At 40.7% G+C, this 72089-nt stretch overlaps 2 protein-coding genes across 3 annotated transcripts; one reads left to right on the top strand and one right to left on the bottom strand.

The window, feature by feature from the left end:
• The first annotated feature begins 18286 nt into the window (after positions 1-18286).
• col10a1a (collagen, type X, alpha 1a) lies at positions 18287-25414 on the top strand. Of its 2 annotated transcripts, none has more exons than XM_061253883.1 (3): positions 18287-18374; positions 18808-18952; positions 22905-25414. In XM_061253883.1, the coding sequence occupies exons 2-3, from the start codon at positions 18823-18825 to the stop codon at positions 24758-24760; spliced, it is 1986 nt and encodes a 661-aa protein (XP_061109867.1). In that variant the 5' UTR covers positions 18287-18374; positions 18808-18822; the 3' UTR covers positions 24761-25414. The 2 variants fall into 2 exon arrangements, with proteins under 2 accessions (XP_061109867.1, XP_061109875.1); XM_061253891.1 differs by having other exon boundaries at positions 22908-25414.
• A 19894-nt stretch (positions 25415-45308) lies between these two features.
• Positions 45309-56527, bottom strand: LOC133136866 (myristoylated alanine-rich C-kinase substrate-like). Its single transcript, XM_061254676.1, has 2 exons — positions 56139-56527; positions 45309-47029 (listed from the first exon to the last, which is right to left on the bottom strand). The coding sequence occupies exons 1-2, from the start codon at positions 56232-56234 to the stop codon at positions 46448-46450; spliced, it is 678 nt and encodes a 225-aa protein (XP_061110660.1). The 5' UTR covers positions 56235-56527; the 3' UTR covers positions 45309-46447.
• Between the last annotated feature and the right edge of the window lie 15562 nt (positions 56528-72089).

Raw genomic sequence — 72089 nt, forward strand, 5'->3', positions numbered from 1 at the left:
ACCACAGTTGTTCTCCGTGGTCTTCCGGGTCTTTTGGTGTTGCTGAGCTCAAGGGTGCGTTCTTTCTTTTTAAGAATGTTCCAAACAGTTGATTTGGCCACACCTAATGTTTTTGCTATCTCTCTGATGGGTTTGTTTTGATTTGTCAGCCTAATGATGGCTTGCTTAACTGATAGTGACAGCTCTTTGGATCTCATATTGAGAGTTGACAGCAACAGATTCCAAATGCAAATAGCATACTTGAAATGAACTCTAGACCTTTTATCTGCTCCTTGTAAATGAGATAATGAGGGAATGACACACACCTGGCCATGGAACAGCTGAGCAGCCAATTGTCCCATTACTTTTGGTCCCTTAAAAAGTGGGAGGCACATATAGAAACTGTTGTAATTCCAACACCGTTCACCGGATTTGGATGTAAATACCCTCAAATTAAAGCTGAAAGTCTGCAGTTAAAGCATATCTTGTTCGTTTCATTTCAAATCCATTATAGTGGTGTATAGAGCCAAAAAGATGAGAATTGTGTCAATGTCCAAATATTTATGGACCTGACTGTACATGGGCTGCTCTGGTCCATCTATCTGTGCTGGTGGAATCATGAAGTTGTGGAGTGTGTCCAAAAGGTGATCAGAAAAGTTTAGCAAAAAGTGTGATTTAGAATTGCAGAAATGGTACAGGAGTTTGATACATGAGTGTAAGGTTTTAGTTATCATGGTTTAAGTCCCGGTGTTAGTAATAGCCTTTAGACAAAGAACCTGTATACTATACTGATATTATCCTGCCCATAAAATATAATTAAAGGATTAAAATAAACAATATGCACCTCATTTAGCACCATCAAAAATAATGGCAGCTGGCAGGTGTAAAGGTATTTTAGGGCAATTACTGTCGTTCTGTCTTATCTTCTTTCTCTTAAATGCTGTTCGAGGTATGACTGACTCTCCAGCCCCACTGAGATCTCAGGGGGGTAAAATTGGTTTCTGGAAATGAGCAGACACAAGTACACAAAGTAGATGACCTGTACAATGTATTATATCTGAGACATACTCACTACATTATGCTACATTACATTACATTGCTGGCATTTAGCAGATGCTCTTATCCAGAGCAACTTCCCTACAATTTATCTGGCCAGACAATGTCACTGAGGACTACCTCTCCAATATGCTGTGAAACACAATACAATCAAAAACCTTTCAATTTGTCCACAGACTGTATGTAGGCAAACAATCAGTTGTACATTTCTGTCGCCATATTTAAGGTGATTTATTGTAATATTTACAAAGATTGATTGTACATTAAAAATGTACAATCAATACCCAAAGTACTTCAAAAAAGCATTTACAAATATTCTCCCATTTCTTTCTGCCAAAATTGGAATAAATATTGTGCCTTGACATACTGTACCAATAGTGTAGCTGCAGCATTCACCACATGGCACAACAGGAAAATATTGGTGAAGATGCTCATCTGTAAGGTGTTATTTTCATCCACAAAATATAAGATTTTGTGTCTGGGCATGGACTGTAGCGGGACTGTCATGGTTCTTAGGAGAGCTAACTTTCAAGCCCCCAAGGTGGTCAGGGGCTCAATTTCTGGCTGTGAAACTTCCTGCACTGTGGATCCATGTCTGTCTATGGCCCTCTTTACTTCTCCACATAGAAATCGAATGAAAAACTAGGAGGACTGCACACTCTTCCTTAAAAAACAAAAAAAAGATTTACAAGCACAGAAACACATAATCACACGTAAGTTGTGATTTCCTAAACTATAGGTCATGATTGTATAAAAACATTTACAAGTCCAAGACAATACAATGGTTTTGGCATGGAAAACTCCCAGAGCTCTGTTTTGAGGGGAAAAAGCACCTCAATAGCAAAAATTCAGCTATTGCAAGGGCAGACCGATATTTTGGTGTGATGCATAGCTGCACAAGGATATTTGTGCCAGGCTTTGTATTTTCCTCACAGTTTTTTAGTATTTGTTGGAATGGACCACTGGCTGGAATGGTGCTGGCCTGGTCTTCTGAGGATGTGGATTGGTCCAAATGCATGGTTCAGCGGTATTTGGTTCAATTTAAAAATTAAACATTCTGGCAGCAGAAACCTAGTCTTAGTGTTGGGCAACCATGCACAAATCAAACCAGTGAGCCAATTCCATGCTGCTATAAAAACAATTGAGCTTTCAGAAATCTGCATTATCAAAAGACAGTCTAGGACAATTCCTGATTTTTAAAAAAGTATCTATTTTTCTTTTCATTTTTGTTTAATTGGCTTTACATTCCAATTCCCACCATCATTTGGAATGTCCCACTACTTGCAACCATAGCCATGGTCATGTGATCCATTACATTTACATTAATGGCATTTGGCAGACGCTCTTATCCAGAGCAACGTACAGTTGATTAGACTAAGCAGGAGACAATCCTCTCCTGGAGCAATGCAGGGTTAAGGGCCTTGCTCAAGGGCCCAACGGCTGTGCGGATCTTATTGTGGCTACACCAGGGATCGAACCACCAACCTTGCGTGTCCCAGTCATGTAACCAAGCTACAGGCCGCCCTACAATCCCCACTGCCAATTATGGAGACTATACTATAGTCTCACGTAATTGGCAATTTCATATCACCCTGAGGTGATATCAGCCACAGTCTGCACTGGCACAATCACAATCACAGACCTTAACCCAATTGAACATGCATTTCACCTGCTGAAGAAGAGATTGAAGGGAAAAAAACTCCTGAAACAAACAACAACTGAAAAAGGCTTCAGTAAGAGCCTGGAAAAGCATCACAAAAGAAGAATGCAACAGTTTGGTCATGTCAATGGGTTGCAGGCTTGATGCAGTAATTGCAAGTAAGGGACATACTACGAAATATTAAGTGTTATTTACTTTCGTTTACTTAAATACTCTCAGTTCCAATACTTTTGCTTGCCTAAAAATTGGGTGGTCTGATAACAAAGGGGGCGGCACGGATGGTGCAGTGGGTAGCACTGCCGCCTCACAGCAAGGAGGTCCGCTGTTCGAATCCCCGTCGGCCGGGGGGCTCTCTGTGCAGAGTTTGCATGTTCTCCCCGTGTCTGTGTGGGTTTCCTCCGGGTACTCTGGTTTCCTCCCACAATCCAAAGACATGCAGGTTAGGCTGATTGGAGAGTCTAAATTGCCCATAGGTATGAGTGTGCGAGTGAATGGTGTGTGTGCCCTGTGATGGACTGGCGACTTGTCCAGGGTGTATTCCTGCCTTTTGCCCAATGTATGCTGGGATAGGCTCCAGCCCCCTGCGTCCCTGTTCAGGATAAGGATAAGGTTAGGATAATGAATGAATGACTGAATGAATGAATGATAACAAAGGTGCAATGTTCTAATTAGTAGGTGTAAATACCAGGAAATAAAAGCTGAAATTCTGAACCCTTGTCTTGTGTTCATTTTTTTATCTCAACCCAAAATGTATTCAGTGTATTGCACAAACAAAAGAATCAGCCTTGCTGTTCCAATACCTTTGGAGGGGACTGTATGACTGAGTGAGGGAACATTCTCAGGAATTGTACCTTAGGGAACAAAAACGGACCACAACACCATTCCAATTTTTCTGACAGTGTATAAAGGATTTTTCTATTGAACTAATTGTAATTATAAAACTTCCACCACTGAATGCTAGAATTTGAGAACAGAACTAAGATTAGATAAGGAAATTAAGAACAGACATATTAGAATGATTGGTAACATACACTCAGTGACTACTGAATCGGCAGCATTTATTAGACTTATTTTTTGGGAATTATTGGTCTGCTGCTGTAGCCCATCCATTTCAAGGTCCGACATGTTGGTGTCAAGAGATGCTCTTTTACATGCCACTGTTGTTACACATGGTTATTTGAGTTACTATCACCTTCCTGTCAGCTTGAACCAGTCTTAATAAAGCTCGTAATAAAATAAAGATCAAATACGGGGCAAACAGGTGTAGCAAAGATAATACAGTACCAAGGTCACATGCAATTGTCCAAAACCTATAAGACAGTTCATACAGGCAAAGGTACACAATGTGATCCAAAAGTCTAATTCCAAAAGTCCAATCAAAGTCAGGTAACAGGTAATCAAATGTACAACAGAAGGACAAATCAAAGGTACACAAAAGAGGTCAAAACACAAAACAGGCAGGCAGAGAAACACTGGAAAGAACAGTCGGAACACATTACAATCAGGCAAGGTAAAAATTAAAACAGACAGGTATAAATACACAGACAAATTAACTGAAATTACAAACTGGTGCGGCTGCAGGGAAACAGGTAATGAGAAACAGGTGAATAACAGAACTACAGAAAGCGAACTAGGACAAGAGACATAAAAACAACAGGTAGAACAACAGAAAATGCTTTGACAGAAGGACAGGGGCATGGAGTATAACCCACTGGATGTTCTTTGTTTTTCTCCCCATTCTCTGTTGTGCATAAAAATCCCAGGAGATAAGCAATTTCTGAGATACTGAAACCACCCCATCTGACACCTTCACATTTTGATGTTCGGTCTAAACAGTATGCTTTTATGTATTGAGTTGCTGCCACATGATTGGCTGATTAGATATTTGCATTAACCAGCTGGTGCACATGCATATCTAATGAAGTAGTTACTGAGAGTAGTGTAGCGTGTAGTGATATTGGAGAATATATTTACATAGTCCATCCATTATCTTAAACCGCTTATCATGAACAGGGTCGCAGGGGGGCTGGAGCCTATCCCAGCATACATTGGGCAAAAGGCAGGAATACACCCTGGACAGGTCGCCAGTCCATCGCAGGGCACACACACCATGCACTCACACACTCATACCCACGGGCAATTCAGACTCTCTAATCAGCCTAACCTGCATGTCTTTGGACTGTGGGAGGAAACTGGAGTACCCGGAGGAAACCCATGCAAACACGGGGAGAACATGGAAACTCCACACAAAGAGGCCCCGGCCGACCGGGATTCGAACCCAGGACCTCCTTGCTGTGAGGCGGCAGTGCTTATTTACATAGTTTTTTTGATTAATTCATCTCAGTGGTTGCAAGAAAATACTGTTGTAATACTGTTGAGCAGCAAAATTGACCTGACCTACTTCAACACACGTCCAGTTGTGGAAATGTACAACATGCGTAATGTGAGCTAAGAAAATCCTTCTTGTCCCAAAAATACCAGACAGACAAATGAACATAGAAGGACAACATCCACTAAATAGGAATAGATTGGGTCAAGCCTATAATTACAGACAGTGATTACTGAAAAACTGTACCCTACTCCCCTCAAAAACAACCAAAAACAAAACAAAATGTCCAAGCTGGGTAGTCCCAGCAAAGAGACCATCATTACAAGACTATTTTTCATATCTTATTTTTAGATGTACTTTTTACCAAGGAGAACATAAAAACAAAATCTGAGTGAATACAGACTGAGAAGTGTTTGTGTGAAGCCTTTGAGAAAAGAAAACAAACAAGAACACACCAGAAACAGAGGAAATTCAGACCTGTCCAAGTATGTATGCATTATCATGTACTACACTTCTTGGTTTCCGTCTATTTGAATATGTTTGTTCTTATACTGTATACGTGCTTGGATGTCTTTATCTAGAGTAACTCTCCATGCATTTTAGAAAACTGCTTTCATGTTTCTATTATATAAAGCAGGAACATCCTTCCATGCTTCAAGATTGTAACAGCTAGTTACTGTAAATACTGAGTCATGCCAGAACCCAAGTTAAATATAAATCTGGATGTTGGCTTACCATTAAAATAAGCACATTGACAGTAGTCTCCTTGATTTCTTTTTATTCACATTATGTGTCATTACTACACATGGCAGTTCCAGCAGTTTTCCGGTTTTGGTTTTCCAACTGTTTTTTCCAACAACTGCGAAGCAGTGGAAGCAGCCACTGGAATGTACTAATATTATTTAACATTATTTATTCACTGAGCTGCCATTCGTATCCGTGGAGACTTCACATTGTACGTATTGTACAATCATGATTGAGGAAACAATTTAAAACTAAATTAAGCACCTTGGGTTAAAATGAGGGTAGATTAGATTAGATGTGCTTCTGGGTTATATTTTTATATTTTATATTTTATATTTTTTCTTTGTTATGTTGTTGTGTTATGTTACGGTTTAGTGGGAATAGGTTAGGTTATGCACCCTTGAGCTAAGATCAGGATGTATAGATTGAGGATAAATGATGTATGTTTTCTTTGGAAAGTGAAGATGAGCATACATTATATAGTGTGCCACTGGTCTAGGTTAGGTTCACGTGAGGATGAGTTATGTACCTCTCGGTTAGGTTACAGTAGGTCAGCACAGGTTAGGTTGAGAATATTAGGTAAAGATATTAGGACAGGACTCTCAAACCCTGGTCTTGGAGGAATTAAAGGTGAGCTGCTATTTCTATTGCTCAGCACTTAAATTATTTGTTTCATATACACTCAGTGAGCACTTTTAGGTATTTATTAGACTTATTTTTTAGACTTCTGCTGATATAGCCTATCCACTTAGAGGTTTGATGCATTGTATGTTCAGAAATGCTCTTCTGCATGCCACTGTTGTAATGCCTGGTTATTTGTGTTACTGTCACCTTCCTGTCAGCTTTGACCAGTCTGGCGCTTCTTCTCTTACTCTCTCATTAACAACGCATTTCTGCCCGCAGAACTGTTGCTGACTGGATGTTTTGAATGTGCTTGAATTGGGCCAAGACTCACCTACATAGATACTGGTACTTTTGGCCATTTGTGTACAGTTATTGTGTACCGGCACTAGGAACGTTTACTTCCGAAATAAAGATAGGTTCATATTGCTCTGTTTTAGAGATTAGAATTCTGACAGTTTGCTTCCCGATACATTTGCAAAAAGCTTGTAAAACTGTATGACTACCTCTTGTCATTAAATATTGCCAGCTGCAGCAGAACCTGTCTTTTCAATGTTAGCTTGGCTCAAAAATTGGTAGTTCCAGGACAGATTGGTACAACTTATAGTGACTTCTAGATTTTCCTCCTATGAGTATTGGCACTTATTATTTTTCCATTACAAGCACTGATCACCTCACCTTGCTTTTGGGCTGTAATCTGGTTGGTCATTTTAAATTGAAGACAACCCCTCAGAACCTGGGTCAGATACCTTACTTCATTTTATTTAACCAAAAGTATCATAACATTAGGTAAGGATTGGTTAGGTGATGTATCTTTTGATAAGGCCAGTACTGAATCTTGCTAAGGGCTATGGCAACATCGCCCCAAGCAAGATTCAAACCTGCAACCTTTTTGGCTAGAAGTCAAGCTCCTGAAACAAATCACCACAGCGCTCACAACCACAGTGGATTAATTGACAAGAAACTCTGGCCTGGCTTGGTCTTTAGTATTACCCAAAAGATTGATCTTCTTTTCCTTTTTGCACCATGTTTACTTGGAGAAGTTTGTAATTTAATGAACAGTCCCCCAGAAAAAATGTAAAACCTTGTATCTGTTTCGGGTAGCAGGTTTGGATTGAGGCACTGACCACAACACCGGCTCAACTGCCACCTCCAGTTTATTTGGAAATTGGCACGGCTGTTCCGCTTCTGTCCCTCCACCATGCCATGTGGTGGGTAGAACTGCCAGCTACACTTCCCTAAATTGGAAAGGAGGAGTCATTCTGATGGCCTGCTGGTGCCCTGAACTTTCTGCAGTTTCAAATTTAGTAAGTCACTCTGGATAAGATGTTCCACTAAATGCCTTTTTGCAGTTTTTTGCAACATTTTTGGCTAAATGAGAAAAATTAGGTGCAATAAATTAAAAATAAAAAACTAAGAAATCACATGTACATAAGTATTCACAGCCTTTGCTCAATACTTTGTTGATACACGTTTGGCAGCAATTACAGCCTCAAGTCTTTTTGAATATGATGCCACAAGCTTGGCACACCTATCTTTGGGCAGTTTCGCCCATTCCTCTTTGCAGCACCTCTCAAGCTCCATCACGTTGGATGGGGAGCGTCGGTACACAGCCATTTTCAGATCTTTCCAGAGATGTTCAATCGGATTCGAGTCTGGGCTCTGGCTGGGCCACTCAAGGACATTCACAGAGTTGTCCTGAAGCCACTCCTTTGATATCTTGGCTGTGTGCTTAGGGTCGTTGTCCTGCTGAAAGATGAACTGTCGCCCCAGTCTGAGGTCAAGAGCGCTCTGGAGCAGGTTTTCATCCAGGATGTCTCTGTACATTACTGCATTCATCTTTCCCTCAATCCTGACTAGTCTCCCAGTTCCTGCCGCTGAAAAACATCCCCACAGCATGATGCTGCCACCACCATGCTTCACTGTAGGGATGGTATTGGCCAGGTGATGTGTGGTGCCTGGTTTCCTCCAAACATGACGCCTGGCATTCACGCCAAAGAGTTCAATCTTTGTCTCATCAGACCAGAGAATTTTGTTTCTCATGGTCTGAGAGTCCTTCAGGTGCCTTTTGGCAAACTGCCATGTGCCTTTTACTAAGAAGTGGCTTCCGTCTGGCCACTCTACCATACAGGCCTGATTGGTGGATTGCTGCAGAGATGGTTGTCCTTCTGGAAGGTTCTCCTCTCTCCACAGAGGAATGCTGGAGCTCTGACAGAGTGACCATCGGGTTCTTGGTCACGTCCCTGACTAAGGCCCTTCTCCCCCGATTGCTCAGTTTAGACGGGCGGCCAGCTCTAGGAAGAGTCCTGGTGGTTCCGAACTTCTTCCATTTACGGATGATGGAGGCCACTGTGCTCATTGGACCTTCAAAGCAGCAGAAATTTTTCTGTACCCTTCCCCAGATTTGTGCCTTGAGACAATCCTGTCTCGGAGGTCTACAGACAATTCCTTTGACTTCATGCTTGGTTTGTGCTCCGACATGGACTGTCAACTGTGGGACCTTATATAGGCAGGTGTGTGCCTTTCCAAATCATGTCCAATCAACTGAATTTACCACAGGTGGACTCCAATTAAGCTGTAGAAACATCTCAAGGTTGATCAGTGGAAACAGGATGCACCTGAGCTCAATTTTGAGCTTCATGGCAAAGGCTGTGAATACTTATGTAAGTGTAATTTCTTAAATTTTGATAAAATAAATTAGCAAAAATTTCAAAAAAACTTCTTTCATGTTGTCATTATGGGGTGTTGTGTGTAGAATTTTGAGGAAAAAAAATAATTTATTCCATTTTGGAATAAGGCTGTAGCATAACAAAATGTGGGAAAAGTGAAGCGCTGTGAATACTTTCTGGATGCACTGTATGACGTAATGAACAGCAACATGAATAAAGTGTTGATAAATGACCTTGTTTGGATGTGAGTAGAGGCCAAGTTCTCTTGTTCTTCATGTCTTCAGCTGAACACTTTTCTTGTGGTTTGATGTTCACGTACTTCCTGACTTTTCTTCTTGAAAAACTGAATAAAAATTATTATAAAGCTCAGATCAGATACACATTTTAATCTGCAACTGCTGACACTTTCCAAACCCTAGCATGTTTGAATTCATTTCACAGCACAAGAATCAGGGAACACGTGTTCTGCATGTCTTTGTTCTGCCAATCCAAAAGCACAAGCTCCATCTCTATTTAAAATGACGGCCAGTGCTTTCTTGCATGCTTTGATAGTCTGTCACGTTTTATTGTGAAAAGGCAAAAATAAATCCAGAACAGACAAGCAAAGCCTGCAATTTCCATAGGCATGCAATCTTGGATTAGTTATTATCTTTAAATACAGCACAGAATAGCTTCCACCACCTATACTTATGCTCTTAAAAACCCATAAAGATGGCTTTGTTCAACTCCAAAACCTGACTTCAAAAAATATGCACTTTCTGGTTATTACTATTATTTTATTTGATAAGATGACGCCCTTATACAGGCCAACTGACATTGCATTATACATTTTTTCAGCTTTATGTTTACAAAAGTATTTCAGGTTAATTAGCTTGCTAAGAAGAGAAAAAGCAGTCACCCAGTTCCTTAAATTGATGTGGAACCAAAGTGAAAAGGTCTGAACTATATTTTCCTGCCAAGAGGTTGATAGGAATTCGCCTTATAATGGCAATGGCCCCACACTGCAGAAAAAAACAGACAAATAAACAATTTGTCTGTTTTTCCCATCCATTTCCTATTGTCCAAGGAATGGGTAGGGAGGGTAGTGACACTAATTGAGGTGACCTTTCTTTATTTTTTGTGAAAAAAGATCTTATCTTTGTAATGTTAGTATCAATGAAGTGTGGTGACTTTGAGAGGCTTTGAGAACATTGAGGTACTATGGCACCTTAGTGATTTTGCTTCAATTGACATTTTAAAACCACAGTAAATTCATCAGTTGTTGTAGCCTTGCAAAAGTTTGAATCCCGGTCGGCCAGGGCCTCTCTGTGTGGAGTTTGCATGTTCTCCCCGTGTTCGCGTGGGTTTCCTCTGGGTACTCCGGTTTCCTCCCACAGTTTAAAGACATGCAAGTTAGGCTGATTAGAGAGTCTAAATTTCCTGTGGGTATGAGTGTATGAGTGAATGGTGTGTATGCCCTGCGATGGACTGGCGACCTGTCCAGGGTGTATTCCTGCCTTTCACCCAATGTATGCTGGGATAGGCTCCAGCCCCCTGTGACCCTGTCCAGCGGGTTAAGATAATTGATGGGTTCTTTGGAATTAATTTTTAAACAATAACCTGGAATTAATCTAAATTTACTCAGAAATGTACACAGATTAATAATAAGAAAAGTACACCTATGTACAAATACAAAAGAAAATAATTACTTCAACCTTCTTTCCCATGTGAGCCTGCAGGGCTACTCAACCTGGGTCCTGGAGGACTTCAGTGTCTGCAGGGCTACTCAACCCTAATTATGGAGAGCATCAGAGCCCAAAGTTCTACTCAATCCTGGTCCTAGACAGTATCAGAGCCTGCATAGCTACTCTAGGAGAGTATCACAGTCTGCAGGGCTATTCAACCTGGGTTCTAGAGGACTTCATTCTTTACAGGGCTACTCAACCCTAATTATGGAGAGCGTCAGAGCCTGCATGACAACTCAGCCATGTTCCTGGAAAGCATCACAGTCTGCAGGGCTACTCAACAGCACTCCTTTGACCCTTGATGGAATAAGTTTAACTTCCCTTGCTGGTTCAAACATTAAGTTATGGGTTAGAGACTCAGTTATTTAGGTAATTAAAAATATTATTTTTGGTTTCTGATGACTTTGTGGCTACAGTCCCTCCCAGGAAGGAAAAGTTGGCTGGTGGTAAAAACAGAAATAGAATTTTACGTAATAATGAGAACCCCTTTCATTGTACAATGAAAAAATGACTCATTCCATCCACACATTTTCGGTCTCAAGTAAACTTTGGAGTCTTGAGCTTTAAATCATCAGGGTATTCTCTGGCCCCCATTCCATGAGGTGCATCCAAACAGGATAAATAGGTATCTGACAGATTCTAAAGGAAGGAAGGAACGAGGAGGGAAAAGAATTGACACAGCTCTTTGGGGAAGAGAAAATGCTTACATTTCAAGATAACTACATTGTAACTCAAGATGGTTTGGTATTTATTTTAAAATGACGCCAGGCCTCAGGGCTGTCACACTTCCGACAACATTGAAGTCGTTGTCTCTGAGTCCCTGTAATTGTACCCTTGCTAGGTCTGAAAGGCCACCATCAATCCTTCCATTCATAAAAAACCAAAAGTAGCTCTTTGTGGCATATAGCATTCATTGAAATGCTAAATCCACATCCCGAATTGTGTCCCACCTAAAAAAGGCAGCTCTTAACTTGCATGTTCTGCTAAAGGGTCTCTTACAACCCCAAATTATGTTCACTTGTGTGGTATAGACAATCCTGAAGTCACTGAGAGGTAAACCAGGAAACATTAGCCTTTTTGTATTAGCATAGCATTAGCATAGACTGAAATAGACTGTGGGATAGGAGTTAGGGACATCTTCTGCCTTTGTGCTGATGAGGTTGTTATGCGGGTGAGTTAAGACAGCTCCAATCACTCTTTAGTGATTTACAGGTATGTATGGAACCAAATCCACTGGCCCTACTTTGGAGTAGTTTTAGGGGAAAAGGCAACTCACAGAACTTGTTGAATTTGATTTCAGACTAAAATGCCTGGCTCTTGCAGGTTTGGTATCTTCTCAGCAAAAAACTGAATTGTGCTGCATAATTAATTTTTGTTAATTTTGTGAAGGCATGGACATTTTTGTTATTTCCAGCTCTTTACTCCCATCCCTCCTCTTTTTTTCATAGGTGTATTGCGTTGATGTGTGTATTTGTGTTGTACTAGGGGAGATTGGGGTCCATTGTGACAGTGTATATCTTCTGTCTATCGATCAACAATTTATGATGTTTATTAAACTCAATCATCAACATGAAAGGTACCGTTTGACTTCAAACAGAACTCGTAAATTGCAACAATGGACCGTGTTGGCGGGGTTAATGTATTCAGGTACTTTTTTCCCTCATTCTATTGTTAAACATTGGGTTAATATGAGATACAACAGGTTGTTTTTATTCAAATGACTTTACATTGTAGTGGAGCCCACAGAAGTATCTCATTTTGTCATCCAGTCATGCATGATTCCATCGCGGCTGTGCTTCTTCGTCAGCTCTGATTAAAAGCAAAAACCGCAAAAAATACAAAATGCTACAACCCAATGCGATTTTTCTAACTGGTCCATACACTAACTATATAGATTTAGTTTGTATGTGTGTTTTTGGTTGAGTATATCTGTATGTCAAGCATATGTAAGGTGTAACAATATACCCCTCTTGTGTGTGACAACCGACCCCGCCTACTTGGCCATGATTTGCAGGGTCATTTTAACTTGACACAACAAGTTTCCCAGTCAATAAAAATATCTACTGATGATATACATTATGATTTGTTCACAGCTATGACAGTTCACAGCTAAGCACATGACAGTAGCTGACAAATAACCGTGATGTAAAAAAAAAAAAATGACCTTCTCAAATATGACGCTTGGTGAGGGCAAAATTGACATGAAACTGGTCTGTTGAAATCCAAGGTGAAAGAGGGTATGTATGGGGGTGTGCAATTTGATTTACAGCAGGCTAGCCTCTTTTAGTTTCTGATCAGGTAAAAACATTGCATAACAATGGACCCTGTATCACAACAGACCACGATCTCCCCAAATAATTTTTTGTAATTTTGTTCCAGCTTTTTTAATTACTGTATACCCAAGTGAAAACACACGTGGATATACTGTAAGCATGTCAGTTGTAGCCACTATTCAATAATGGCTTTATCGTATAATGAAGCACCTACACAATTCTCAACACTTATTTTTGATGTTGCCATAATACTTTTGGTTTTGGTTACTTTAGTCAGACTTCCAAGATTCCTTCAAGGTCCTGAAAGTCCAAGATTCCAAGATCAAGATCCAAGAAACAAGTGTCTTGTAAATATTTTGTATTAATTTCAGCTGGGATAATTTTAAGTTAGCTTTAACACTGGCTCCAGAACCTTTTACAAACAGCACCCCATATCCTTATCACACTTGAGTATTGCTCTTCATTAATGCCAGCTTGTTAACCCCATCCATTCTGCCCCCTTGTGGTTAAATCGTCGATATCTATGCAGAGCAAAAAAACAGCAAGCTCCCCCATGCCAAGCTGATGGGTTTATAACCCTGACCTCATCACAGACTCAGACAATAAAAGGTTTATTCTAACAATCCTTGATACCATTTCTCTACGTCAACAATCATGTTCCAATATAAGAAAAAAGAAAATGTTGAAGTTTATTTCGTAATCCGTTCAGCCATTTTAGAGTAAACTTAGTTTTTGCCGGGACTATAAGACGGCAAATGCCTGTTATTTTTATTGCTGCATAAATGCATTGCTAGGTCATTTCAGGACCAAACTGTAACCAAAATGTAAAATGGTTACGCTTCTTGTACAGGGTTTCCTACCCTTTCCAACAAGATATAATGTGTCATATTCAGGCGACAGACAGTCTAGGAATATCGCTGCGTTCGCATAGCAGAATGTATATGTAAAAACGTGTATAATTACAGGATTTAGACTTGCTATAGATATAAACCAGTAATTGCCCTGGCTAACAGGACGCTGGTTAACCTAATTTTGAAATAAAGTTCTATTTTAAATGTGATGCAGATTTGTTAGAAAGTATTAGGTTGAGAAATCCTTTTTGGAGAGCTTTATAAAAACATACTCTCATGTATATGAATAAAAAACACATGAAGGAAAATTTTCTTTACATCATGTGGAATTTGAATGCATGTAGATTTACCATATTTTGTACAAGTTGAGATCATGTTTGTGCACAAATACAAAGTAGTTCTGGGTTAGTCCTTGACTTATAAATATTCAGTGCTAAACTAATGTAAAACACAAGTCGTTTTGTCATTTTTTGGTATTTTAATTTATTGTTTGTATACACTGTATATATTCTGACATAAATTTGTTCTGTTCTCAAATTTTTGAATGGTACAAGGCTCTTCTTTAATTTATGTCTTCAACCATGTGTGTGCATTAAATCATTTTTGAGATACTGACACTTTTATAGGACTAGTACAAAATAGGTGGAAATTGCCCTTTGGGGGGGGGCAAAGTGGAAAGGGTTAATGCAAATATTTAATCAGCCAATCCCGAGGCAGCAACTACATGCAAAAAAGCATGCAGACATGGTCAAGAAGTTTTTAAGACCAAATGTCAAAATGTGGAAAAAATATGATTTAAGTGACTTTGACCATGGCATGATCGTTGGTGTCAGACAAGGTGGTTTGAATATCTCAAAAACCGCTGATCTCCTGGGATTTTCATCCACAACAGTCTCTCGAGTTTGCAGAGAATGGTGTGAAATTTATTTTGGAGTGAGCAGCAGTTCTGCAGGCAAAATGAGAGAGGTCAGTGGAGAAGGGCCACACTGGTCAAAGCTGACAGGAAGGGGACAATAACACAAATAACCACACACTACAACAGTGGTATGCAGAAGAGCATCTCTGAACGCACAACGCATCAAACTTCTTATGTGGATAAGCTACAGTAGCAGAAGACCAATGAGTCTAAAAAATAAGTCTAATAAAGTGCTCACTAAGTGTATATGCCCCTATAAGTTGTAGAAGTCTATGAAGCCTCCAAACATCAGCTCTGAGAGGGGGGATGCAGTTACAGAAAAGCTTAATTCACCCATGATTTCTACAGTTGAAATAACCACATTACATTGTAGAAATTATAACTGGTAAATTCACTCCATCATCAAAATACAAAGGGAGAGATAACATGAGCCACTTCTGTGAGGCAGCATCAACATCAGCATGTTGTACACTTAGACACTTTCAAATCGCCAGATGTTAACAAAAAAGATTTACGTCATCGACTTTTTGTAGCCGCCGCAGTCCTTAATAGTTACAATGGTGTAGGACCCACCGCATCAAAGGACTGTGGGTGAGCAATGAGTTCAGCAGATGCTGCCTTCGTCTCACAGTGCACCTAGAACAAGGGCATCAGACGAGAGCTCTGTCAACCCAGAGTGGCTGCACAGTCACGAGGAAGCAATTTGCCTAGAATGCGCGACATCACCTGGAGTTCTGGCCCAAATATGACCAGGCTTCGCATCCAGGCACCCTTTTGTGTTTTCATCTCTTAAAGATTTTTTTTTAAAGAAAAGAAAGAAAGAAAAGAGAATGTCGCTGCTCTGTGGTTTTCAGAGAAGAACATAAGATAAAATTATCTCCTAACTTGTAAAGTGTTGACTCCCCTGCCTGTAACTCTATCATTTAGCTAAATGGGGAGCAACAAGGATGGTCTTGGTTACAGCCTTATTGTGGTCAATAAAACACATAGAGGGATTTGAAATAATATGTCTTAAAATATATATATTGATTTTATATTTATATATATGCATACACATACATTTCCGAGAAGCATAGGATGCTTTGTGGACTTTGTGACCGCCAAGCTATTACATGTAACCGAATGGAGTCATCGTTCAAGGAAACATGGAAACATTCAAATATAGCGCTGATTTACTCGAACAAAAAGCTATCTGAACAAAGATGGTTTGTGCCCCGTCATACCCCACACAATTGTTATTTTATCTATTACTGTATATGTGACTCTTTCCTTGTGGAAAAATATGCTTCACTAGCAATTTACATTCTTCATATTTACTTGGGACAGTGAGCTGAAATGGAGCATATACAGTGAATAAGTATTCTAATTACATACTTTGAAAAAGAAGCAATTTTGAAAATTATATTTAATGAATCCTAGTTCCAAGACAAAGTTCATGTTCTGAAATTGTTCACTTTCTGTGGAATGTGAAAGAAGTCTTTAAACGAGTTGTGTAAGACACAGCACTGTACAGTCCATAAACAGAAATATCTTTACTCTCCCACATGCCATGGCACAAACAGGAACATACCCCTTATACAGTCATCTGTACATATGTACGGACAGATACAGAGACACACACACACACACACACACACACACAGACATACACATACAGCATGGGCATACACACACAGATACAGAGACATACTGTACATGCACACAGATACAGACACACTCACACACACACACAGTACATTCTTGCATGCAATTATCTCAGTAGTTAACACTGACATTATTTAGGAGGAAATCTGTACGCTAGATTATGCGATGAGAAGGGAGAAATGATTGAGGAAATGTAACATGATTGAGGAAGCTAGAATTGTCTAAATCTGAGACCCTTCACGTTGTATATGCTTATGACTCCAAAAATAACATAATGGGAGACCACAAGTGTCAACGAAACAGTAAGGTAAGGTTTCAGCAAAGGAAAAAAGCTGGTCCTGCCCCCTGGTGGACAAGTCAGACATTGCCAGCCCAAGAAAAGCAGGCACACAGTGTTCTTTTTTTCAGTCTTAAAATTATACACATTTTCTTTGGGTGTACCATGAAAAAAATCCTCTTGCGAAGACATTTGATATGGAGTTTCCTGAAATAGTCATTAACTGAAAGGGTTTGTTATATTCAGCCAAACAGACAAGCTGACTAAGCACCTTGCAAACAGACATTCTAGCATGCTCTAGGTAATGGACTGAAACGTGTTTGCTTATGGTCTGCTACATTAGGCCTAATCTTAATTGTTGTCTAGCAATATCAACCCAAAGGGTGGAAAGCAAAATAGCGAACACAACCTATACCCAAATTCGGCTTCGGGTTTTATTTGCTTTTCCTGCCATAAACTCCTGAAGACCAGACAGTCAAAATATAAAGGTAAAATACCTTGGTAAACATAGACAGCCAAAGTCAAGTTAAAAAAAGAATTCCCAGCTCAATATCATCTTTGTGGAGTGGCAGTTCACGTTATGTAGCACAACGCATGCTTCTAATTAAAAATGTGCATGTTACATATTTATAAACGTTATATATGAGAGGCAAAATAAATAATTTGAAAATGGAAAAATCCTAAAAGCCACTCACAGTTGCTTTTACAGGTGCACATGCTTTTCAAAGGATCTCAGTACAACAATTTCCTATACTCTTCATATTATTATCATATTTCATATTTATGCTACTGTATATTATGTTTGTGATCACTTGGGCTTGGATTAAGCTGACATGCATCGTTTAATTTGACACATGATTATTATTATTATTATTTTTATTTATTTTTTTCAGTTTGGTTGATTCATGATGGTCGCTGAACTTACCAGAATGGGTTAAGGAATAAAAAAACATTTTTTATACTTGTGAGTCGAAGATTAGGACAAATATTGAATGAATTCAAGCCAATCTATCAACACAGGTGAGATAGTAACAGAATTTTTAAGCAGCAAATTTGCTTGCTGCTGTTAATGGAAACACATTACAGTAAAAATGGCAGCAACAGATGTTTAGTCTTATCTCAGGTATAAATGCATTCATTTATTAGCCTTTACATTATTGTCAGAAAAAAAAAAAGTTCCTGAAGAACAAGCTGTGTGAGAATTCTGAGCACTCTGACTTCTAAAATAAACCAAGACTGGACCATTTTAAAAAGAAGTTAAAATGCCAACTGTTGCTGTTTTTATTTGTTTTAATTCTTTATTATACATTTTACCTGTTTTTGAATCCCTTGTTGCTTCAGAATGTAAAAAGCAATCATCACAAGTCCAAGTGTTTAAAGAAAACTACCATCCTCATTTGACATGTCTTCGCATGGGCAGATCTGACAGTTAATTACAGGGTAAGGGGCGGGACTTAGAGAACAGGGGGGTTTTTTTTCGCTTGTGGAACGGGCAGATATGGTATAAATACCCGCATCATGGCTCAAACCAGCAGCAGCTCTTCCAACAGCCTCCAAGCCCTAAGGATATATAGCCGCCAGCAGGGGACAGCGATCCTGACTTTGATTTTTTTAGGAGCTAAAGCCGGCTGGTACGTTTCTTCAACTTCTCCTTGATTTTCCGTGGGCGATGTTCTTTGATTACCGCACTTTCCTGTGTATGCCAGCTGGTAGAAAACAGCTGTGTTTGCCCTTCTTGCATGGGGCTCAATACCAAAGGGCTGTGCCTGTGTTCATTCTGAACATAGATTGTGGAGATGCACCTAAGGAGGGCAGAAAGAAGGCAAAACATAGCATGCGTGGACCTTGGATGCTGCTGGGGTTTATATCGGAAGTAGTTTCAGCACAGATTTGTGTCCCATCAGTATCTTACTTGAGAATGTTTGCAGGAAGTCTCAGTTGTGTAAACACTCAGTTGTGTCTCTCAAAGCAAGCTTAGTTTTAGCTTAGCTTGCTGTCACTGGTGCAGTGAAGTACAACTAATGGGACAGCAAATCTTACATAGCACCTGTTTTCTCTGTGCAGATTTAGCCCCAGAAGATGGAACTGCGAGTAACGAGCATCCTTCTTCTCCTTGCGGCCCTGGCTGCAGTACACGGAGAACGATATTATATCAAGAAAGCTGTCAAGGCAGCACCCCAGTACCAGCCTTACTCCGTGAAGAGCCATGGTAAGAATAAAAGTATTTTGTGATTTCCTCCACAGGGCTGGCACTGTGTCACTAATGTTAATGTTTATTAAGTTTGTACTTGTGCAGGCATGCAATTTTGAGTACAAACGCAGCTGCTGAGCTGTGAGCTGTCTTCATAGAACAAGAACATAAATTAAATGTCAATTGTGCAGAGAGGCAGGATGTATTCAGAGCAGGAGGACAGCAGTTTAAAAGCCAGACAAGTTTCTCCTGTAAACTAATAGGCTCAGAGAACATCGGGGTTTGTCCAATGGATGGCAGCCTACTGACTGCATATTAGCATGTTTCATCAGCCCTGGTTTTTTATTGGTCGCCCAGAGTTCAGCTGCTGTATTCTTCAAGAAACCTGAGTTTTTCAAGGACCTACTGTCACCACACCAGATGTAGCTGTCCTGGCTGAAAGAAAAATATATGTGCTGTTATTACAGAATGCAGAACAGCTTCACATTAAGATAGATAAATTCAATTGAATTGGAAAGCTCTAATCTAGTTATTTTTCCCTTCAAAACTGCCACTTACAATGTCTTAAATGATGTGCCAGGTAGCTGTTTTTATAGGAATTCTGCATGGAATCTTTCCTACTGAACAATATTAGCTTCAGCTAGCAAACCATGATCTGGATGAGATGTGAGGTTTTTTTTTTCTTTTTCTTTTTTAAATCATCACCTGTTAGTTTTGTTTCATATTTAGGAATGAAATCGCAATGTTTGAAGATTTAGCCTTCATTCAGAAAAGGTGTGCACTGCTAGAAACTGAACACATATGTCACTGCAGGAAATTGTTTGTATTTCAGCTGGCCATAGTCTGGCCAATGCAAGTCATCCATATATATGTCAGGAATATCAAAAATATTGGCAAGTAGAGAGCTAAATAAAATGTCCACCTTGCTCACCCTATTTTGCCAAGTGTGTCAAAGTTGCAAAATATTAATGCTTATATCAATAATTTTCTTTATAATATACTTTTCTCATGTTTTCATACTTTATTTCATTATCTGTGAACATTCACAGTCTTCATTTTCTTCCTATATTTAAGTGCATCATAATTCCATTGAAGCATACCAGGAATCTTGAACAATTTGTTTACTGGTGGAAGGAATACTTTTTTATAATTTAGTTATATTGGGCGTTATTGGTAGATATTTTAAGTACTCTCAACTGCAGTATTTCACATTTGTAATCAGTCGGCAAATGCATTGAAGTGTAGTTTGTTTGGGTGTGCCTGGTAAAGAAGGGTACATCTGTTTTTGATTTATCGAAACTGTGCATCCATACATAGTCTTGGGAAAGTTTATTTGCTGTTGGCCCACGAAAGCCACATGACACATCAAAACAAAACCAAAATACTACCAAATTCGGCTCCTGTTCCTTAAATAACCCCGTGCAAGGTCGATGTTTAAAAGGATGTATTTGTAATCCAAGGCTCATGTAAAGATTCTCCTTGCCCAAGCTCAACTGCTGCAGATAGAGTTGCTATTTGAAATGCGGCTGATGGTAAAAATGGTTATTGCTTTTGGGAGGGATTTAAAGGAGGGAAGTTTTGGTCTCTCACTGCCATATGCCCTAACATTCCCCAGCATATTCCTGTTATGTGAAACAGTGTGAGAATGTATGAGCCCGGTATGTTATAAGGTTGAACTTCCTGCTGTTGGCTATTAGAGGTTTAGTTGGCTATTGTTTTATTACAAAAAACTGTAAAGCCAATACTGGCATAACAGCCCTTACGTGACACACATTTAAACTCTATAAACTTATCAATAAACACTTAATATTTAATGATATGATATGTGTACTTATATATGCAAATAATCATAAGTGAATTGCATTCAAAGGTTTCATTTTTAAATGAAAATGGAAATATTGTAAGCTCATTGGGAGGGGGGTGCATTGTTTTGTTATTTAAATATCTTGGCACGTACTGGTGTTCATGATCACATCTATCTTAACAGGTGCTCCAGAATCAGTAGAATTTTTCATATTTAAAAAAAATGAAGACCTGAATGAAGAAGTCATATTTCATAATGCATGGACTCGATTCCGATATAATTTTCACCACATGCAGTACCATGTAATTCCAATGGGGGGAAGAAGTGAAACTGATGTAGGATTAGATGCCATGCAGTTTTAAATATAGTCTTCATTTTTGTTTTATATGAAAAATTCTAAAGGTCATGACCACCAGTATGTACCAGGATATTTAAATAACAAAACAATGCACTCCTCCCCTCCCATTGAGCTTACAAGATATCCATTTAAATTTAAAATTTTAATTTATTAAGTGTTTTTAAATATTAAGTGTTTAAACAGTTTAAAGCATTTTTAATCATGAAAAACTTGTTTAAGCAGGTGGTTTTAATGTTGTGGCTGTTCGGTGTATGTGCTCATGTAACAACAGAATAAATAACATAAAAAATCATTATTTCCTGTCCATCTATACCCAACTGGATATATACCCATGAAGGCACTGTACTTTTTAGATTTAAATATAGAGTAAATAGACAGCATCTAGTCTTGCATAAAATAAAAGCTTTAAAATTAATTGGAAAGCAAATATCACCATTTGCTTCACCATCACAGTATTTTACAAGATCATGCTAAGTAATACTATATTAGAGAATCTTTAAGGAAAGTTATTTTGTCAATAACCATGCCTCAAACCAATGGAAAAAAAAAACACTGACACTTTTACTGATGTACTTTTATTGCATACACAGTATAATGTCTACTGTTAATTCAACAGAGTACATATGAGTCCAATCAGAACAATATGTACTCTGTAAGCATTGATTTAACTGTGTAGTTTGACAAGAACTGTGGCTAACAAGATTTGCCTGACCTTATTGCACATTAGATTTCGTATTGCCCAGTCTCAGTAACCTCGGAGCCAATTATGCTGCAGTCCTTTCAACTCTTAAATTATATTTTATCTTTTACTTTTTGAAACAGAAGGCATTCTTTATGCAGGTTTCTCTCTTTTGTTTATCTTCAATTTCCTCAGCAATAACTTATATTCAGCCGTCCACTCAATACCCCAATGCATAACTTATTTAGCTAGCTGCCTTTTCTGAATAAAAATGATTCTGAATATTTTCAAACTATCTTTGAACTTGCATATGTATAATCCTATCATTGCATTATCAGTGCTGCCTCAGACTATATTGTGCCCCTTACTGAAGGCTAGCACTTGTTTGTGGTTACACCAATTTATTTTCTGACTCACTTAAACACAGAATTGGTAAACACAGTTATTTTTGTTGCAATAATGCAGCACTTGCTTTAGTTGTATATGCATGTGAATCACATATCGGTCCACAGCCAATGGGAAAATACTTTTTTTATTTTTAATATAAAATGAATTCTCCCTTTGGAGCCAATCAATTTTTAGAAACAGGGTTATCCCTGCAAAGTACATTTGTGGCTTATGGTTTATGTTTTTGAAAGTCAAAGCAGCCTGTTTCTCTCCCATTGCAATACCACAAAGCTGTTGCATCCTGCAGTGATACTACCCAAAGTGCTGTTTCTGGTTAGGTTATGTGCTTGATGGAAATGTCAATCTTATAATCATGTTATAAACTGTGTGATACACATGACAACCAATATGCATTTTGCATATTTTAGTCGCAATATTTCAGTTGGTATGTATGTTTCATTCACCCTTAAGGCACTTCTTATGCAACCCAAAGTAGTGCACTTTCAATACATCTCTCTGACTTTCTAGTGGAGTATTACGCATTTACTGGGAAGTTGGATCAGATTGCTCATCATAAAAATATTAATTTATTCCGATAAAGTATTCCAAATAATTTAAATTATGTAAAAATAATAATACATATGATGGAATGTATTCATATAGGTCACGTCTGAAAGAGACACTAAGAGCTACAAACAATAGAGGAGTAAAACAGACTTTTAAAATTATGATTTTTTTCCAGTAGTGCAGGTAGCAGGTGAGCCAGGTCCTCCAGGTGAGCCAGGTGAGCCCGGACCTGAAGGCCCCCCCGGACCCCAAGGAAAAGGAGGTGTTGGAGCCCCTGGCCCAGCAGGACCACCCGGACCACAAGGACCAGCTGGCCACACTGTAGTTGGCAAGCCAGGTTCTCCAGGTAGCCCAGGAAAGCCCGGTGAAAGAGGTGCATCTGGCCCAAGAGGAGAAGCAGGTGCAAATGGACCTCAGGGTCCCAGGGGAATGCCTGGCCCTGGTGGCAGCCCTGGACCTGCAGGCCTTTCTTCTCCCGGTAAACCTGGGTCACACGGTTTGCCTGGAGCAATGGGGGCAAGAGGAGAACCAGGCATGAAGGGACATCCAGGTCTTCCTGGCCAGCCAGGTGCCAAAGGAGAGAGGGGACATGGCATACCTGGTGCAGCAGGTGAACCTGGTGCTATGGGTCCAATGGGCCCTGCTGGTCCAAGCGGTCAGCCAGGTGTTGGTAAACCAGGGAAGGCAGGCATGCCAGGGGAACCTGGGAAGTCAGGTACACCTGGTCGGGATGGGGCTTCTGGACCCATGGGTTTGCCCGGTGGAAAAGGCCATACTGGAGCTCCTGGGATGGGAATGCCAGGAAAGCCAGGAGATAATGGTGCTCCAGGTATGCCTGGCTCTACGGGAGCGAAGGGGCCCCAGGGAGCTACAGGAGCACCTGGAGAACCAGGTAGCCCAGGTTATGGAAAACCAGGTGTAAGTGGAGCAAAAGGAGAGAGGGGAGTAGTTGGTAGCCCAGGTACCACAGGTCAGAAAGGAGAACCAGGCCCCACTGGGTACACTGGGCCAACAGGTGCCACTGGCCCTATGGGACCAGCTGGTCCTCAGGGACCAAGAGGTTTTCAGGGAGAGACAGGTATAACTGGACTTAAAGGTGATACTGGTTTAATTGGACCTGCAGGAGCCAAGGGACCAAAGGGTGAACAGGGAGCACAAGGTTTTGAGGGCAAGTCAGGATATCCGGGTGCAACAGGCCCAGCTGGTGCCAGGGGTCCTACCGGAGCTCCTGGTAGCAAAGGTGAGATAGGCTACACAGGTGCACCAGGTGCAACAGGGGCAACTGGACCTGCAGGACCTAAGGGTCTCCCAGGGAGAGCTGGAGAGCCAGGGGCAGCTGGAGAAAATGGAGCACCAGGGTCAAGGGGACCAGCTGGGCCTGTTGGTCCAGCAGGTGCACCAGGCACCAAAGGTCACCCAGGTCTTACTGGGGCACCAGGCCCTGCAGGACTATCTGCAAAGGGAATTACTGGCCCTCAGGGTCCTGTTGGACCTACTGGGGCCAGAGGAGATGATGGTGAGCCAGGAGCCGAGGGGCCATCTGGCCCACCTGGTCCTCCTGGCCCGCCCGGCGAGGTAGTTTTTGCGAAAAGCATGAAGGCAGAAGAGATTATCATGCCTGAGCTAGTCAAGGCCCCCATGTCTGCCTTCAGTGCAGTGCTGACAAAGGCTTACCCACCATCTGCAGAGCCCATTCAGTTCGACCAGGTCATCTACAATGCAGAGCAGCACTATGACCCCACCACTGGAATCTTCACCTGCCAGGCCCCTGGAGTCTACTACTTTTCCTATAGCATGCATGTCAATGGGGCTAACGCCTTGGTGGCACTGTACAAAAACGGTGAGCCTATCATGTTCACTTATGATGAGTACAACAAGGGCTTCCTGGACCAGATGTCTGGCAGCGCTGTTCTTCAGCTGAACGAGGAGGACACAGTCTACATGCAGATCCCAGATGATGAAGCCAATGGCATCTTTGCTGCCGATAATGTCCACTGCTCCTTCTCTGGCTTCCTTATTGCCTCAACGTGATACAGCACTTTAAATGATCACTTTAACATCAAAAGGTCAGAAGCCATTTCTCCACGGAGCAAGCTCCCTGTAATAGTACCCCACAGCCAAGCAGGTTAACTTTTGGATAAAATTAGAAAATGGAGGGAAAAAAAGCAACGGAAAGCAGTAAAATATGTACCGTCTCAGTAGATTTGTTTGTTACTTTGAAGTATGTTAATGAGAACAAAAGCAACAGGGGCCTGTAAGAAGGAAATCATCTTATGGAACAATCAAAAATTGAACTATAGTGTAAGGAGTATGAATGTTACAGATTCTTAATGTGGTTGGAGACAGCAAATAAAATTCAAGAAGTTTTTTGGCTAATCTTTCTCTGATAATCGTTTTGTTTTTACCGTTTTGAACGGGTGAGTCTTATTTTTGTTTGTTTGTCTGTCTTTGAAAATGGTGCTATCGAGAACATAATCAATATTCATGATGATTAATCAATGAAAAGTGCAATTACTTTTTGTACAATATGTCTGAACTCATTGAAAACAGTGAAATTGCAACAATATGGAATTCATGAATGGGAAAATTGTAAGCAAGACAATAAAATGGCATTTAAATTTAGAACAACGTGATGCATTATGTTCTGTACAACATATTGGCCAAAAATAAAAACATTTTGTCTTAGTTCCTCATGTTTGTCTGTTTCCATGCTATGGGATGTGTCACTGATGTATGAATCAGTTCACAATTCATTATAAATGTTCCCAGGTGTAAAAGTGTATACATGTATACAAGTGTATCACAGCAATCACAAGGCTTACAATCTAAGTCAGGAGCATCAAGCTATTGCTACATATAGCATCTCCTTGGGAGTACTGGGTATGTTACCACAGTTGATTAAAAAGCAAGCCCTTAATTGATAAATTATTGGCACATCCAAAGACATTGGAAACACCACAATATACTGTAATAACATGCTATCACAATCTGTATTGATGAAGTACAGATCCTTTGCAGATTCTTAGACACCATTTGTAACATAAACAGAAGCGACCACTTCCACCAGAACTTAACCGTTAGTCCGTACAATGATAGTTTCTCTCCTGGAGAATGTGGTTATGGTTGCCTATTGACTATCCCAGACACTAATACACTTTGATCGATGTGACTTGGACCAATACTTACAGAGAAAAATATAAATAACTGCACAACGCCTCTGTGTTAGGAAGACTGTGTTAAGTCATGATGGTCCAGGAATACCTATTCACTCTGTTACGCAGGTTGAGCCCTATAAACCTGTCTGGTTTGTAGTCTCTCATTAGCAACAGCTTCCCCACCACAATGCTTCCTCACAGCTTCCTCACCATTAAGGGCCTTGCTCAAGGGCCCAACAGCAGGACTGATCTCATTATGGCTACTTCAGGGCTTGAACCAACCTTCTAGGCCCCCCCCTGTTAAAGACTGTTAATTGCAGTTGTTGCTGATCTTCAGAACAAATTTTTTTCTTTTTTTCTTTCAGTGAAATATGATGGTAGAATCCGACATTCTGTGCCTATATCATATTTACAGGTGGAATATAATATGACAATGAACTAATCATTTTAATGATCACTAGATCACTCACAATAATATAATTAGTCATATAATTCACTCATGAAAAACGTTATAATTAAACATTATGGAACTTGAACCCGTGGTATATCATGGATATTGGCACAGCGAGCAGGGTGGTTAGGCATGTCCCCCTAGCTGTGCCAGTATCCACGATATACCACAGGTTTGAGTTCCATAATGCTTTTATAAATTCACAAAAGGAAGACAAGACAAACTTTAAATGAGTGTATTTTTAATGGAACTATGTTTTATGGTAAATCTATTCTTCCACTGAACAGCAGTTTAAATGGTAAATGGTTGGCATTTATATAGCGCCTTTATCCAAAGCGCTGTACAATTGATGCTCCTCATTCACCCATTCATACACACACTCACACACTCACACACCAACGGCAATTGGCTGCCATGCAAGGCACCGAAAGGAGCATTTAGGGGTTAGGTGTCTTGCTCAGGGACACTTCAACACAGCCCGGGCGGGGTATCGAACCGGCAACCCTCCGACTGCCTTATTGCCTGAGCCATGTCGCCCACGTTTATTGGTTGCTAGTAGTTTAAATGTATCCCCACTCCACTATTTAAGCAATGGTACTAACGTTAGCTAATATTAAAAGCAATAATGTATCCCCACTGCACTAACTTTAGCTAAACAACGCTATTGCAATAATGTATCCCCCCTGCATTAACATTAGCTCGCTAGCTTGCTAGTTTACGTTAAACCAGAAGGTACTGACACTCAAGTAATTTGACTTTGTAGACATTTATTAGGACACTGCCAGATTATGTGCAGTTATTGAAATAACTCATAGCGTCATTATAAGTCATCATTTGCTACACTGGGGTTTGGTGATCTTGCTGGTATTTCGATCCGATGATGTTGCCTTTGTTTTACAACCCCTGGCAAAAATTATGGAATCAGCACACTTAGAGGATGTTCATCCTACTTCATATCAAATAAACATCACAGATCTGACACAAAACTAATTTTGTTTAACAGGTGAACATTCTGGCTTCATGAAACAAACTTACCTCAAAAAATGTTAATATTTTCATTAATGACATACTTTTTTCCAGATCACGTCGAATAAAAAATTCTGGAATCACTCAATGTTGAGGAGAAAATTATGGAATCACTTCTTAATTCGTATTTCTAAAACAAATACCCGCACAAGCCTGAATATGCTAATTAGTCTGCAGTTAAAAGGGAGTATTTGCAGACCTTAACGAGCTGTTGGCTAACTGAAGAGAAACATGGCTCCAAGAAGAGAGCTGTCAATTGAAACAATGGAAAGGATTATGAAACTCCTTTGGAAATACAACACAAAAGTGTGGCAAAAGATGTTGGTTGTTCCCAGTCAGCTGTGTCTAAAATTTGGTGCAAGTATAAACAAAATGGGAAGGTTATTAAAGGAAAACATACAAGTAGACCACGGAAGATGTCAAAGCATCAGGATAGAAAACTGAAAGCAATATGCCTTGAAAATAGAAAATGCACAACAAAACAACTGAAAAACAAAACGAAAATCAGCACTAACACCTAAACAGTAGAAAACAAGATTGCAGTGGGCTAACGAGAAGAAATCATGGAGTGTGGATGATTGGATGAAAGTGATATTCAGTGATGAATCACAAATCTGCTTTGGCCAAACTTCTTCCTATTGCTAAATAAAGTCCTCATTATTTTATGTTTTGCTGCCCTAGAAAAAGATTCTGCTGCCCTAGAATTCTAAATTACTTTATTACGTCATGGCAAAGTGCAGTAAATACAACCACAGTAGACAGAGTGCTGTAGAAACTTTAAGTATTAGGCTACTCTGAACTGGATATGTCCTTCAAACACATTGCCAACTGATATTAAAAAAATATCAATATACAGTAGCTCTCACACTTCTGCCCACTTACGGACACAAATCTATTTTGCCTCAAGACCCACATCAGATTCTGGATCATGGGCATCCTTGCTTGCAAATCCTGGGTAGCACTGTTGCAAGGTGCCTGACACATATTGGCTGCATGTAGCGTTTTTCATTTTGACTTGAATGACTGCTTAGTTGCAGAGTGATAATTGAAATATAACTGTAAACAAGCATTAGAAGTCATAGCTGTGGTTTAGCATTAGCAGTGTCCACATTAGCATGGTTATGCTTCAATTGTGACAATAATAATTATAATTTAAAAAAAGATTTCATGAGGAATTCATGTTGTTAGGTAGAATTGGAGGTAGAATTACAAAAGAGAAAGGATGAATATGGCAATACATATGTGGAAATTGCACCAAAATTGAAAAACTAGCATGACGATGTGAATAACACTGAGTACACTGTAGTTCTGGTATAATAATGGTATGCATTTATATAGCGGTCTTCTCACACTCAAAGCACTCAACTCTCCTCAACCACCATCAATGTGTAGCACCGACCTGGGTGATAAACTGCAGCCACAAAACTCTTCACCACATGTCAGAAGTGGAGAGGGAACAATTTCAGCCAACTGGGGGATGATTTGGGGGCATGTTGAGAATTTAACCAAGACTAGGGAATCAGGGAACCCTCTATTTCTTGCAAACAGAATGAACATTGCATCCTACATGCCCACCAACACCACTTCCAGCAGCAACTTAGTTTTCCCTGTGGGTCCCCCATCCAATAACTAATCTAACACTTACCTGCTTAGCTTCAACCACTCAGCAGAGGCAGGCAACATGGCAGAAGGCCCGCTGGAACATTGTTAATATGTGCCTAGACAGTATTGTGGAAACTGCCATTTCCAAACATGAGACACGTCTCAGGTCGTTCACTGTTCAAGGATCTTCATCTCTGTCATTCACTGTCAAAAAACATGTTCCATGCTTTTATTTTTATTTTTTTGGGAAGCTTTTGGCCCAGAAAGTAGAAGTATATTTTAGATATTTTAGTTTTTGATGACCAGCTAACATTACAATGGCTGTTTCAGGGCCATTCAGGGGGTTTGTGTTGTAATGAGATAAAATACACTCCAAAGCAACTTGCATAACAACTTCACATATTAACAGATTACTTTATTCTGAATTATAAACATTAATATCAGTTTTTCTATGATGCCAGTACTGTTTTCCATCTTTAAGCAGAGCAAACTCCCAAGGACCAGAGCCAAGATGCCTAGAAAGTAAAATTTCTGAATAAGTTCTTTGTTGAAGTGAAGATTCCTTGCATTATCTCATGAATATGTATTTTCCTGTGTGCACCAGAGAGGGTTACGGTGTGGAAACCACACTGGACATTCTTGTGTCTTGGCTGCCAAGGAAGGGAATAAACATAGAGCCAAGCCAACCACAAGGCTCACTTATCCTACAGCTTGAGGTGGCATGTGTTTGCACTGTGGGTTTCCTGCCACCATGGGCAATTGCCACAAGAATGGAAAACTGTTTGGCAGGAATGCAGTATTTTCAAGAAAACATTGAGAACATAAAAATATCATGGCCCTTCTAGAGACATCAGATTGCAGATAATGGAACAGAGGAGCCATTACTTTCTTTCACCTTCCCCAGATTTTTTTCTAAGGAGGTTTGTTCGTTCGTATGAAATGAAGTTGTACTAAAGTTGTGATCCTTGGGTGTTCACCAAGCATTGCACAAGGATCGCTAAAATGTGACTTGGAGTTTGGCTTGTTTTTTTCCTCAAAGTTGGAAACTAAAGGCCAGCATTTGTTGGCCATATTTAATAAACAGAGATTCAGTATAAGCAATAGGACACCATACTGTAGCTCTCTATCATTCTAAATATTGTCTTTACTCAAACAATTTGTTATATATCTTATTTATTTATGTTATTTATCCAAAGCAACATACAATTGATTAGACTAGGCAAGGGACAATCACCCCTCGAGTAATGTGGGGTTGGGGGCCTTGCTCATGGGCCCAACAGCTCTGTTGATGTTATAGTGGCTACTCTCCATGCTATCCATGCTATCTTTCAAACAACAACAACAACAACAACACCACTTTATAAACTTGCAGTCAGTGTCTTTCAAAGAGGGGCGTAAGTTAGATCTATACTAAGGCGGCATGTCATTCACATTAAAGTGAATCACATGTAAGTGCATCATTCTGACCAGGTGTGTAGTATCGCTGCGGGTTTTCCTCTTGACGCGGTAACGTAGATTTTTTTTAAATTGCTCATTTGAACAGCAAGGGTTAGGGCTTGAGCCAGGTTGTTTGTCTATTACCTGTTAATCACTTCTACTGGTTGCATACCTGTAGAGTGATTGAACATTTGTCTTAAGTAACTTAAATAGCTGTGGAATTTATCAGTAGATTAGCTTTGATTTGGTATTGCTTGTGAGCAATTGTAGGCCATTTAAATAGGCGTGTCAGAGCGACGCTAGCGTATATTAGACTGGCGAAAGTTGTCCTTAGTCAGTAAGTGCATCATTCTGACCAGGTGTGTAGTATCGCTGCGGGTTTTCCTCTTGACGCGGTAACGTAGATTTTTTTTTTTAATTGCTCATTTGAACAGCAAGGGTTAGGGCTTGAGCCAGGTTGTTTGTCTATTACCTGTTAATCACTTCTACTGGTTGCATACCTGTAGAGTGATTGAACATTTGTCTTAAGTAACTTAAATAGCTGTGGAATTTATCAGTAGATTAGCTTTGATTTGGTATTGCTTGTGAGCAATTGTAGGCCATTTAAATAGGCGTGTCAGAGCGACGCTAGCGTATATTAGACTGGCGAAAGTTGTCCTTAGTCAGTAAGTGCATCATTCTGACCAGGTGTGTAGTATCGCTGCGGGTTTTCCTCTTGACGCGGTAACGTAGATTTTTTTTAAATTGCTCATTTGAACAGCAAGGGTTAGGGCTTGAGCCAGGTTGTTTGTCTATTACCTGTTAATCACTTCTACTGGTTGCATACCTGTAGAGTGATTGAACATTTGTCTTAAGTAACTTAAATAGCTGTGGAATTTATCAGTAGATTAGCTTTGATTTGGTATTGCTTGTGAGCAATTGTAGGCCATTTAAATAGGCGTGTCAGAGCGACGCTAGCGTATATTAGACTGGCGAAAGTTGTCCTTAGTCAGTAAGTGCATCATTCTGACCAGGTGTGTAGTATCGCTGCGGGTTTTCCTCTTGACGCGGTAACGTAGATTTTTTTTTTAAATTGCTCATTTGAACAGCAAGGGTTAGGGCTTGAGCCAGGTTGTTTGTCTATTACCTGTTAATCACTTCTACTGGTTGCATACCTGTAGAGTGATTGAACATTTGTCTTAAGTAACTTAAATAGCTGTGGAATTTATCAGTAGATTAGCTTTGATTTGGTATTGCTTGTGAGCAATTGTAGGCCATTTAAATAGGCGTGTCAGAGCGACGCTCCGTCCCAGTTTGTGATGTTATGTTTCTCCCCATCCCAGTCTGCTCTCTCCCTCGAAGACCCCCCCTGCGACGTGGGCCTCCACGGCGTCGGAACCCCTCAAACCTCAGCTATCCCCCGCTGACCCCCTGTGAGGACTTTGCTGTCACAGGGGGACTATGGAACTGCCAGTCTGCCACTCGGAAGGCTGACTTCATCCCTGCGTATGCCTCCCTCCAGTCCCTACAATTCCTTGCCCTAACTGAGACCTGGATCACACCTGACAACACCGCCACTCCCGCTGCCCTCTCATCCTCCTTCTCCTTCTCGCACACTCCCCGGCCTTCCGGCCGTGGCGGTGGTACTGGTCTTTTAATTTCCCCCTCGTGGAAATTCTCTGTTCTCCCCCTCTCTGACCTTTCCATATCCACTTTTGAATTCCATTCTGTTGCAGTATCCTACCCTACTAACCTTTTCATTGCAGTTATCTACCGTCCTCCAGGGCCCCTGGGAAACTTCCTTGAGCTAGACACCCTCCTCAGCTCCTTCCCTGAGGATGGCACCCCACTGATTCTCCTTGGAGACTTCAACATCCACCTAGAAGCCTCCCAGTCTGCTGCCTTCCTACCGCTAATCCACTCCTTCGGCCTCTCCCTGCAACACTCTCCTCCAACCCACAAGGCGGGCAATGTCCTAGACCTTGTCTTTGTAAGGAACTGCTCATGCTCCAATTTCACGGTTACCCCTCTGCATACATCTGATCACCACTTCATCTCATTCTCCCTCCCTCTTCCTCCCCATCCTCCTCTCCCTCCTCCCTCCCACACTTCCTCAGCCCGCCGTAACCTCCGCTCCCTCTCACCCTCTTCCTTTGCCAGCACCGTCACCGCCTCACTCCCCCCTCTCGAATCCTTCTCCAAACTCCCCGCTGACTCTGCATCTGCCACCCTCCTTTCATCTCTCTCCTCCGCCTTTGACTCTCTCTGTCCCCCTGTCTCAAAGCCACCTCGCACATCCCCTCCCAGTCCTTGGATATCTGACACCCTCCGTACCTCCAGGGCCAGCCTCCGCGCAGCGGAGAGGAAGTGGGGGAAATCCAGAGACGCTTCCGACCTCATGACTTACCAGTCTCTCCTGGCGGCATTCTCTTCCGATGTCACTGCCGCCAAAGCAAAATACTATCAAACGCAAATTCAGAACTCTGCTTCTAACCCCTGGAAACTTTTCTCCATTTTCTCCTCTCTCCTCAACGCACCGCCTCCTCCTCCTCAGTCCTCCTTCGCTGCTGATGACTTTGCTGATTTCTTCGATGAGAAGGTCGCAGTCATCCGCAGATCCTTTACAACCGCCGCCCCCCTCACTGTGCCCTTCCCCCCCTCTAGGCCCATCCCTTCCTTTTCCACTTTCTCCCCCCTTACAGACTCTGATGTTTCTCAACTCCTGCTCTGCCACCGCCCTACAACCTGTGCCCTTGACCCTATCCCCTCTTCTCTTCTCCAAACTATCACACCTGACATTCTCCCATTTGTCACCTCCCTTGTCAACTCCTCCCTGTCTTCCGGCTGTTTTCCGGCATCCTCCAAGAGGGCCCACATCACTCCGCTGCTAAAAAAGCCTACCCTGGATCCCTCCATCATCCAGAACTACCGCCCGGTATCTCTTCTTCCTTTCCTTTCTAAAACTATAGAACGAGCCGCTTCTACTCAACTTTCTTCCTTTCTTTCTAACAACAACCTGCTAGACCCCCATCAGTCTGGCTTCAGATCGGGCCACTCGACAGAGACTGCGCTCCTCTCCGTCAGTGAGTCACTTCATGCCGCACGAGCAGCCTCCCTCTCCTCTGTCCTCATTCTTCTAGATCTCTCTGCTGCCTTCGACACTGTGGATCACTCCATCCTCCTGTCTGCCCTGTCAGCAACGGGCATCTGTGGCACAGCCCTGGACTGGATTGAGTCCTACCTCTCTGGTCGCTCCTTCCAGGTTGCCTGGGCTGGTTCGGTATCGACACCTCGGCCCCTCGCCACAGGAGTTCCCCAGGGCTCAGTCCTTGGCCCGCTTCTTTTTTCTCTCTACACTCGCTCCCTTGGCCCTGTGATCACTGCACATGGGCTATCCTACCACTGCTATGCGGACGATACCCAACTCTTCGTCTCGTTCCCGCCGTCTGATACGCAGGTTTCAGCCCGTATCTCTGCTTGCCTGAGGGACATCCAGAGCTGGATGGACAACCACCATCTAAAGCTCAACCCAGGTAAAACTGAAATGATATTCATCCCTGCTAATACCTCTCCCCATCTGGATCTCTCCATTTCCCTCGGGGATACCACACTCACGCCGTCACCCAGTGCAAGGAACCTCGGCGTGGTGATGGACAGCAGACTGTCCCTTTCCGAGAACATTGCGGCGGTGACCCGGTCTTGCAGGTTCTTCCTATACAACATACGGAGAATCCGCCCCTTTCTCACCCCCTACTCGACCCAGCTCCTGGTCCAAGCGATGGTTCTGTCCCGCCTGGACTACTGCAATTCCCTTTTGGCTGGCCTCCCAGCGTCTGCCATCAGACCCCTCCAACTCATCCAGAATGCAGCAGCTCGTCTGGTCTTCAACCTTCCCAAATACTCACACGTCACCCCCCTGCTTACTTCCCTCCACTGGCTGCCTGTCATGGCTCGCATCAAATTCAAAACATTGGTGCTAGCCTTCCAAGCAGTTAAAGGGTCTTCCCCAGCTTATCTGCAAAAAATCATCAGACCCTACACCCCTGCCAGACCTCTTCGTTCAGCCTCCACAGGCCGCTTGGCACCTCCCCCTCTCAGAACCTCCACCTCACGCTCACGACTACTGTCTGTTCTGGCTCCACGGTGGTGGAACGAACTCCCCGTTGAGGTCAGAACTATAGAATCCCTCCCCACCTTCAAGCGCAAGCTGAAGACACACCTCTTCAAACAGCACCTCTCCCCATCCCTCCCTACCTCCCTGTGAACCTTAATTGTTGTCTCTGTGACTTGTGTATCAGTATTTTAGTTGGCTAGGTAAGCAGTGTTTGGATAGTTAACTTTGGTGACTTTTGCTCTGTTTGTTTGTTTGTTCAAAAAAAATAAAAAAAATAAAAAATAAAAAAATAAAATGGCCCTTGTCCTTATCTTTGTTGTACAGGTAGCAGTTGAAATTGTACTTACCTCTAGGGTCTTTCAGCGAACTTATCCCTGGTTATGGGTATGCACTTTGTTGTACGTCGCTCTGGATAAGAGCGTCTGCCAAATGCCAATAATGTAATGTAATGTAAAGCCAGTTCTATCTTTCGATAGATATCCTTCAGTGTTAGGGTTGTAAATGAAGTGCAAAATTGTTTTTGGATGAATTTGACCTTCGAAAGGGATAATGTTCATTGGAAGACAGCCTCAGTGTAAACGACATCTGTAAGCTTTCTGTCATAAGGGGATATGTTCAGTTCTTATTGACAACATGGTTGTCAGCTGTGCGCTGAATTCTTGGTAAAACATAACAGAATAAAATAGAATCAAATAACATTACATTCCAAATGCTATAAAATTAGTCTTCCAAAACACAGGGCAAAAGTACAGCACAATATAACCAGATGCCCACAATTTAGTGGTCTGTGTTTGACCTTCTTCCATACAATTATAGCCTTGGTATGAAGTAGCAAATGGTTTAGGGGCTTGGGTTATTTTGCTGTTGTCTCCAAGCTTCCAACTACGTATGTCTACAATTTAAATATATGACTGATTGAAGTTTATATTGCTGGCTAGTCGTATGTCCGGGGAAAGAATTTGGACTGAATGTATTTGAAGGGTTCACTGGCGTGCTTGTTTCCTAAATTGGGAGGAACTAAGCTAAACTATATAAATATAGGATTAACATGTTTCTAAAACAGAGTGGTATGGGTGGAGTTTGTGATTGACATTGCTGAATTGCATTGTCACTGTTATCTGTTATTTTCAACAGCATTGTTTCATTGTAAGTTGGGTGTGAGGACAATATCAAGGTATCTGTAAGTTTTAGTGACAGTGTCCTGTTTCGGTGGGGCTTGGAATGTGTCTAGTGTTTGATCATGAACTTCCCTGGGGCAAGATTTTTAATAAACCTAACCTCAGTTGGAAAGACAAGCTTTGCCCCAAGTATTTTCCCTGGTGTATTTTGGAGTCAAAAGCAAAGTCAGATTTTTTGGACTGATGAAGGATGTAGCAAGGAGATGAGTCTACTTAGATTACCGGCCTTACAAAATGTATGGTTAAAATTGTGTAAGAAGTAAAAACAATGTACTAAAAAGAAAACCAATTTCACCACATAGGGACTTCCTAGTTGTGATGATTTACTAGCTGTGTGACGATGTTCCAATGAATGCACATGCACATGCTCCAGACTAGGCTTTGCTCCATGCCCAAGCAACAAAACATTACCCTTACACATGTACAGCATACTTACATACTCTATAAATAAATCTTGTGCTGAATACCATCTAAAGGGTAGAGGCAAATTACATGGAAAAGCAGCTTCCAGCACACTTGAATGGAATGAGGGGAAGGCAGACAGAGTGTGGGAGAAATAACAATTTACCCTGAGTGTTGGGGGGGGGGGGGGTGTAGTAATTTTGGCACTGGATATTGAGAGTAATGAAGTCTTCGGTAAAGGGTCAGAAATTCAGAGACACCTCAGGCAGAGCGGGGCCCATTTACGGAGGGGACGAGGGGCTAGAAAGGGAGAGGACCTCAAGCCACAGACGTGCAGACCGGTGATATTTTCATGTGTGCCCAGGGTTGTGTGTCTGGGCAAAGGGTGGGGGTTTTGCAGGATGTTCTCTTTGCATGGTGGCAGTGGCTCAGGGTGGAGGCAAGAGCCACAGACTCTGGGATCCGCTCCAACGGGAGGACCCAGCCCGCAGACCCCAACACAGGAAGAGCGTGGGCAAATACGCCCTGCATGTGGTCACTGATTTTGCTCCCCAGCGAGAAACTTGGGAGAGCAGTGTTTTAAAAAGCACAGGCTGAATTTAACTCTCCCTGGCAGGCTATGAAACACTCGCATCCTTTGGGTGTGTGTGGTTCTGTTATATGAAATTAAGCGGAATGTGATATTCTTTGAAAAGGCTAACTACAAGAATTGCAAGTGACTAGCTTTTACACGACCAAAAAATAATAATACATTGTAAGCAGCTCACACATACAGTAAATGGCCCCAGTACCATCATAAATTACTATTACAAATAAAAAATTTAAAAAAAATCATTCATCCCATGAAAAATTGTCACTATCAATTGCTAATAGTTTATATTGTATCCAGCACTGCATCAGTAAGTTACCAAAAAACTATCACGGTTGTATTGCTTGAAATAGACACGGTATATTATGATTGGATTGTTCTATGATTGGATTAAAATTATTGTTGCAGATTTTTTCTGTGTTCACATAAAAACTTATTCTAAGGAAAAGTTACTTACCACACCCTCTGCTCACTGCTTTTCAATGGAGGTCTATTCTTATTTGTGGTTCATTATTAGAACTTGCCAGCTTGCTTCTTCATAACTGAAAGCATAAAACTAAATGCTTCAATATAGCCCAACCCACTCAAAAATGGCATCTGGTCATTTACTAACCTGTCTCCTGTACTGATGCTGTGGCTCTGTCAATCAAACAAAACACATTTATCATACTTATCAGACACCAAACTAGTGGCATTTTGCATGAATTTAGTGTACTCATGATCTTGCGCTTAAAATTAAATTAATATTAGTATGCCTCATTCTAAAACTAAACTGTATTAGTTTTAGTGCTGCAATATACAATACACAATATACAAATTTGATGATAAAGAATAAAAATGAAACTTTTTGAACACACACTACAAAACAGATACATTAAGTTAACTAGGATTGTTTTGGAAAACAATTGCCTTGAAAAGTGTCACCCCCACCCAGGGGCATATGGTCTTCAACACCTGCTCAAAACCCGAGCAAAACGGACCCTTTTTTCTTTACATTTATTTCTTAATCCACCTGTTGTTCCTTTGTATTTTGCATTGATTCTGTTAAGGTTTGTAAAGTTTAGTTTTTCTAATTTTGTAGTCATTTGTTTCAACACTTTTTCTTAAAGTTTGGTTTCATTTAAATGATGTCTTTGTCTATTAGTTTAAGTTTAGTAATAGGGGTTGTTAAAATAATTATTTTGAAAATGTTTTTAAACTGTAAAGAAATTGAAAACCGATAAAAGGCACTGGATTTTCTGAAGTAATAGCCACAGCCGTAACAATTTAGCCTATTCTCCACATTACAGGAGTGGCAATGTTTTGCCCTTATTTATACCGGTTCAGCTATTTCTTTTATTAATGAAACATAATTAAATTATAATTTCCTTATTAACGAAATTTAATTGGACCTAAAATATTCAAGTTATCAATGTAATATGATCACGTGAATAGCTAATTGTGTCCGAAAGCATGAGAATATTGTGAAAATGGTGAAAATTGGGACCCCCCCATATTGGGCTGGTCCAAGGCATGAAACTGACAGGCTCAAAAGTTGCACTCCGGCCCTGGAGGACCTGCAGAATATATGGAAGGTGCTGCAGTAGTTCTGCATTCACCACTGGGTACACATTTGTAAATTTTCTGCCGTCTTAAATGGCAGGGTTTCCTCATTTGAAGTGGGGCAGTATTGAAACAACAGACAATTGTGTTGAAATGGGAGATTGTGAGTACATACCAAAATTAGTCCCCATGATAATGTTTTGTTGGCATTTGCAAACAAAACTACACTACAAGTTATAAAACAAATGGAATGTTTTGGGCTGTGTTCAACCAAACCTGTTCTGAATTTTTATTCATGTTGAACCTCTCAGGGTGCTTTTTTAAAAAATCCTTAAATAGATAATAAAAAGTACTGCAAAATTAATTTGGCACTTTGCACTTTGCTGACATCTGCTGGTGTCGTAACTTTGACTTTATGTCATTGACTTTATGTGCTGCCTTCAGGTGCTGACTGAGAAGGTGCTTAGATGTGCTGGTCAAAAGCCAAGATGCTATCTGACCAAGGTAACTGAGAAAGAGTATTTGCTTCTGACCAAAAGGCTCAGCAGTCATACCACCCTGTAACCTTCTTGGGTCAATAGAAGTCAGCTAAGCTGGAGTTACTCAGATTCAAACCTATAGACCACAGAAATGTATTACATCCGATACAGATAATCCTTATTTCACAGGCACGTGCAGAGATAGACCTCCAGGAGGGCTTGAGCCCCTGCCCTTTTGCCCTCTCACTCGACGGGTGCCCTTTTGGCCGGTGGTGTTTGTAATTTGTATTTTATATTATATGTTAGCAGGTCCACAGTTTTTGCATCATCCATAGCCACTCCTTGGCAACACCTCAGTTGCAGTACCAAAACTGCTATTTTGTCTATATCAACAAAGAACAGTTGAGGGTGTCTCGGTGGCGCAGCCTGTAGAGCACTGACCGCATGCTCATTGTGAGCCGCGACATCGGCGGTTCGAATCCGACCGTCCGTCATTTGTCGCGTGTCTTTCCCTCTCTCTTGCTCCCGTTCTTCCTGTCTCTCTATTCTATATACTGTCCAATAAAGCTGAAAAAGGCCTAAAAAATATCTTTAAACAAAGAACAGTTGCTCACTTGTTATGGATGTCCACTGCTGTACTACTGATACACATCCGAAGACCACAGGTAACAACACTGAATTTCCAACTGTGTACTCTCTTACACTGTCATAAAACAAATTTGCTGTTGAACCAACAACACTTACGATGCTCAAAATAGAATTTACGGTTTTATATCAAGTGGTTGGACTTGCCAACTCTAGATTATGTTGTTATTCTCTTGGCCTATTTCATAGTAACAGAGCTTATCTAATCATTTTTAAAGTTAGACTTGTAGCCCCTTGTAGCCACTTGTAGTATTATAAAATTCATTTTTACTGCATGGCTAAATTATACTGACTGAATGATAGTGAATCACCATTCCCATAATGTCCGGAAGTGGATTGTTTTTGCAATGCAATGTCACTCTCACCATGCAGTTTTGAATTTTGAGTGCAGTCTGGTGTAGTGGGGGATAATATCTGAAGAGCATGAACATGCCTGGGTATGTTTACTGGGTACAAAAATGTATGAAAATGAGATGATGCATTAAGGAATTATGTTTCAGAAGACCCTCTGGACTACGTAAGGTACTGTTCATGAACAAAACAATACTAGTGGTACTGCATTGTCAAAAGTGCTGTCACTGTGGCCATTAATGATCTCATGGTACATTTCTAAATTTTCAACCCCATACAATAACATTAAATGCTATCTAATATCTGGCCTCAAAATAATCTTATTGTCTACACAACCCATCACAGTCCCTACCTCCTCTCCAAACATCTCAACTGACCTAACTGATAAACTATTATGGGAAGTGCATTGTTCATTTTCTCCCTTACTGTGTCCCTCCTCTAAAGTCTGAGGTACATTTATCCTGAGGTATATATGCCTTATATATGCACAAGACCCACAGGCTCTGATTACTCACCTATAGTGTGAACAGAAGAATGTGTCAGATGGAAGGACTTATATTCTGTATAAGTCAAAATAGTGTCAAAATAGTGTCAAAATAGCGACTGGATGCCTGGGCTGGTTTTGCCTGTTTTTTTAACAATGAATAAGAGAATGTAGGCACAATGACACAATGACTAGGGAACACAAGAGCCATTCTCCTTCTGTAAATTAGTATAACTTACTGACATAACTAGATGTTAAAGATGTCAAAATGGCTGTCATATGTTTTTTCTTGATAGTGGTAGTGCTTCTGTTCACCACAAGAGGAGGCTATTTGATCTGTAAAATGTTCTAGGTCATTTATCTTCCCTTCACGTCAAAATGAATTGAAGATCTGGAAAGGAAAATGGGGGGGAAATGTGAATTGATAATAAGCAAACATTATTCAACTGAAATGATCTAATCTGTTAATGTAATTACAGCGGATATGGAGATACTTTATATTTGGAAATACTTTCAATATTTAATATTTTTCAGTTGCGTACTGCAGTACAGCGTACTACATTGCTGAATACACAAGTTTATACACATAGGATCATTTTTTTGCATTTTTCACAGTTTCAAAACACTTATAGGGACAGAGCTTTTCCACTTTGGTGCTTTTACCAAAAGTGTGTAAAATATGAAGGTGATATATTTTAGTAATAACGACCGATAAAGCAAAATGTAAACAATGTACCCTTAGTGTCTCCAAATCTCTGGAATTCTTGAATTCTTCAAGCTCCCAGATAAACATTTTTGTCCAATGGGTCACGTTAGTTCCAGATTATACTGGGCAGGGGGTGCTCGTTAACTGGCCAAAGTAAGGCACAGCAGTGCCACTTAGGAAACCTGAAATGCATTTAGTTTTTTGTGTTTGGCTTAGTAACGAATCTGGAACAAAAACGTTGTTGTTTCCTCTCATAGTTTGGTTGCAGGAATACTGAACTGAGTTGAGCAGTCTCATGGTGCCAGCACCCAGGGATGGGCAGTATTTCGGATACATGCACTTGAAATATCTATTTGAAATACAAAATATTGGTTTGTCATTTGTATTTTAAGGTGGAGGAAAAAATCTCCATGCAATTTTCATCAAAATACTGTATTCAAAAATGCTTTTCCCACCTATCCTCAAAAGCTAGGGCAGCCTGTAACGTAGTGATTAAGGTTCATGACTGGGACCCGCAAGGTCAGTGGTTCAATCCCTGGTCTAGCTACAATAAGATCCGCACAGCCATTGGGTCCTTGAGCAAGGCCCTTAACCCTGCATTGCTCCAGAGGAGAATTGTCTCCTGCTTAGCCTAATCAACTGTATGTCGCTCTGGGTAAGAGTATCTGCCAAATGCCATTAATGTAATTAATGTAACTTAATTCCAGGGCTCCTTGGCCTTTTCACTGTGCTGAGCTGAGAAATTCCTACAGGTTAAGAAGAAGTAAAGTAAAATGCACAACCTATCAGATCCATTGTTATTGTTCTGGCTTTGACATGTGAAAATGTTGTTTTGCTTCATTGCCATGGGTACCGCTTGGATACAGCAGCCTGGCTGGATCCCAGTGGAAATGCAACAGAATCTATAGCACTGGTCCCAGTAGTTCCTAGGCTTATGTTCCAAGGCTTTTGGCCTATAGTGAAAGGAGGCTAGTGTGTGCATCTGATTTGCAGCCTGGGTTATGCCGTTTGTGTGGTGTATCAACCAGTGCACCTCTATATTTTGCAGATGAAGGGGGTGCTGCTGTGGACCATGGGTGGAGTGGGCGGGACTCAACAGAAAAAGAGCTGTTTCTGTAAAATGATAGAACATACACACATGTAAATACCATGCACTTAACACTGATTGCCTATTAATCGCAAACACAGATGGTGAAAGGATTTACTGTTACCATACTTTTGGCAGGCACTGTATATGGACACTTTTGAACCACCAACCTAATGTGAAAAATTAATTGCCCCCATAAGTTACTCAATCAAACAATTAACCAAAGCGAGGGTCAATGTAGCACTTTTACACATGGGTAATATATGGATTTTAAATAAATAATAATTAAATAATTTTTTAAATTATGAATAATTTTGCGTTTACTCAGGTCTACATTGTGTCAAAAGATCAGAAATTATTCAGTATGACAAATATTCAATCATAAAAGATATCAGGAGGGGGGCAAATACTCATGTATGTCAATCCTGATAAAAATAGGGATTGCCCATTTATGCCTCCTTAGAAACATTCTAGAGAAAGTTGTTGCTAAGCAACTCAGTATCCTACGGTGGGCTCCAGAATTATTAGTACCCTTGATGAATATGCACAAAAAAGTTATTGACATAAGCTATATTTTCCAACATATATAAAGTAGTGTGCTTTATTAATGATTCAATGGAATCAAGAACAAATTACAACCTTGGCAGCCCTGGTTTAATACTTTACGAAAATATCCCTGGCAAAGATTACATCCATGAGTCTTTTCCTATAATTTGTGATAAGGTTAGAGAACACATTTGGAGGGATTATTCACCATTCCTCCATGCAGAACTTTTCAGATTAATTGATATCCTTGTGTGATACCCACCTCTTAAATTCATGGGATTTAAGTCTGGAGAAATTACATTACATTTACATTATAGGCATTTGGCAGACGCTCTTATCCAGTGTGACGTAGAACAAAGAGCAAAATGCATATCATCAGGAACAAGTGCGCTGAAAGACCTTAGAGGGAACTGGACTGAGATGGCCATTGCAGAACATGGTTGTTGTTTTCACTAATCATTACTGTGTGGATTTTGAAGTATATTTGGAGTGATTTTCTTGCTGGACAATCTACTTACCACCAAGTCTCAGCTTCCTAGCACAGGCAACCATATTTTATGCCAAGATTTCCTGGTACTTTGTTGAATTCATTGTGCCATTGATCTTAACTGAACCACTGGCAGCAACATATATCCAAAATATCAATAACTCACCTCCATATTTGACAGGCATGAAGTGCTTCTCCTTGTGTACATTCCTATTTTTCCGTGAAACATGTTGATGGTGTATATGGCCAAACATTACATATTGGTCTCGTCTGACCATAGCACATTTGGCAAACTCCAGATACTTGGTCAGTAAGGGCTGTCTTCGTGCCACCCTTCCAAGTAGTTTGTTAGTATGGAGGTGCCATTTTATGGTTCTCTTTGAGACAAGATGCAAGCAATCCCTTCCATTCTTAAACTGTGATCCTTTGGTTCTTTATGGCCACCCTCGCCATCTTCCTCACCGTCTGTGGGGACAAGGTGCTCTTGCGCCCTCTTCCTGGAAAATTTCCTGGCAACCATTCCATGTATTTTTTTTATAAGTGGTATGTTTAAGCATTAATGTATTTTCTTGGACCCATTACCAGACTTATGATGGTCAATTACCAGCTGTCTCTTCTGAATTGAGGGTTCTTTGGCTTTTCCCATGCCTATGGATGACAGAGATTTTTACCTCCTTTTTATATTCTCATTAAATTTTATATTCATTTTTACACATATGGTTTTCAGAAAAAATGTGATTACTCAATAAAAAAATGGGAGAAAATGTGAAAACTATATTGTATATACTGTATAAGGAAAACCAATATACAGTGCTGTGAAAAAGTATTTGCCTGATTTCCTGCCATTAAGTATTTTTTGCACAGAATGGTTTCAGGTCTTTAGACATGTAATATTAGAAAGTACCATTTAATCTGAAAAAGTTAAACACCCAAACCACTCCTGTGAAAAAGTCATTGCCCCCTTAATCTTAAAAACTGGTTAAATGGTTGCACCACACAAGCAATAACTTATTCCTATACTTGCTATAATTATATATTTGTCTTCCAGGTATTTTAACCCACTTTTCTTTGCAGAACTGCTTTGAGACAAATTCATAGGTATGCCATCAAAACAAAAACAAAAATATGAATGCTCATCTCACAATTCAAAAAAGCATCTGGATTATCCAAGCCTTTTGGGATAATGTACTATTGACACGGGTCCCATTATACCAGCCATAAAGCATTTCACAGTAAGAACATCACACCAAGTAAAACATGGTGTTAGTGTGATGCTGTGAGGATGCTTTGCAGCCACAGGTCCTGGACAATTCATCTTATTGAATCATGAATTTGGTTCTGTACCAGAAAGGGCTTAAGGAGAATGTCTGGTCATCTGCACATGAGCTGAAGCTGAAGCAAGGGTTATGTAACAAGACAAGCATCTAAAACCCAAAAAGCAAGTTCACATTAAACAGATATACCAGAACAGAAAATAACCTAAATTAAAGTTTTGGAGTGGTCCAGTCCTAACTTGACTCAAATAGAGAATGTGGCAGAAACTGAAAAGAGCAGTGCTCAAAAACCTACCAATGTTTCTTTATGAAAATTGAACAGGGGTTTAAACTCTTCCACTGCAATGTGAAAGACTGATATGACATTTTAGGAAGTGTTTGGTTGGAATCATTTCACCTGCTAAAGGTGGAGAAACAAGTTATTAAATGTAAGGGGGCAATTAATTTGAATGAAAACTCATTAAATCAATGAAACGATTTTAAAAAATTTTAAAATATTTGGCATTTACTCAAGTTCCCCTTGTCTAATATTACATTTTGTCTAAAGATGTGAAACCAGTGTGGGGGGAGGAGGAGAAAAAAAAAAAAAAAAAAAAAAACCCTATAAGAGGCAATCAGGATACACCTGGATGGCTAGCAGGCTGATGTTAGCGTTAGGGCTGACCAATTTCATTTCCTGTCTTTGGAGGCTTTCAGCTGATGTACAGTTGCAAAATGAATCTCTGAGTTTCATCAATTAGTGAGTGAATACCAAGTCAATTCTGCCGTGATGCAGTGTGCAAAACTGGCTGGGTTTGTTACACCCACATGATCAAAACGACATTGATCGATGCAACACATTCAAACATCTGCAATAAAGAGTAATTTGCTAGGTAGCAGTTCCCTAGGAATTAAGCAAACAATCTTAGAAACCCAGTCAAGAATTAGTTGAAGTACAGAGCAACAAAACCTAGCAGACAGTCAGGCTCTGCAGACCTTCAGCCAAAAAGCAACTGTGCATGCGCATGGGGGGGGGGGGGGGGTTGAAAAAGGAAAGGATGCCTGAGCAGTTTATTCACATTTATTTTTGCTTTGAGTGCTCACAGAAAATTCGAACACCTTCAGCAGGAGGTTAATAGCAATTTTGTAAGCAAAGTTACATTCCAACTCTAAGTCAAATTGGTCAAAGCTTCTCCAGTATTTACAAAAAAAACAAAAACAAAGGACAAGATGCTACACAAACAATGCATGTTCTTCAAACTGTAAAGTGTTGTCTGCTGTAATTAAAACATAGCACAGTATGCAAAGGTTGTTCCACTTATCACAGCTTTGTTTGAGCTCAGAATTGCTTCAAAGATTAAGAGTACTTTAATATTTTATGTATCAAATTGAGTGTTGTGGAAAGAAACCTTGTGTGCTTTGAGATCAAAATTTGTACAATAATCACAGTTAAAAACACCCTGCCGGTCATACATACTTGTACTTACACTTTATTAAGGTCATAAAACCAGCAATAAACAAAGCCTATACAAACCTGCATTTCTACATAAATCACTGAAAAGTACAGATGAAAGAAGTGAAAAGCTCCTACAATTGAAATCCATTCTAAAGCTAGTTCTTTCAGGGAAAGGTTATGGTCTTCCCGTAACATTGATGACAGTGTCATTCACCATATTGTACACTTTACATAGATGACTTCATTTCCCGTTTAAGACTGCATTACCCAGTGTGGTGGATTCCCAGGCAACAGACACCACCTGAAATGTATCTGCAGCCCACACCCAGACATTTACACATTTCAACTTCCTGCCGACCTTTAGAACTGTAGGCACGTCCGTACATTACATTTTTTACATGTATAAAAATTCAAAATATGCACACAAAAAACATTTAATACTGATGAAAAAAGGTACACAGCAGAACATGGACGCATTTCTCTCTAGTATTCAGAGCCGTCCACACCTTCACCTACTGGAATGGCAGTAACACTGGATACGAACAGGGGTGTTGTTTTAGAGGGCTGTGGGGCAAATCAACTTTAAAATATCCCTGGCTTGTACACAAGTTTAAAAAAAAAAAAAAAAAAAAAAAAAAAAACAGCACCTGGCACATCGCCAATGTACAAGCAGGGAACAGTTCTTTGATTATCGGTTTTCCTTTTCCGTTTTTCCGTTTCGTTCGTCTCGATCCGAGGAGGCCGCCCGCTCACTCTGCGCTGGCGGCTGCCTCCGGGCTGGCGCCGGTCTCTTCTGTTGAGGGTGCAGGATCCGGCTCAGCTGCAGCCACCTCCGGCTCGGCCACTTGCGGTTCGGCGGCTTTCGGCTCTGCGGCGGGTTCGTCCACGGCAGGGCTCGGTTTCGTCTCCTCGGACACCGGCTTCTCCGCCTCGGCTGCAGCCTCGGCCTCCGGGGCGGCCGCTGTGGCGCCCTCCTCCTGGGCCTCGGCCTCGCCCTTGCCCTCCTCGCCGTCCTCCGCCTCGGCTTCCTCCTTCTTGGTCTTCTTGAAAGAGAAGCCGCTGAGCTTGAAGGGCTTCTTGAAGGAGAAGCGCTTCTTTTTCTTTTTGTCGCCGTCAGCGGCCGCCTCCTCCTCTGGCTTGGCCTCACCCTCAGCGGTGGGGGCAGCCTCAGCGCTCACCTTCTCGCCCTCGCCACCCTCCTCTGCAGGTGCCACCTCGGGCTGCCCTGCCCCTTCCTCAGCCGGAGCACTCCCATTGGCCTGCGCCCCCTCCTGGCCCGCTTCCTCAGCGGTAGGAGAGGTGTCACCGTTTGCTTTCACATGACCGTTTTCCTGCAGGATCGCAAACATTACGTGAAATTAGTTTACCAAGAAAAATATATGCAGTTGTAAAATTGAAAAGCCAATGTGTAATCACTCTGCAACCCAGATACAAGATAGGAACCTAGAGCTCCTTTCAAACTCACAGCACAAGAGTACAGCCCACATAAAATTAGATGGAAATTCAATTGCTCATAACTCCACCAAATTCCAGGTGGAGTTCTCACACTTAATTGTTAAGACAGGTTCTCCAGGTTCTGTAAATCTCAGTTCCTCAGGTTAGCTGGACAGCTACCACCATCACCAAATTAAGTGCAGAGATTCTAGTCTCCACTTCATGTATGAGCACTCAATACAAAACCAATCAGTTTAAAAAAGCCAACTAAAATTATGCACCTTGTGGGCTTCATGCCTGTTTGGGCAAATATGACATGGGTGATTACATTCAAAGAGAATAGAGAGTAGCCCATTGACGAATGTAATTTTCAAACTTTATTTGAGGCCATATTAAGGAGTTCAATTGGAATGTCAACATTGTAGTCAGAATTGCCCAATTGCCAAATTAAAGATTTACATTTACATTGTACCCACAAATTTGCAGCAGTTTACTGTTCAAGCCATGTAGGCTACGCGCAGGCATACTGCTGGTCAGGTCTTTAGTCAGCGAATCAGACAAAATTAAAATCTATACAGATTAGAATTTAATAGATACCATAGGCGACTGGTCTAATAACTATAAATCATAACATTTGCAACGTGTAATCTAATTAGTGAATGAGTCGCATTCGAAATATAAATGTTCATTCAGCAAATTCGAACTTAATTATTTCCATGTCCAACGTTTACCATCACCCTAATAAACACGTAGCCTAATGAACAAGTAGCCATGTACGCACTGCGTAGCGCACAGATGAACACCAATACAAGCTTCTGCAAATAATCTGTAATCATAGTGCAGCCCCTCCATCGGATAACCTTGTTTATATTTACAGCATGTAGCTACAGGCATAGATAAACTGTATAGTGAAAAACAATGTCCCTCTCTTTCTCCCCCCCCCCCCCCATTTCCATTTCCGAAATAAAGTAGAATTGTTGGCATAATTTCCCTGCAGTGTATAAATCAAACGCATTCGCAAAATTTACTGTTGCATACAAATATAAGCCAAATTGCATAGAAACCATTGGCATAAAGTAAAATCGACTAGGGTATTGCAAAATTGCTAAATCTGTCAGAATCCCTGCCAAAAACAGACCAGATATGTAGCCACCACGACACGGTTATGTTACTGTAGCTAGATCATGCAATTATTGGACATTAACGTGACCACGGAATTGAGTGCCCAACCCTGTCTGTAACAAAGTCCAATAGCAGCAGATTGGGCACATTTCATGTCAATCAAGTCTGTCAGGCAGAATTCACAGGGAAAAGGGATGGAAACACAAAGCATTAGAATTTCTTTAATAACACACGCTCAACCAGCATGCCTGGACATCGCCTACACAGCTTTAACGGCAGACTGCTGGACATCTGTGAGCACGATGTCAATGTAAATCCTTAATTTGTCAATTAGGTAATTATCGGACTTGAATGGTTTAAATTAAATGTCAACATTGTAAGATGGCCCAAAATAAATGCAATTAAATTTGTCAGTAGGCGAAGCCAGTTTATTTTAAAAAAATTAAAAATTTTAATTAATTTTTTTTTTTAAAGATACGACCCCCCAGCGGTCATAAGCGGTATCGGTTACACGGTTAGCCGTATTCAAAATGGCATGGTAACAGAATTTGTCATATCCCTAGTTCAAGCCCCGGTGTAGCCACGATAAGATGCGCACAGCTGTTGGGCCCATAAGCAAAGCCCTTAACCCCACACTGCCCTATAGGCGCTGCAAGGTGGCTGCCGACTGCATTTGACCCATCCAAGTTAACTGGGAGCAGAGGACTATTGAACCCTGTGGGGTCATTTAAGTACATCTTCCAGCAATCAACAAGCTAGCTTGTTTGTTAGCCATTTGGTTTTGTGCTTAGCATCAAACCTAGATGGGTGACAATCAGCTAAGGTGTAATATTCAGAGGCCATTCGGAAATGGCCATTTAAATTGGCATAAATTGGCAAATGTATTTACCTAAGAGACAATGACAATTTTATGCAATAAAAATCTCAAACATCAATAACTATATCCCCAGCCATCTCCAAATAATTAATGCCATTGACAATAGCCCTTGTGCACATTAGCATGTCCGTCCACATGACTGTAGTCCAGACTCAAGTACCAGAAAATCTGAATCTGATAGTGAACCTAGTGCGAAGCGTTCTCTGCACAAATTACCATCTTTAACCAAAATCATTACTGATTACATAGCGGTTTGAAAAATATTCCATTCCCAGTCTGTCACAAATAACGTGCATCTCCGCCAACAGAGGATCAATTTTCCTGGCAATTCCTTTCCACCCCAAGCACCTACTATGCCATTGGTTTTTGTTGAAGCTAGTAATGGTCGATCAAACAAACACTGTCAAACAAAATAACATGCACAATATACAACGTGTACAAGTATAAAACTGAGGGAAAAGGTCAATATTGAAAAGGAGACCATGTAACCCTTCTTTTATTGATTATTGTAGTCATTTAGGTACAATTCTATGCAACACGGTTTGAGTGATTAGTTTCACATTTTGACATCTGTGTGACACCTTGGCTGATTGTCACCCAGATAGCAAAGAAATAACTGCTGACCAATAAAGAAGCAGTTTTGAAAGCAATATTACCTTTTTGGCATTACTATGAGCCAACTGGCTTGTGCTTCAAGACAGATTTCAGTAAAATTATCTTTGCAGACATGTCTGGAAAAACTGGTGTAAAAACAAAATCCTCGATGTTAAGGCATTCATTTTAACAGCCCCATAAAAACCATTGCCTCCATTTACACAGCTAGGTGAATTACTTCTACCTCTGCACAGTTCCAACCATCATACTCCACCACACCAAATCAATTAGGCTTACTGTACATATTTTGGTGGAACATGCCTTAACACAAGACCGACAACCCTAAATGCCATACCTGCAACGTAATCTATATTCATCACACACATGCTTATTTTAAGTATGTATCAGTGTTTGATCACATCCAAGTTGTTACATGACAAAATAGAAAAAGCATTTGCAATGTAGTGTGTAGAATCTGGGATGATCTTTGGTCCCTGGCCAAACACCCCATTTGTGTGAACCTATTTCCAGTAAAACCTGGAATGGCTTAAATTACTAAACACTGAAAGTGCCATTTCCAGCCCAGGCAATGGAAAAAACAAGTTCACTCTCTGCCACACTTGGATAGTGTTGAGCCATGCTGGGACGTGAAAGGATTCATCTGCTGCGTAGGAATGTAAACCAGAAGAGACAATATATGCATCCAAACAAACTATAAATTACTCAATGTGTCCATGGAAATACATATGAAAGTTACAAGAATGTCCTACAAGACTGAACACCTCCAAGCAGACCACTGGTAACACTGGTAAGCCATCATAACATGGGAGCATGTCAATATCGTGCCGAAAATGAAATTAACTTAAAATGCAGACTACTGACAACAAAATGAAGCTTCCCAATAACAGTACCACAACTTAGGTAGAACAGGTTAATTGTATGGAGGCATTATTGGTCCTCTATAGAACAGTCAAAATTAATGAATCTTGTGTCTTTTGCCAAGTTTACAGTGAGGCAATCTGATAAGACAAGCCTTGTAGCAAGGAGTCTAGCTTGCTAGCAGCAAAGCTCAGTTGGCAACTCTAAAACATGGGCCTCAGCTTGAGCAAGTGAATTCTAAGAGCCCCGGCAAACCAAGAGGCACCTGAATTCAGGGTTTTCCCTGGCATTTAAGAGGGCTTAGGTTATGTCACTTGATGAAAACCTATGCAATTTCACAATTTGGGATCAGTCATTACCATATTAAATTTTATTAACAGGGATGCATTTTAATTTTATGCAGCCTATAATGCGACCAAAACTTATTGGCAGATGTTAGCCTTCTTTTGAGCCATTTTTGGTGGTGTAAAACCTGACCAGCTTTGTTTTAACCAAATTGATCAATTGTAAAAACAGCGTTGAGGTCTGCCCAAGCAGATTTAAGCATGGGCTGACTTAGCCTCTAAGGTTGAACAGCTCTACGGTTACTCTGGCTGTAAATTGTGGTTAAAGAATTGAGTGATAAAGTACATTTAACTGATGCGGAGGGTTATACTTTTCAACCCGAATATATGGATGAGGAGCATAGGCAGAAAAAGCCCAACTTGCTGAAGATGTATCAGCTGAGAGAGATGACAGTGTAAACAAAAACAATGGTGCATACGTCATATGCAACCCTGAGAAGTCATACTGCTGTAAGTGCATTCAGCAAGAGTTGCAAAGAAAGCTTTTCTGTTGGTTTAGGCAAGTGGTCCAAAACCAACTAAAAAAATTGTATGGCTATATTGGCATATCTTTATTACAGGATATGCATTTATGGGTTTTGTTTATTGATCGTGTTTTTTTATAGCTGGCAGGTGGCGTTTTAGCCACTGTTAAATCAATGTTATTTGGCTAGTTTTTGGCTAAGTAAGCTAACGGCTAATGTAGAGCGAGCTATGCAAACTTGATGTAGGAGCCCGACATGTCCCCAATGACACTTTTCAGACATGCATCCCTCTAACATTAGCTAAAGACAGAGTAAAAATGTGTGGATGAGCTAGGAAAAGAAAATACAGGCTTCTGTTCAGAGGGCAATGGGAGGTCCTACCCAGTACTACAAAGGTATACCCAACAAAATGTTCAGAGTATTCCCAAAAAGAAACTGTAGGGATGTTCAATGGAAAATGTTCAAGCTACAATCCAATTGCCTGGCTTATAAATGGAATGCATTCATTTTAGCATGAACAGCTACTTTGAATGTTTTCCTGGGTGTAGAAGTTAAAATCTACAATAGAATGGATTGTGGTTTTGTGAATTTGAGCATTGTTTTATTGGCTAACCAAATAGAATCGTTCCCAATAACTAAGTCCATGAACCAAAAGGGTATCTTTACTAAGTTACTTCAGGGTTTACAACAGGTTACGGTGTAGGCCAGTGGTTCGCAAACAGTCCTGAGGGCACCCTGTATATGCCACTTTTTGTTCCAACCACAATTGCAATTACAGAACTTTAACATTTCTCTTATTTCCCTTCCATGTTCAGAGGGATTTACCCTCAAAAAACACATAGCTATGCATGCCATGAAGAATAAAACTATTTATTTTTATTGTGCTATATTGTAAACAATTATTTGATGAAATGTTAGATTGAGGTTAAACAATGGGCTCCTAATTAGGTTGCCGAACACATGCTTAATTTATTTCATAAATGTATCAGACTGCAGGTTTGGTTCATTAGCTTCATTTTTGAATTGACCATCTTCCACATGGTTAGCTTTAGAGGCCAAGTGTCCACAATTTCACCTGTCTTTAGTTTGATCAGTAAAAATAGTTGCCTTTATGCAATTTCCTGCAATACCCAATATGAACATGGGAATTACATTATGTCAGACATGGTTTACAGGGTTTAAGAGGGTAAATAACCCCTTGAAACATCAATAGCACATAATGAAGAAATGAATAGCTAGGTAATGCTCTGGTATTGCAATTGTGGTTGGGAGGGAAAAAAGTATACACAGGGGTACCCCAGGACCGAGTTTGGGAACCACTGGTGTAGGCAACCAAGTTTTGAACAGTGTGTCGGCTCTATTTAGGTGTCCTGGCTTGCCGTTTGTTGCACACCAGCAAGGTCAGAGCGGTAAACTGTGTCCATGGCAACTCTATTAGCTGCCATTACAAGAGTGCTACGAAACTGATCAGCTGTCAAACAGTCAAATGTCAGTAGAAATGAATTTGCACACAAAATGACAAACAAAATCTCTCAGAAATTACTGGTCTTGCATGATCATTTTTTTTATGCATATCATCATGGCACCCACTCTAGCGAGGGGCCAATTTTATTTTTAATATACCGTTACGCCAGAAACGAATGACAGACAAGCATTTTGGGGAGACTATGAACTTACTAAACTCTAACGTAGAAAAGTTATAGCAATTTTGAAAAGATTTACATCCATCTTGATTTTGTAAGAAAAGATACCAGCGTTATGACAGGACATCTGAAATACACAATGTTTGATGATCAACTTAAATCAAATTTCATCATAACATTTGTCATCATCTGAAATGGTTCTGAATATCAGTTTTCAGAAAACATCTTTTAAAATCATATTTCAAAATTGACATTTTAAAGTAGTAATTGCAAAGGAACTAGTAGGTGAAGAAAGACCTCTACATCATAATGAAGTCTCCAAACACCAGTCAGACAGATCAGAAACACTCTTCAGGAGGCAGGCATAAATGTTTCAGTGACTATGGTGCACAGAAGATTTCAAACAGAACTACAGAGGTTACACACAAAATTCTACTAAATGACTTCAGCCAAACTCACTGGACAATTCTTCATCCAAGAGCAAGACAATGCTCCTAAACACTGCTAAAGCAACAAATTAATTTTTCAAAGCCAAAACTGGAAACATGTGATGGGCTAAGTCAGTCATCTGATTTGAATCCAAGTGTACATGCATTTCATATGCTGAACAGGAATTAAGGCAACTAGCCTCCAAAAAAGGCAGAAGGCTTTTCCAGGTCTGAAGATGCTTAGTAGAGACCTGGAAAGCATCACCAGAGAAGATCTAAAATAAAGTAGTCATGTTAACTACTTTCATACGTCACCATAATATATCATAAAAACTTATCCCCCTTACATTAGATTAATTATGCCTTATTTACCTCTCAATTTAATAATACATTAAAAAATTTAACACTGGGGGGCAGATGAGTGAAAAAAGTCAAAAAGCTATTAAATGTAGTTTACTGAAAGGACCTAGTCTACTTTTGTGACAATGCATCCTGCACTGTAACGGTAATAACAGGCCGTGTCATGAGGACAACTGGCAAATTAAACCAGTAATCGAAGATATACACCCTAAGGGAAAACAAAATAAGTTTAATTGGGAAGTATGTTTCCTTTTTCATGCTCAGGTTGACATTACTGTGGAATTGCCCACATGCCATTTGATGTGGTGGATATAAATGGAATGGAAACCATGCCCACCCGGTCCACTAGACATACAGTACAAGTCCACCCCCCATTATTTCTCATCCAAGGTCCACACCCCCATAGTAGAGAACAGCAAGGTCTACTGGTTTGTTTTCACTTTCAGAACAGCCAATAAATAAGACCAAAGCCAGGTGAGGACCCGAGTAGTCGTCCACTTTGTTCAAAAAGTGCCAAGTAACAAAACGGTACACCCTGCGGCTCCCCAGAATCCAGGTTGCAGATTAATGCTCTAATACCTTCAAAATAACAAGACTAGCCTGCATTCAGAGTAATGCGAGATCTGATTGATGTCACCATGGCAAGTCATTTGGCCAAAAAAAAGTGAGGTCCCCATTCCCAAAGGATTAGGTGTGCTACGCACTATGCAAACTCAGCATTAGTAATTCTGCATTTGAACATGCAGCACATAACAATAACTACCACCTGTCAGTCAATCTCATGTCATTTGAAAACAGCAAATGGGACCAATGAATTTTACTGTGTCCAAATGTTAGTTACCCAGGGTAATGCGGCAGCCATTTTGGATGCAATTTCGATGCCCAGGCAGGTTGCTGGATTACCAGATTTTTACATCCCACCAACTTTGGAAAATTGTGCTCCAACTGCAATAGTCATAGGACAGGTTGACCTCCCCAAGGAGTAGAGTTAAGGGACTGATGTATGCTATAGAACATGCATTGGTGCAGAACAAACAAGCAGCAAAAAAATTGGGGATGAATTAGAATAGTGAAACCTAACCCTGGACCTTTAGAGCAACAGGGTCTGCGGACAGTCGCGCCATTTTTAAAAACCACATATCAAAATGGATGCAAGTCAATGACAAATTGACCAGGTACTGAGTAACAATGAACCAACCAGAGCTGAAGATCCCATGCATGAGACCTACTCCAAATCTCAACCGTGGCTCTGCGTCTGCGACTACATTCAGTGATCAGTTGTGAAAACTATCAAAAATTCACAAATTCAGTACGACACTATCGCATACTTTTACTAAGAAATTAAAACGAGCCATTAGGCTACAATAGACATCAGATTGGAATGCTTTGTTTCAGCATACCGTTAGATTCAACCAACGGTAACACTTCTGCCGCTCATGCGCTCGTTCTAAAATGCCACTAGGGGTGATCTGTCGCAGCCATTGCTCCCACTTACTACGAAAAAAAAAGCGCCGTCGACACTCGTAAAAATAAATAAATCGACGTCGAGAGACCCTATACTACCGTCTGGTGCGGTTGCGGCCCAGGGGTCCGGAACTGTGCCAAATTTATTTTTTATATAAATGGTTTTTCCAACAACTTCAAACTAAAGTTCCTCAAAGTCGGCTCGTTTGAGCTTTCATTATAGCCAAGTGCCACAATAAGCATCCCTCCGATACAGTAGGCTATCTGGAACAAAGGCGTGGTGAACAAAGGCGTGGTAAACTAGACTGCCAAACCAAGCCATTGTTGCACTGCGCGCACCTTCCGCTACTCCATTCTTGGCTCATCAATACTCACGAATTTAGGCAAACTATGCGATTGGTTTTTCAAATAATCAGTGGGCTACTTACAAACAAGATGCATGAAATGTATAAGTCTCGCATACCAGAGAGAATTACCCTAATTTAAGAAAACACACGCCTGAAGAGGTTACCAATTGAAAACCCATTGGTTATTGGAATACGGGAGGGGGGCATGTAGAACTAGGGACATTACAATTACAGATTACCCTATATCCACCTACAGCAGTCATTATTTAACTTATTTTTTTAGTGTTAATTGGTCAATTACGAAACCGGTAACACGCAATTTAGTTGATCATTTTATTAAAAAAATGACTCCAAAAAGGTTTAAGTAAGGTTAGCCACCTTTGTAGGCGACGCTTTACAAGACACGCGTGTGCGTTTGGTTTAGAACACCGGCACAGCAAAATCATCAGAACAACCAAATTAAACGATATTGAAGAGTTTTCACCTGTCCATTTGTCTTTGAGGTTGAAGCAGCAGCATCTCCTGGCTTTTCTGAGACGACTTCGCCTTTTGCAGCGGTCTTGGAGAATTGTGCTCCCATGCTTTCGTTCCAACAAAGAGACTCAACCGTTCCAGCAGATGAACAAAGACTACACGTTTCTATCCTTTTAGTAAGTTCACTACAAAGACCTCCCCAAGTTCTTCTCTGAATGGAAGCAAGATCCAACTGAAATAAGCAAAAAATTGACAAACTGCAAAGTATACCAGATACAGAGTAATAAAACGAAATTCCAGATTTGTGGCCGTATAGTTCGTGGAAAATGGAGAAATTTCCCTCGCCGCTAATAAGATGCGGAGTACAACGCCCAAGTCTACAGATGAATGGGTATTCGTACCCGATGACGACATCCACAGACGGATCTAGCCAATAAAAACTCACGCCGAAAGAGGGCGAGGCTTAGAAAGGGCGTGAACAATAGAACGGAGCAGATTGTACAAACCTGGGAAAATTAACTTGCCCGGCAACACAATTCAATTGCGTGATTAGTTGAGGGGGAAAAAAGACAACAGCAAACCGTTATGTTGGTTAGAATGATACAATTAATACTGTTACAGCTTTACTGGGATTCTACCACGTTTGCTGTGCTGTTTTTTTGGAGTTTTACTGGTGAAAAATTCAGTACAAAGAAGCAGCTGGACCATTGGAACAGGTTCAGGGAATCTTGTCAACTGTTCCAATTACACAAAGTAGTCCAAAGTAGCCTGTACAGAAACATAATGCCTCATTGTCACCTGATTATTCTTCAAAAAAAATATGTTTAATATTTGCAGTTATTTCCTAAATAACATACAAACAGGCCACTGCACTCAGGAAATTTATTTATTTTAAGAATTGTGAGTAAATGCAAAAAACATTAATCTATACATATGTATGGTGTCTGGAAACAACAATGCTGCATAAGCTTGCTTGCTTTAAACCACAAACCCCATTTAAACCACAACCCACCATGTCCTATACCCCCCACTGTAAAACCAGCAGGTCATCAAAAACATCTCTAAATATCTAAAATGCTCCTCGTTGCACACAAAACTGGATGGGGTTCCATTTTATAGTCATATACTGTATGTTGGGAAGACAAATTACAGCTGTAGTTCCTATTTCATTGTCATTTATTCTGGAAATGTTGTGATTAGATTTGCGGGTTTGAAGCAACCATAATCTTTTTCTACTGAGGCTAAAGCCTTATAGATTGTTCTTAAAGGTTTGTGATTGATAATATTTATGCATCTTCAGCTGCTGGCCCTTGAATCAGAGACCCCTACCCCCTGTTCTTTCCTTTTCCATTACTAAATAATAGGGTGAGATTGTCTCTTCTCACCTCATTCTTCATTCTTCATTTTGTGATTCACTGTTCCTAATCTTCATTCTTGGAAATGCCAATTTTCTATCTATAATCACAGCAGAATCATACATTTTATTGTGTATCAATGTTATGTGTGCTTTAACATTTTACGGTTTATGACAAGGATCTGTGGTATAAGGGGTGTAATTCATGCTAAATACATGTGGCCTAAAGCACATATAGATATTATATACAATATAAATCTTATATATCATTTGACCAGATTTCCCTTTTAAAGCATAAAGTGGATTCTATTCAAATTGCATCTGTACCTCTATATTGCCACTCCTAGTTACAAAAGTACAGTCAACAAACAGAGCCAGCTTCAAACCAGTATTTTTCAGTTCTGGTCACTATGGGTGTGCCTATTAGCAAATACTTAATATTTTCACATGCATTAAGTCCTGGGAATGGGCCAGATGGGCTGCAGCTGTTACTGTTCTATTCTGTTTATATGTTTACCTAATTCTTTCGGGATCGGCTCAGACATTTGTGTTATGTCTTCAGTATCTCTACACATTTCAACAGTCAAACTCAAAGCAAGTGACCTCCACTAGTGTCATTGTCACCCACAACTTAGATGTGCATTTGACTCCAGTTTTACCCTGTGTAAATTTTTTACCTGCACCTAATTTTGAAGAGCACAGCCACCTGGTTGTTTGAAGGTAGTAGGGGAGGAGGGGTGTTGTCTCAGTGGATATGTTTTTGTGAACGGTTTTCACTCATTTTCAAGTTCTTGTGTGAGCATGGAACTACACCCTGCATGCACAATACTGTGACACCATTGGTCATTTTTAAATAATTAATAGCACAAAGTGTACAAAGCAGAATCATATGCTTCCTCTGTTTTTTTTTACTGCTGCCTAGGGAATATGGAGGAAAAGTCTACACAGCCAATCATTCACAGTGTGTTGTTAAATTAGATACATAATTCTGAGCACAGGAATGGAAGATGATGAGTTGTTCATGCTTACAAAGTGTCGAGGGGCAAGAACAATCCTTTGCGTGTAAAATCTGGCTGTGTATGTGCTAATGTGCAACAAGTAGATACTTTTGAAATTGAATGTAGTCGACATGAAGAGAAAATGATGGGGTGCATCACTCATATTCAACAATAATAAAATTCATCTGGCTAATGTCTTTATTTCATGGCCTTGATCAAGAGATGTTTTGAATAAAGTCATGAGCCAGAAGAATTTTGTTATTGTCAAATATGAGTGATGCAACCTATCATTTTTCTCTTCATGTCCAGTGCTCATGTCATTGTTGGGGGGGAATATGGATGATGTATCAGGCATGAGGACAGAGGAACCAATCGCAACCCAGTTCTTGGCAGAGAAGGTGTTTTTATTACACAGTTTGGGGTCGATATAGGGAATGGTCAAACACCGGCGAACAGAATCAATGCAGATAATTAAGTTTGTTGTCAAAGAGGCAGGCAGTGTATCATACACGGGCAGGTAGCCAAAACAAAAGACACTACCAAACACAGTCAGAAATCTGTAATCCAAGAAGTCAAGCGAGGTCTAATAACAGGTAATCCAAACACGAGTTAAAGGGCAAATCCACAAAGAAGATCAGAACACTAAACAGGCAGGCAGACGAACGCTGGAAAGTATGGTGGGGACACATAACAATCTGGCGAAGCACTGATCAAACAGGCAGGCTTAAATACACAGGTAATTATCAATAACAATAAACAGGTGTGAGTAATTTGCTAATGATAACATGACGCAGGTGAATAATGGGCTACGAAGCCTGAACAAACAAAAAAAAGAACAGAACAGACAAAAACACAGGAAAAATACTGTAATACAAAAGGAAATACTAGGAGACAGGGGCACGGAATGTGACATGATCTTTTTGAACTTTTTTCCTTTAGGAAATATCCATCCATCCATCCATTATCTGAACCCGCTTATCCTGAACAGGGTCGCAGGGGGGCTGGAGCCTATCCCAGCATACATTGGGCGAAAGGCAGGAATACACCCTGGACAGGTCGCCAGTCCATCGCAGGGCACACACACCATTCACTCACACACTCATACCTACGGGCAATTTAGACTCTCCAATCAGCCTAACATGCATGTCTTTGGACTGTGGGAGGAAACCAGAGTACCCGGAGGAAACCCACGCAGACACGGGGAGAACATGCAAACTCCGCACAGAGAGGCCCCGGCCGACGGGGATTCGAACCCAGGACCTCCTTGCTGTGAGGCGGCAGTGCTACCCACGGCACCATCCGTGCCGCCCATTAGGAAATATGCTTTATGAAAATGTTTTACTATAGGCCAACTGCTCATTCAAAAATAACTAATATCTTCTAGCCTGTGACTTTATTCAAAACACATTATGACCAAGGTCTGTACAGATGTTTTACGTTAAATGAAGTAATGAGCAAAAACATTGGCTCGTGTCATTGTCGAGTGGAATGTGGGTGATCTATCCAAGTTTTTTCCACTAATGGAAATATGCCTTATGTCGAGTTTTAATAACATTTTTGGAACAGTACCTCATTCCATGATGTCTTGATGCACCAGCTGTGCATGAAGTCTGGTCCACCAGTCCAGTTCAACTAGCGGACTGTGGAATTAGAAGAGGCAGACGGTAGAATAGGCAGGACACAGATTTGCACTTTCCTTTACAAAAAATGGAAGTAACTGCAATGGGACAATTTATGACTACTTGGTTGCCCCACAGAGATTCAGAGAATGGTAACAGAAATATACGGGCCTATATGTGGCACAGTCCACAAATAACCTCATCCCGGCCATTCAGAATCTCTGCTGCAGATACGGAATTACAAACAGGGAAAGAAAGGGGGGTTTAAAAAACAAATAACCAACCGTCTTTGCCTTGGGAGTTATTTTCATACATAGTCTGGCACCCTACCTTCACCTTACCCACTCCAGCCCACCCAATTCTATTCTACACAGTCCAGACACAGAACTCCTCTTTGCACCGGGGAACCTCACTGACCTCAATTCTGTTTTCTCTCACAGTTTCACCTCAGGTCCGGCACCCCAGGCAGCCATCGCTGCACTGCCAGCCCAAAAAATTGTCAGGGTACGTCTGTCACATCGGCGCTAGGACCCACATCACCATGGCAACTGCTCTGCCGTGAATGAGCAGGGCTTTAGCATCTGGCTACTTGATATGTCACGCGAAACAGCAGCACGTTAAACAGAGTGCCAATCCCTTCTTACATTAACCCAATGTCTCTCTCTCTTTCTCTCTCTCTCTCTCTCTCTCTCTCTCATGATGCTGCATAAACACACTTCTTTCTAGAAAGGGGAAAAGAGGAAAGTTTCAAAAGCAAAAAACTCTCTCTCACATTCCCTCACTCGTCTTCCCCCATTTCATCTGAAAAATAGGTGGAAGCCTTTTTGATTTGTGTTGGTACTGTAGGGCACATTGGCTAATGCAGTACCTCAGAATTGAAGATATGGCACACTTTAATTAAAGGTACAATAGGTCAGATTTTTGTGTTTAAATATTGTTACAAGACCATTGTAAATCCCTTCCTATCACTGAAAAAGGCTCACTGACATGTTGACTCACCCTCTGCCTGGGTTTATAGTCCTTAAATTCGTGTTTCAAAATATTCAGTTGATGGACCGACAGTCTGTACCAAAACATCGTACAGCTGTACAATAATTCAAGCTCATTGGTTGAAAATTCGTTCCAATTGCCACAGCCAATGGCATGGTGGGGGCTTGTTCTGAAACATCGACAATGGTGCAGTCTACCATCAAGCGATCCTACATCTCCCGTGGTTAAACCAAAGAAAATGAGAAAATGAGACCTATGTCTTCATGTGTGTAGTGACAAATCTCGGGCCATGTTTAGCTAAACCTATATTTGTCTCAAACTGTAAGTTGCAGTTGCTTAATTTGTGGTAGACTATCATTTATTAGTTATATAGCCAGCTAGTTACATAGCCAAATAACTTGCTTGCTCATAAAATAGTTGGTTAGCGAAAGTTACTTCAAAATCACAAAAATATAAATAGTGTTGTATAGCACAATAAAGTCAACATTTCATAAAGTCAACATCAACTCACCTGTTGGGCAAACAGGGGCGTAGTGGTTAAGGTACATGACTGGGACCCGCAAGGTCGGTGGTTCGATCCCCGATCTAGCCACAATAAGATCTGCACAGCCGTTGGGCCCTTGAGCAAGGTCCTTAACCCTGCATTGCTCCAGGAGTGGATTGTCTCCTACTTAGTCAAATAAACTCTACGTCGCTCTAGATAAGAGTGTCTGCCAAATGCTAATAATGTAATGTTATTTTCTTACTAGAACACTATGAAAAGATGGCAGCGTTTGTCACTGTCATCTTTCCAAAACAGTGCATGAGAACCTGGGGTGAGGGGGGTTTCAACAGCAACGTGTTCACAGAGAAGCGGGTGGGATAAACAGTGTTGACATTTGAGGGTGTTTCTGGCTGCAATTCCTCTCTTGACCGTTTGGAGTCCAAAATTACCTACCTTTAATGTGTTATGGCTGAAAAATTGTTAGAAACATAAATATGCATGAACTCCTGTGTTATTATTATTGTATTATTATCCCATTTATGTTATTTATGTCTCATCTAATTGTTTTATGATCTACCTGACTTTAAATGTTATATATGCATTCATATCATGCCACAATTTAATTTGATTATGATTCTTTCGGAAATGCATCATGCATATCTAATTTAATAAAAATTTGATTTGATTAGAATATTTTGATATGATTCAATCCATTTCATTACAGAATTATTTAGAAAAATACAATTAATATGCTAATTTGGCTGGAGAAATGTATGTACTTAGTAATAGTGGAATGAAGCACTTTAAATCAGAAAAAACAAGTCTGATGTATTGTTCACATAAGCACCGCCATATTGGGTATTTAGCAATGTAAAAAAAGGCTGTTGTGCACATCCAGTCCAAGTAGGGTACAGGTACAGGACAAAATACTTAACGATCACAGAAAAAGAAAAAGATGTTGGCACACTGAACTTTTGCACCCACAGGTTTATGGTGTTATGTTTCGACCGGCAAGACCTTGCACCAATAAACCTGTAGGAGCAAAAGATATTTACAGTATTTCTCTGATATTCAGCAATGTCGCTGTCATTGATCAATTTTTTGGGATTTTGGGAAATATTACTTTGTGTGTACAGGACCACACATTTTTCAAAAAAGAACAAAGTTCTTTAATAGTTTTGGAAAACTTAATTTGAGGTTCAAGATATTAATTCCCTAGGGGTGGGAAGGAGGTTGTTTTTGCTCCCACCTGTTTCACCATACAATGTGAAAATGTTGTCCTCAGAGCCAGGGCCTCACCTCAAAATCGTTTTCCTTTTTGGAGTATATGCCATTTGGAGTACTGTGATATGCGATAAAGTCCATCATGTACATGGATGCACATCACATTGTTTTCTCATTCCACTTGAATCTACATTTTGTTCATCTGTAGCCTTTTGCATACAGTAAACATTCTGGATACTAAGTTAATTTTGTATTTTGGCCTAGCTGTATGAATGCTATATCATAAAAGTAAAAAAAAAAAAGAATAATTTAAATTAACCTTGAATCTGCATTCTTCCAAGACTAGTGCTTTCAGAACTGTAAGCAAATACACAGTTTAAATGTCATGAATTAAAATTCTACTCAATTTACAAAATATATTGGATTCACACAAATTTCACAATTAAAATACGGTATTACGGTATTAATATCAGATACAGTGCATCCGGAATGTATTCACAGCGCTTCACTTTTTCCACATTTTGTTATGTTACAGCCTTATTCCAAAATTGATTAAATTCATTTTTTTTCCCTCCAAATTCTACACACAATACCCCATAATGACAACGTGAAAAAAGTTATTTTTAGATTTTTGCAAATTTATTAAAAATAAAAAACTAAGAAATCACATGTACATAAGTATTCAGAGCCTTTGCCTTTGCCATGTATCCTGTTTCCACTGATCAACCTTGAGATGTTTCTACAGCTTAATTGGAGTCCACCTGTGGTAAATTCAGTTGATTGGACATGATTTGGAAAGGCACACACCTGTCTATATAAGGTCCCACAGTTGACAGTACATGTCGGAGCACAAACCAAGCATGAAGTCAAAGGAATTGTCTGTAGACCTCCGAGACAGGATTGTCTCGAGGCACAAATCTGGGGATGGGTACAAAAAAATTCCTGCTGCTTTTAAGGTCCCAATGAGCATAGTGGCCTCCATCATCCATAAATGGAAGAAGTTTGGAACCACCAGGACTCTTCTTAGAGCTGGCCGCCGTCTAAACTGAGCAATCGGGGGAGAAGGGCCTTAGTCAGGGACGTGACCAAGAACCCGATGATCACTCTGTCAGAGCTCCAGCATTCCTCTGTGGAGAGAGGAGAACCTTCCAGAAGGACAACCATCTCTGCAGCAATCCACCAATCAGGCCTGTATGGTAGAGTGGCCAGACGGAAGCCACTCCTTAGTAAAAGGCACATGGCAGCCCGCCTGGAGTTTGCCAAAAGGCACCTGAAGGAGAAACAAAATTCTCTGGTCTGATGAGACAAAGATTGAACTCTTTGGCGTGAATGCCAGGCGTCATGTTTGGAGGAAACCAGGCACCGCTCATCACCTGGCCAATACCATCCCTACAGTGAAGCATGGTGGTGGCAGCATCATGCTGTGGGGATGTTTTTCAGCGCCAGGAACTGGGAGACTAGTCAGGATTGAGGGAAAAATGAATGCAGCAATGTACAGAGACATCCTGGATGAAAACCTGCTCCAGAGCGCTCTTGACCTCAGACTGGGGCGACGGTTCATCTTTCAGCAGGACAACGACCCTAAGCACACAGCCAAGATATCAAAGGAGTGGCTTCAGGACAACTCTGTGAATGTCCTTCAGTGGCCCAGCCAGAGCCCAGACTAGATCCGATTGAACATCTCTGGAGTGATCTGAAAATGGCTGTGCACCGACGCTCCCCATCCAACCTGATGGAGCTTGAGGGGTGCTGCAAAGAGGAATGAGTGAAACTGCCCAAAGATAGGTGTGCCAAGCTTGTGGCATCATATTCAAAAAGACTTGAGGCTGTAATTGCTGCCAAAGGTACATCAACAAAGTATTGAGCAAAGGCTGTAAATACTTATGTACATGTGATTTCTTAGTTTTTTATTTTTAATAAATTAGCAAAAATTTCAAAAACTTCTTTCATGTTGTCATTATGGGGTGTTGTGTGTAGAATTTTGAGGAAAGAAATGAATTTATTCCATTTTGGAATAAGGCTGTAACATAACAAAATGTGGGAAAAGTGAAGTGCTGTGAATACTTTCCGGATGCACTGTATGGGAGAATTGTGATTTCCTGGGACTGAAAGTAGTAGACCCTAGACTTACCCGAGGCAAAATAGTGTTAAAGAAAAGCTAGGATTTGTATGTTAAGCACAAACATAATGTGGCATGGATGGTGCAGTGGGTAGCACTGCCGCCTCACAGCAAGGAGGTCCTGGGTTCAAATCCTTGTCGGCCGGGGCCTCTCTGTGCAGAGTTTGCATGTTCTCCCCGTGTCTGCGTGGGTTTCCTCCGGGTACTCCGGTTTCCTCCCACAGTCCAAAGACATGCAGTTAGCTGATTGGAGAGTCTAAATTGCCCATAGGTATGAGTGTGTGAGTGAATGGTGTGTGTGCCCTGCGATGGACTGGCGACCTGTCCCGGGTATATTCCTGCCTTTCTCCCCATGTATGCTGGGATAGGCTCCAGCCCCCCTGCGACCCTGTTCAGGATAAGCGAGTTAGGATAATGAATGAATGAATGAATAATGTAACTCCATACTGTGTTGGCCTCATTTATAGTCACAGGGGGCAGTATAGCAGGCATTTCTTTTTTTAGAAAGCATGGGTTTTGCCACTTGGAAAAGAATTTTAACATTCTGATTTGGTATGCACCTATAAGTTGGTTTTATTTTCCCTACAGAAAAAATATACTTCCTCTAAAAGGGTAGATGGGCTGGTTCAGTGGAGCGAAAGTCAGGATTCTCAGACCCATGGTATAGCACAGAGAAAAGGAAACAGATGTAACCCCACTCTCATGTCCCCCTTCCCCCTCTCCTTTCCTCTTTCTCCTTTAGATTGAGGAGGGTAGTTGTTGTGTCTCTGAGCACAGTACTGAAGCTGAATTATTTCTTTAAAACATTTAACTGTGTGTAAATCTGTGAAACTGTTTGTCTTTAATGAGGCAGTGCATTAAACTCCGAGCAAAATATAACACATTGTAATAATGACAGTAATGTAGGTGTGGTTGACTGTGTTTTTGACAAACAATAGCTAATATGGTAATATGTTACTATCAGAAGTCTTCTTGGGAATCCCAGAGTTGGATTTTGCATCCTCCTGGGATGAGAGGGTTTCATTCAGCTAGAATTGAATGGTCACTCACTGGCAAGCCCAGTTCTTGTTGGGAGGGGTAGGTGGGAGTGAGTGTAGTGGCCCGGGAGGGATACATGAGATTGAGATGGTGGTCTGGGAGGGCCATGATGTAGTGATTGTGAACTTGGGGGGTGGCCAACTATGATGAACACAGCACATCCATTTTTATGAAATTTATTTCCCCTTCGTTTGGTGCTCCCCAGATGTTTGATGCACAAGATGAACACCCTCGTTGCCTATGTCAAGAACTGGCCGTGTGTTTGGGCTGTCCAAATTTTGAAAAAAAAGGGGGAAAGTAAAGAATTTAAAAAAGAAATGCCCTTTCAAAGAGGGAAAAGTCATCCATTCAAATGGTCTATCGCATATAAATCCCTTAAAGAGAGGGTCTGCTGTTTGAGTTGCAGGCCTTCTGTTTCTCTTACATTTTGTGTTGCTTCAGTATAAAGAGAAGCTGAGTTGAAATGTAGTCATCCCTTTGTGTACATTACAATATCCTCCATATCTGCCATCTAAAGCCTCTCGCCATTTTAATTAATTGATCTTTTCACTTTCTCCAAGAAGTAATCTGCGCTCCCAAGACTGAAACTCATGAAATGTTTCAAGGGGAGATGATGACGTCATATGAAGTTTAAGTAAATTCTTTATGTTGAAGCATTTGTATTACAGTGGTGTGGAAATGTTTGGGTACCCCTGGTCAAGAAGCCTTTTACAATTAATATCTAAGTGAACAGAAACAAACCTGACCTCTAAATGGTACAATGTTAAAAGGCCCTGTGCAAACGTTTGGGAACCCTGTCAGTAAGTACTTTGTAACAGTCTTGCAAATGCTTCCTGTAGCCAGGTAAGAGTCTTTAAATTCTTGCTTTTGGAATTTGTCCCCATTCTTCCTGGCAGACCACCTCTAGCTCAGAAATATTCTTCGGCCTTGCATATATAGCATGTTTCAGATCTCTCCACAGATTTTAAATAATATTCAAGTCTGGGGACTGTGTGTCACGTTTCAGGTGTGTCTCGCCATGTTTTATGTTTATTCATTTTGTATTAGTCTTGTATTGTCTTATCATGTATTATGTTAGTCTAGGTTCGTCATGTTGTTTAGTTATGTTTCGTTACGATTTATTTTCTTGTCATGTTTAGTTATGTCTCGTTACGATTTATTTTCTTGTCATGTCTAGTTATGTTTTCGTACTATTATATTACCTTGTTATGTTGAGTGATTATCGTCTTAGTTTCGCTTTGTGTTATGTTTTGATGCATGTTTATTGTTACGTTTACTGGTCGTTGTTATGCATACACTTTTACATGTTTTTCCGCAAACCTTGCGTTCCGCCTTTTCTCTCTCTCTCTCTCTCTCTGTCATTTCACTCCCTAATTGTTTCCATTTGTCTATTTACTAAAACTACTAACGCTAGATCAGGATTGGGTAGAAACTAACAAACTAATCATGTGTTCATGTTACCTTACGTTTCTCGTGCATGTCATTTACTAATTTACTAATGCTAGGGCAGGATAGGTTTATTACTAACGATTACTAATCTCCTTGTTAAACTTGTCATCCATCGCACCTGTTTTCCATTTCCTTGCTACGCTCTAACTAATTGTCTGCACCTGTCTACACCCGCATTTATAGCCCAGTCGCGCTACTGTTCACTGCAAAATTGTCTGCCTCTGTTTACCACGCAACTCTTGAGCATTTACCACTATTGATTACACGTTACGATCCAAGCCTGTTACCGACCATTGTTTATTGATTTCTGTTTTGTGACCATCGTTTGTTTTTTGACTACGTCCTCGCCTAAGTTTTTGTACTTTTGCTTCGCTGATTGTTTCATGGTTTCGACTCCCGCTTCGCCCACGACTACGCCTCTGCCTGCCGTCCGTCTGTTCATCTGCCCCGCTGACAGCTCTCCTGCTACCGGACCTCCCTGCACGTCTACCGACTACGAGTTTGCCTCTTCCCTCGGCACCGTGCTTTTTGTTTGTTTACTTTTTGTTTGGCTGGATCTACGTGTATGGACTTTGCTTGTGTTGACTTCTCTCCTGGGATTCGTCCCGAATAAAGCCCTGAGGGGTCTTTATATTACTATTGTTTCTGAGTCGTGCATTTTGGGTCCAACCCCCACGCACCCGTCTCACTGTGGTGGCAATTCTAAAACCTTCATCAGTCTTTCCAGTAGGTATTTCATTGTTGATTTTGAGGTATGTGTTGGATCATTGTCATGCTGGAATACCCAACCTCTCTTCAACTTCAATGTCTGGACTGACCTTCAAACATTAGCCTCTAGAATTTCTTGATATTTAGTGGAATCCATTCTTCCTTCTACCCGCACAGCATGTCCTGTGTCCCCAGCTGCCACACAACCCCAAAGCATAATGGATCCACCAACATGCTTAACAGTTGGTAAGGCATTCTTCTGTACAAAGGCTTCAACCTTTTTTCTCCAAACATACCTTCTTTGGTGGTGGACAAAACATAAAATTGTGGTTCCACAGTCCAAAGCGCATTGTACCAAAAGGCTTCAAGCTTCTCAATGTTTTGTTTTGCATACTTCAGCTTAATTTTGTGTTGAGGTTGTTTTTTCTGGCAACTCTGCCATGTAGGTCTTTGTTGTTTAGAGTATGTTGTATCGTTGGCCTGTGAAAAGCAAGACCTGTGTCTGCTACTCTTTTTTGCAGCTCTTTTGCTGTGATGTGTGGGTTCTTCTGTTTTGAGCATTTCTCACCAGGGACATTAGATCTGAAGTCTTTCAGACCATGACTTCAATTGTTCCGTTTATCTTCCATTTTCTTCCAAAAAGCAATCTTGCTTTAAAATGTGCAGAAAGGTCTCATGTTTAACTCTTTGCCATTTAGAGTTCAGGTTTGCTTTTTATCAAGTACAGATTCATTGTAACAGACATTTAAACCAGGGGAGCCCAACATTTTCCACCCTAATGTATGTGCTACCAACATCAGGCATCAAGTAGGCTAATTGGAACATTTACTTTCTTATTCAGCCACCAAGGTTAAGATTGTTGTTAACTATATACAAAAATGTTTATTTCATCTGTGCGCCTGCATGTGTGCGTACATGTGTATGGTGCCCCACCAAGGTAAATGGCCACCAGCCACCACTGATGGAGACACAGATGTACAATGACCTCATTCATATAGAATTCACAACCATTCTGAAGTAGAGTATATCTTGGCAGGGGCTATGTGACCTTTGACATCTTTCTTTGCTATGTCTAATTCATTCTGCTAAGTTTGGGCTTAATCCCAGAATCACATTTTTTTTGACAAACAGAAATACATTGTTTCTTTAAAACAAGATATCTTTCACTAATGACATGACAACATTAGTCATAGATAATGGTGTTTGATATGAATTAGTTCACATTTTTAACATCCATCCATCCATCCATTATCTGAACCCGCTTATCCTGAACAGGGTTGCAGGGGGGCTGGAGCCTATCCCAGCATACATTGGGCGAAAGGCAGGAATACACCCTGGACAGGTCGACAGGTCGCCAGTCCATCGCAGGGCACACACACCATTCACTCACACACTCATACCTACGGGCAATTTAGACTCTCCAATCAGCCTAACCTGCATGTCTTTGGACTGTGGGAGGAAACCGGAGTACCCGGAGGAAACCCACGCAGACACGGGGAGAACATGCAAACTCCGCACAGAGAGGCCCAGGCCGACAGGGATTCGAACCCAGGACCTCCATGCTGTGAGGCGGCAGTGCTACCCACTGCACCATCCGTGCCGCCCATTTTTAACATATGAACTGAAATTACAAACAGATGATAAAACATTTGGGTGGGTTGGGTGTTGCACATTCTGTTGAAGACTTTATAGAGGTTTCGTCATTTTGTAGCTTTTATTCATAATGCTTCTTTCTTGTTGGGCTGTGTTTGCTAGATTTTGGTTGTTGTTCTGCATGCATTTTTTACAATCGTTCATAGAGGCCATGCAATATTTATTTTATGGTTCCATTACCTTGAGATCGCAACATATTTATCTTGTGATCTCTACATAACAAAAGTTGTTTTCTTGTGACAACAAAATAATCTCTAACATCTGACTGCACAGTGATTGTGTGTGACGGACTGGCGATAGCATATGCTACAGTGAACTCTGTAACATATGCTAATAATGTTTGGACAAAGACACATTTTTACTCTTCATTTGGCTCTTTACTCCACAATTTTAGATTTGTAATTGTAGGGCATTTTACATAAGTGTGCCTCTCTGCAGACCCCCAAAAGGAAACAGACTGTGTTGACCATGTTGACACAGGGTCAGCAAGGTTTGATGAAAAGACAATGCTCGTCAATACACGACTATTGCTCCCATCATTGTGCTGCCTCTGCGCAATTCTGCCACCTCAATGGAATGCTCCCAGAACTGATGAGTTGAAATAGCACTGTATAAACCATGGGTTTTCCACATACAGTGTATGGTGTCTTATGATGTGGGAAATAGTTTGGTGTCATTGGTGGTGTAGTACACTGGTTGCAGAATAAAGATCTTGTAGGAATAAACCACAGGTAATGCAAGTTACCTGTGAGTCAGCATCCAGCTGTAATACAAAGGTTAACCAGGTTTGTTGGACATACAGAGATAACATCAGCAGGACCATTGTTACCGCCATCTTGTGACTCTTTATTTGATGATTTGTTGTTTTCCTGTAAACCCTGGGTATATAGAGGGGAACGTGGAATGGTTAGCTAGAAGAAGGGTTGTCGAGGGACAGGGTGTAGGCGGTGTATCCCTAGCTAACACACAGGCAATTAGAATAGATAGGATAAAATTGCTGAGTCCTCCCCCTGCCCTTGGAGCAGCAATCTACACCATGTGAGCCGGCCAAACTCAGAGATAATAGCATTCTCATGTACAAGTACTTTTGTAGAAGTATGCAATGGATAACAATGATAATTCCTCCAGAAAGTAAACAATGTACATTCTATCGATGGTTCTCCGTGTTAGAACGTTTTTAGATTTAGAAACTGTTATGCATTTGGTTCACTGGACCCTTGCCGTGAAAAGGATACTCACATTACCTTATTTCCTGTCGTAAGTGGATTTCCAAAATACAGAGAAGGCGAGGTCCCTCTATGCTTGTTTTGCTACCCACATGCTGAAACAATGATATCTTAAAATCAGTTATACAGATAGAACCATGAGTTTTAATGCTTTCAAACGGTATATATAAGGTTTGCGACTGTTCCATTCCTGTAGTTTTAAACTTAATTATTTACATTGTCCTGGGAAGTTGTACGTTTTATTTATTTATTTGTAACCATCTGCAGATGGTGAACAACCCTTTGTCTAATTTCTTCTCAGGGTACCTTTCTGCATGGTGATACAGTAGATGACACATGGAGTGTTATCTTATTTGTATATCCTATTTAAACAGTAGGTCATGAGAGGCCACAGTACAGTTCCCTAAGATTTAAATTAATTTGAAAAAGTAGTCTCTTATTGGAGTTGTGTTCATTCAGTCATTCACTCATTTTTGGTGCTGTCCCAGCTGTAGACATCCTACAGCCTACAACCCCGCCCCTCACCCTCACTCCCATCAAACCCCAGTCAGGAAGTCTGTTCCCTCAGCCCCAACATTCCACTAACAGATGTTTGACTGACTAAATATTTTCACAACTGGGAGAAGAGGAATTGTATTAACAAGCAATTAAGCAATACCATGTAAAATATATCAATGTATACCTCCCTCATTAAAAGCTGTGAAATTATATGCGGTCTATATCATTTTCTGCATTCACCTATCGTTTCAAATTGACCTGTCTCATGTAACATCTTCAGTAAGATTACCAACTCTCATGCAAATGCTACATCACAGATTATATCAGAAATGCTGTAACTATCCACAATGTCATAATTCACTCAGAATTTGTCTTGAAAATCTCTACTTTTTTGAAGCTCTGCAGGGACAAATGGGGGGCATGAAATCTGAAGTTTTGAATTGACATTTTTGAATAATGTAAAGATTTTGCAGGTCTTTGGTCAAACAAGAAAGGAAAATACTGCTTCTATAAAAGGTCTCTTTCCATCTCTTTGCCTCCTTACTTAGATACGGTTACCATGGAGACAGAAGCCCAGAGGCAGCAGAGATGCTGCATAAAC

Source organism: Conger conger, chromosome 1 (genome assembly GCF_963514075.1).
Source record: "Conger conger chromosome 1, fConCon1.1, whole genome shotgun sequence".
Classification (NCBI taxonomy): Eukaryota; Metazoa; Chordata; class Actinopteri; order Anguilliformes; family Congridae; genus Conger; species Conger conger.

What these genes read in the sequence shown, in the direction of transcription:
- LOC133136866 (XM_061254676.1), bottom strand. Translation starts at nt 56,234, where the DNA reads ATGGGAGCACAATTCTCCAAGACCGCTGCAAAAGGCGAAGTCGTCTCA. An exon ending in CCTCAAAGACAAATGGACAG is followed by an intron (nt 47,030 to 56,138) that starts GTGAAAACTCTT and finishes GCGATCCTGCAG; the next exon opens with GAAAACGGTCATGTGAAAGC.
- col10a1a (XM_061253883.1), top strand. Translation starts at nt 18,823, where the DNA reads ATGGAACTGCGAGTAACGAGCATCCTTCTTCTCCTTGCGGCCCTGGCT. An exon ending in TTACTCCGTGAAGAGCCATG is followed by an intron (nt 18,953 to 22,904) that starts GTAAGAATAAAA and finishes ATTTTTTTCCAG; the next exon opens with TAGTGCAGGTAGCAGGTGAG.